A 72,089-nucleotide genomic window follows, 5' to 3' on the forward strand; every position below is an offset into this window, starting at 1 on the left:
CCACAATGAGATATCACTTTACACCCATTAGGAAGGCTAATATACAAGAAAAAAGGAAAATAACAAGTTTTGATAAGAATGTGGAGAATTGGAACACCCTTGTATTGCTGGTAGGAATGTCAAATGGCACAGCCACTATGGAAAACAGTTTGTGGTTACTCAAAAAGTTAAGCATAGGAGGGGAGTGATATCAGCATCATGGTAGAGTGAGGACTGCTGGTGATCTTTCCCCTCCATGATACAATGCAAAGGACAATCATAAACCAACAGAGGACATACACACAACACAAAAGACATCTGAGAGACCCACACAGCCATGCAATGGAGGATGGAGAGGCTGCAGCCCCCCTGGGACGAGGTGGAACAGAGTAAGAGAAAACTTCACTCCCTTCCCAAAAAACTGCGATCCAGGACTGCATGTGGCCTCCAAGAGGGAAGGAAGGGGTGGGAACACCCGTTTGCAGGAACATCGAAGATCCCCAAGGTCCCTTGCAGCCTAGGGGAAAGCCCCCTACTGAGGTGAAATCTATTATGGGGGTGCCTTCACCAGTCAACATCCCAGGAGAGCAGAGTAAGCCTGTGAGAGCACAGAAGAAAGACCCTTCCCCCCAACCCGCCCAGCGCAGGCTCCAGCACCTGGGATCCCAGCAGAATGGAGACAGCTCAGAATATGCAGCTCTTGACCCCCACTCAGTGGCAACAGGTAGTAATACCAGGTGATCAATAATACCAGGATGTGGAAGAACAGAGTGACGCCCTCTAGCAGTATCAAAAATTATATTAAATTGGGGCTGGCCCGGTGGCATAGCAGCTAAGTTTGCGCACTGCGCTTTGGCAGCCTGGGGTTCACAAGTTTGGATCCCAGGCACGGACCTATGCACAGCTTATCAAGCCATGCTGTGGCAGGCATCTCACATATAAAGTAGAGGAAGATGGGCACAGATGTTAGCTCAGGGCCAATCTTCCTCAGCAAAAAGAGGAGGATTGGCAGCGGATGTTAGCTCAGGGCTAATCTTCCTCAAAAAAAAAAAAAAAGGAAAAAAATTATATTAAAACTTCAGACCAGAGAGAAAAATGACAAGTACCCAGAAATCAGTCCTGAAGACACAGAAATATGTAATCTAAATGACAGAAGAATTCAAAATAGCTATCATAAAAAAACTCAACAAGTTAAAAGAGAATGTAGAGAAACAATTCAACAAGCTCAGGAGCTACTTCACAAAAGAGATTGAAAGTATAAAGAGGAGCCAATCAGAAATATTAGAGATCAAAGACACAATGGGTGAGATAAAACAAATTATGGATTTCCTGAATGCTTGAGTGGATATCATAGAGGAGCAAATCAGCATAATCGAGGATAGACACATTGCAATGCTCCAGATAGAGGAGGAGAGAAAACTAAGACTAAGAAGAAATGAAGAAAATCTCTGAGAAAATAGCTGACTCAGTTAGGAAATGTAACATAAGAATTATAGGTAGCTCAGAGGCAGAAGAGATGGAGAATGGAGTAGAAAGCTTGTTCAAAGAAATAATAGCAGAGAACTTCCAAAACCTGGGGAAAGAGATGGAAATCCATGTGAAAGGGACTCTCAGATCTCCTAAATAAGTCAATGTAAAAAGACCCACTACAAGCCATATAGTAGTGAAACTGGCAAAAATGAATGATAAAGAAAAAATACTAAGGGCAGCAAGGCAGAAAAAAATAACCTATAAAGGAACCCCTATCAGGCTTTTAGCAGATTCCTCTGCAGAAACCTTACAGGCCAGGAGAGACTAGAATGACATATTCAAATCTTTGAAGGTCAAAAACTTTCAGCCAAGAATACTCTATCCAGCGAAAATATCTTTCAGATATAGTGGAGAAATAAAAGCTTTCCCAGATAAACAAAAGCTAGGGGAGTTTGTAGCCACAAGGCCTCCATACAAGAAATCCTCAAGAAGGCACTCATACCTGGAAAAAAAAAAAGGAGAAAGGGGTTACAAAGCATGGAGTAAGGAGATACATAGGTAGACAAAAACAGAAAATTGTAGTTATATATCAGAAGAGGTTAGTGAATATTGAAGTATAACATTAAAGATAAAGGGAAGGAGGGGCCAGCTCAGTGGCACAGCAGTTAAGTGCACATGTTCCACTTTGGCAGCCCAGGGTTCGCTGGTTTGGATCCTGGGTGCAGACATGGCACCACTTGACAAGCCATGCTGTGGTAGGCATACCACATATAAAGTAGAGGAAGGTGGGCACGGATGTGAACTCAGGGCCAGTCTTCCTCAGCAAAAAGAGGAGGATTGGCAGATGTTAGCTCAGGCTAATCTTCCTCAAAAAAAAAAAAAAAAGATAAAGGAAAACATGAAAAACAAAGATAATATTGTCATTTTAACCTCAACTCACAACACAAGATGGAATAACATGTGACAAAAACAACATAGGAGGAGAAGAATAAAGGGACTGAATTGGTTTAGTCTAAGGAAATAAGAGGCCGTCAGAAAATGGACTATCTTATACATGAGATTTTGCATACAAACCTCATTGTAACCACTAAACAAAAAAGCAGAACAGAGACACAAATAATAAATAAGGAGATAACAAAGAAACACAACATAAAAAACTACATAACTCACTTGGTAGACCGAAACACACAGGATGAGAAACCAAGGAAATGCAAGAGAACTGGAAAATGAGTGATAAAATGGCAACATTAAGCCCTCATATATCAATAATCACCCTAAATGTAAATGGATTGAATTCTGCAACAAAAAGACACAGAATGGCCAGATCAAGATTAAAGAGCAAGACCCAACAATATGCTGCCTTCAGGAAACACATCTCAGTTCCAATGACAAACACAGGCTCAGAGTGAAGGGGTGGAAGACAATACTCCAAACTAATGGCAAACAAAAAGAAGCAAGTGTCACAATACTTACATCAGACAAAGTAGACTTCAAGATAAGACAGATAAAGAGAAACAGAGAAAGGCAGTACATAGTGATCAAAGGGACACTCCACCAAGAAGACATAACACTTATAAATATCTATGCACCCAACACAGGAGCACCAAAGTTAATAAAACAACTATTAACAAACCTAAAAGGAGATATTAATAATAACACAATAATAGTAGGGGACCTCAATACTCCACTCACATCAATGGATAGATCACCCAGACAGAAAATCAACAAGGAAACAGCGGAATTAAATGAAAAGCTAGACCAGTTGGACTTAACTAGACATATATGGAATACTCCATTCAAAAACAGCAGAATACACATTATTCTCATGTGTGCACAGAACATTCTCAAGGATAGACTATATATTGGGAAACAAGGCAAGCCTCGAAAAATTTAAGAAGATTGAAATAATAACAATTACCTTTCCAATCACAATGCTATGAAGCTAGAAATTAATTACAAGAAAAAAACTGAGAAAGGGACAAGAATGTGGAGACTAAACAACACGCTATTGAATGACCAATGGATCATTGAAGAAATTAAAGGAGAAACTAAAAAACATCTGGAGGGGCCAGCCCCGTGGTGCAGAGGTTAAGTTCGTACATTCTGCTTCAGTGGCCCAGGGTTCACCGGTTTGGATCCCGGGTGTGGACACGGCACTGCTGGGCAAGCCATGCTGTGGTAGGCGTCCCACGTATAAAGTAGAGGAAGATGGGTGCGGATGTTAGCTCAGAGCCAGTCTTCCTCAGCAAAAAGAGGAGGATTGATAGCAGATGTTAGCTCGGGGCTAATCTTCCTCAAAAAAAAATCTAGAGACAAATGGAAATGAAAACATACCACACCAACTCATATGGGATGCAGCAAAAGGCTACTAAGATGGAAATTCATTGCAACACAGGCTTACCTTAACAAACAAGAAAAATCCCAAATAAGCAGTCTCAAACTACACCTAACTGTATTAGAAAAAGAAGAACAAAGCCCAAAGTCAGCAGAAGGAGAGAAATAATAAAAGTCAGAGCAGAAATGAATGCAATTGAAACAAGAAAGGCAGTAGAAAGGATCAATGAAACAAAGAGCTGGTTCTTTGAGAAGATAAATAAAATTGACAAACCCCTAGCCAGACTTACAAAGAAAAAAGAGAGAAAGCTCAGATAAATAAAATTATAAATGAAAGAGGAGAAATTATAATGGATACCACAGAAATACAAAGGATTATAAGAGAATACTATGAAAAGCTATATGCCAACAAAATGAACAATCTAGAAGAAATGCATAAATTATTAGACTCTTACAACCTCCCAAAACTAAATCAATAAGAAATAGATAATCTGAATAGACCAATCACAAGTAAAGAGATTGAAACAGTAACCAAAAGTGTCCCCAAAAATAAAAGCTCAGGACCAGATGGCTTCCCTGGGGAATTCTACCAAATTTGTAAAGAGGATTTAAAACCTATCCTTCTCAAGCTATTCCAAAAAACTGGAGAAGACAGAATGCTTCCTAACACATTCTACGAGGCCAACATCACTCTGATACCAAAGCCTGACAAGGACAACACAGAAAAGGAAAATTACAGGCCAATATCACTGATGAACATAGATGTAAAAATCCTCAACAAAATATTGGCAACAATATTTCAAAATACATCAAAACATCAAACAATACATCAAAAAGATCATACATCATGATCAAATGGGATTTCTACCAGGGACACAGGGATGGTTCAACATCCACAAATCAATCAATGTGATACACCACATTAACAAAATGAGGAATAAAAACCACATGATCATCTCAATAGACAAAGAGAAAGCATTTGACAAGATCCAACAGCCACTTACAATAAAAACTCTTAACAAAATGAGAATAGAAGGAAATTACCTCAACATAATAAAGGCCTAAAATGACAAACCCACAGCCAACATCAAACTAAATGGGGAAAAACTGAACACCAACCCTCTGAGAACAGGAACAAGACAAGGGTGCCCACTCTCACCACTCTTATTCAACATAGTACTGGAGGTTTTGACCAGAGCAATTAGGCAAGAAAAAGGAATAAAAGGAATCCAAATAGGGAGGGAAGAAGTGAAACTCTTGCTGTTTGCAGACAACATCATCTTATATACAGAAAACTCTAAAGAATCCATTCAGAAAACTATGAGAAATAATTTACAACTACAATAAGCTTGCAGGATACAAAATCAACTTACAAAAATTAGTTGCATTTCTATACTCTAATAATGAACTTACAGACAGAGAACTCAAGAATACAATTCCATTTACAATTGCAACAAAAAGAATAAAATATCAGGGAATAAATTTAACCAAGGAAATGAAGGATTTACACAGTGAAAACTGTAAGACATTATTGAAGGAAATAGATGATGACATAAAGAAATGGAAAGAGATTCCATGCACATGGATCGGGGGAATAAAGATAGTTAAAATGTCCATACTACCCAAAACAATCTAAAGATTCAATGCAATCCCAATCAGAAACCCAATGGTATTCTTCATGGAAATATAACAAAGAATTCTAAAATTCATATGGGGCAACCAAGGACCCTGAATCGCCAAAGCAAGCCTGAGAAAAAAGAACAAAGCTGGAGGCGTTACAATCCCTGACTTCAAAAAGTACCACATAGCCATAGTAATCAAAACAGCATCGCACGGGTACAAAAACAGATTCACAGATCAATGGAAAAGAACTGAAAGCCCAGAAATAAAACTGTAGATCTGTGGACAGTTAATCTTCAACAAAGGTGCCAAGAACATACAATGGAGAAAAGATAGTCTCTTCAATAAACAGTCTTGGGAAATCTCGACAACCACTTGCAAAAGAACAAAAGTAGACCATTATCTCATGCCATACACAAAAATAAACTAAAAATGGATCAAAGACTTGAACACAAGTCCTGCAATCATAAAACTCCTGGAAGATAATGTTGGTAGTACACTCTTTGACATCGAACTTAAAAGGATCTTTTCGAATACCACGTCTTCTCAGACAAGGGAAACAAAAGGAAAAATAAACAAGTGGCAGTTCATCAGACTAAAGAGCTTCTTCAAGGCAAAAGAAACTAAGATCAAAACAAAGAGACAACCCACCAACTTCCCTCTTACAATCGCTTTTGATGTATCCCATAGATTTTGGCATGTTGTATTTTCCTTTTCATTTGTCTCCAGGAATTTTTTGATTTTTCCTTTTATTTCTTCATTGATCCAATCGTTCAGTAGCATTTTGTTTAATCTCCACATTTTTGTGGCTTTTCTGGTTTTCTTCCTGTAGTTGATTTCTAGCTTCATACTTTTGTGGTCAGAAAAGATGCATGACATTATCTTGGTCTTCTTAAATTTATTGAGACTTGTTTTGTGGCCTAATATGTAAATAATCCTGGAGAATGTTCTATGTGCATCCGAAAAGAACGTGTATTCTGTGGTTTTTGGATAGAACGTTCTCTATATATCTACTAAGTCTATCTGGTCTAATGTGTCATTTAAGGCCAGTGTTTCCTTATTGATATTCTGATCTATCAATTGGTGTAAGTGGAGTGTTAAAGTCCCCTACTATTATTGTGTTACTGTCTATTTCTTCTTTTATGTTTGTTAATAACTGCTTTATATATTTAGGTGCCCCTATGTTGGGTGCATAGATATTTACAAGTGTTACATCTTCTTGTTGGATTATTCCCTTTATCATTTTGTAGTGCTCATCTTTGTCTCGTTACAGCTTGTTGCAGCTTTTGTTTTAAAGTCTATTTTGTCTGATATAAGTATTGCTACCCCCACTTTCTTTTCTTTGCCATTTGCATGGAATATATTTTTCCATCCTTTCACTTTGAGTTTGTGAGTGTCTTTAGGTCTGAAGTGTGTCTCTTGTATGCAGCATATATATGGGTCTTGTTTTTTTATCCAATCAGCCACCCTATGCTTTTTGATTGGAGTATTTAGTCCATTGACATTTAAAGTAGCTATTGATAAATATGTATTTATTGCCATTCTGTTACTTTTTTTTTTCTGGGTGTTTTAGTAGTTCTTCTCTCTTCCTGTCTTTTTCTCTTGCTCTCTTCCCTTGTGGTTTGATGGCCATCTTTAGTAATATGTTTGATTGCTTTTGTCTTATTTTTTTTGCTTACTTATTATAGGTTTCTGATTTGTGATTACCATGAGGATCTTATATAATCTATGTATATAACAGTCTACATTGAGTTGATAGACTCTTTAGCTTGACCTCTTTCTGAAAGCTCTACTTTTTCACTCCCCTCCTCCCAAATTTTGTTTTTGAAATCATATATAATCTCTTGTTTTGTGTGTGTCTATCCATTACCCTCTTATCATTGAAATAGGTAATTTTAGTACTTTTGTCTTTTAACCTTCATATTATCTTCACAGGTAGTTGATCTGCTATCTTTACTATATTTTTACCTTTACCAGTGATTTTATTGCCTATTTTTTTGTTTGTTTTTTCCGGATAATTATTTTATCCCTATTTGTGGTAATCACTTTCCCACTTAAATAAGTCCTTTCAGCATTTCTTGTACAACTAGTTTCCTGGTGATAAACTCCTTTAATTTTTGTTTGCTTGGGAAGCTCTTTATCTCTCCTTCCATTCTGAATGACAACCTTGATGGATAGAGTATTCTTGGCTGTAGGTGTTGTCCTTTGAGCACTTTAATATGTCATGTCATTCTCTTCTCACCTGTAGGGTTTTGGCTGAGAAGTCTGCTGATAGCCTTATGGGCTTTCCTTTGTATGTCACTTGTTGCCCTTCTCTTGATGCTTTTAGGAGTCTCTCTTTATCTTTAATTTTGGGCATTTTAATTATAATGTGTCTTGGTGTCAGCCTCTTTGGGCTTATCTTCTTTGGAGCTCTTTGTGTACTTGGATGTCTGCTTCCTTCCTTAGATTAGGAAAATTTTCATCTGTTATTTCTTCAAATAAATTTTCTGCCCCTTTGTCTCTCTCTTCTCTTTCTGGGACACCTAAAATACAAATGTTAGCATGCTTGATATTGTCCCAGAGTTCCCTTAGACTGTTCTCATTCTGTCTAATTCTTTTTTCTTTTTTCTGTTAAGCTTTGGTGATTTGCTCTAGTCTTTCATCTAGCTTGCTGATCCATTCTTCTGTATCCTCTACTCTGCTATGGAGTCCCTCTAGTGAATTTTTCATTTCCAGTATTGTATTCTTCATTTCTCATTGGTTCTTTTTCATATTTTACAGTTCTTTGTTGATGAGCTCACTGTGTACATCCAGTCTTTTCCCAATATCTGTGAGCATCCTTATGATATTTTGTTTGAACTCTTTGTTGGATAGGTCACTTATTTCTGTTTCACTTAGTCCTTTTTCTGGGGTTTTGTCCTGTTCCCTTGCTTGGAATGTATTCCTTTGTCTCCTCATTATGCCTCTTTCTCTATGCTTATTTCTATGTATTAGGTGAGTCAGATATGTCTTCTGAGCTTGGAGAAGTGGCATTATGTAAGAGATGCCTTATGAGGCCCAGCAGTGTGCTTCCCTCTAGTCACCAGTCCAAATGACCAGGAGTAACCCTTTTGTGGGCTACTTGTGTCCTTCTGCTGTGCCAGGGTTGCTCTTAATGCAGGTACCCAGGGAGTCTAGTCTTTCCTTCCCTAGCCAGCTGTTTGTAAATCCACTTTGGGGAGCCTCAGCACGGTTGGCTACAAAGTCTAACAGCACACTCCTGTTGTAGTTTTCCTGTTAATTGGGTGGGTACACAGTGTAGCTGGTTGCTAGGCTCAGGGGCTTACAGTTGCTATAGGGCCTCAGGCCTACAAGGCTGTTGTCAGTTCTCTTAGGAATGCAGCTGAGTGAGGCTGGCACTAGGCATGGGAACACTTAATTGTTTCAGGCTTTGGAAGGTGGAGTTGATCCTTTTTAAAGCTATTTGTGAAGCACAGGTCTTCTGCCGCTGACAAGCCTCACCCCCCACAGGACCACATACACCGTCAACACAGTCCTGGTCTGTGCACACTTCTCAACCCCCTGAAGTGTACCCTGGTGCCTCACTGCAGAGGCCCCCACCTCTCCACCAATGCCCTCAATGGTTCACCTGATCCTCACACAGGCTCTGCCCCACAGAGTCAGACACACTCACCTGCCTGTAGAGGATCAAGGCATGCAGTCAATGCAGGGGGAAAAGTAGCCTGAATGCTTACTGTTGGGGGGGGGGCAGTCCCTAGGGTGAGCTGCCTACCCTGGCTGAACTGGATTAAATCTGGGTCCTAGTGGGTGTGGCAGACCCCTGGGATAACAGGGCAAGGGAAGAACCTCAATGGCATCTGCCGGCCCAGGTCTGTGTCAGCAGCCTGGAGCAGGTCAGAACAACGGCCCCCACCAACGTCTCAGTCTCTAGAGAGGTTCCTCCTCTCACTGAGATGCCCCCAGAGCCCACCAGGTGAGTCTCTTTTCACCAAAGGACTGTCAGCCTTCTCTCTGGTGATTTTAGGTTGCTGAGAACGGTGAGTTTGTACATGGGCCCTTTAAGACCCAGGTCTTTTTGGCTTTCTTGAAATAGCTTTTCTGGGGGTATCCTCGCTGCAGTTAATAGCCAGCAAAGCCAGACAGTAAGATCCTCGTCTCAGTTGTGCTGAGTCTGAAGGATGCTTATAGCAATATCGGGCCCCGCTCTGGACCTCATTCCTCTAGGGAAGGCTGTGTACCTTAGGGTGGCTCCTGCCTGGCCAGCTGAGAAACTCCGCTGCTCCCGAAGGTGGCTTTTTTCCTCTCCAGCAGGAATTTCTGCCTCTCCTGCCTTAGTCAGGACTGTACCTTGTTGTGGGGGTTCTTTTTATTCAGTTTTCAATCCAGGGTAACTTTTCCAAAAACAGCTGTAACCTGGTTGTGTTCGTGGGAGATGAGTTCAGAGTCTGCGTACACCACCATCTTGACAAGATCCTCCAGATTAGTGCCTTTATAAGAAGAGATACCAGAGAGCTTGCTCGCTCTCTCTCCCCACCACGAGAGGTCACAGCAAGAAATTGACCATCTACAAGCCAGGAAGAGAGCTCTCACCAGAAAGCGATCATGTTGGCACCTTGATCTTGGACTTCAGGTCTCCAGAACTGTGAGGAAATCAATTTCTGTTGTTTAAGACACCAGCCTATAGTATTTTTTTTATGGCAGCCCAAGTTAAGTCAGTAATTAATGCCACTGAATTTTATACTTGAAAATGATTACAATGATAAAATTGTTATGTGTATTTTACAATTAAAAAAGATAGAAACAGAAAGTGAAATGGGCAATCTGCTACCTTGCCTCTCCTTGTAAATCCCTAGATGCCAGTCTCAGAATGACATTAGAAACTGTATAGTAGTGACTCTAGTCCAGCTCCCTCAGCCCTCTGCCTTATATGCATGAGGACAGCGAGGTCAGAGAAATGAACTGATCTAACCAGCACCACAGTTCTCCGTTCCTCCTCCCGTATCTCCTGTCTTCAGGAATGGCACTACTGTCACCCAGTTGCCCAAGAAAAAATCTTTGTCATCCTTGATCCTCTCATCTTCCTCAACAGCTAGGTCGTGGTGATTCTACCACCTTAATAGCTTTCTATTCCTACCATCTCTGCCCCAGTTTGTGTCACTTTCATCCCTTGCCAAAGAGCTTTTTAGCCAGCTTTATTGCTTCTCCTCTTGTTCCTCTCCAATCCATTTTCCATGCAGCAGCCAGAGTCTTTCCAAAATCCAATCTGACCATGTCATTCTCTCACTGAACCCTTCAATAGCTCTCTTTAGTTACCTGCTTTAAGTTCAAATGCTTCAACGTAGCATTCGAGACTCTTCATGGTCTTCTGGCCTCCTCTTAACTCTCCACTCGTCACCCAGGCTGCACTCCAGCCCTATTAAACTTGTGGTTTCCTAAACCCATCATGCTCATTTCTCTTCCTGACGATTGCTGGAGGATGGAAATTTCAGAGATGAAGATGACAGCACACATGGACGTGCTCTGTCCTTTCTTTTGCACCCCTTAACTGGCAAGGTGAGGCGGCCCAGGGCACCGCCTGGCCCTCTCGCCTGTTTCTTCTTGGCCTGCAAGGCAGCCTTGGTTACTGGATTAAACAGCTTGCCTACTCCTTTTCTTCTAGGGCTGTTGGGCAAGGCATTTGACCAAATGGGAGTTGTAAGAGCTGCAACTGGGGTTTGGGCTTTGGGGTGAAAGTAGGTCTGACTTGGCTCAAGGCTGCTGAGCCGTGTCAAAGGAGAGAAGAACGCCATAGTTTAGAGGCAGCGTTTCCGGGCATTCTACGGCGGGCGGGCATTGGGACTGAAGCCCCGGGTAGTAATGCCATGTTATCTACCTCCTCTGTGACTGTAAAATCAAGAATGGAATTCAGGCAATACTAGGTCCCTTGGCCAGTTAGAATCTTCACGTCTTCCCAGTCCAGTTTCCCACAACCTGCTCCACCTGGTAAACTGCTGCTCATTCTTCAGTTCCTAACTTCCAAGAGCATATCTCACCATCCTCCGAGGAGGCCGTCGATCCTTTGAAGGCCTGGACTGTGTCTTCATCACTGTGTCCCCAGTGCCTAACATGGCTGATGACCATGTGCGTGAAAGATCACGCCCCTAGTAAGCGTCAGGGTGGAATCGGAAATCTCTGTTGCCAGATTCCTTCACACTTCTCTCTCATGGGGCCAGCCCGCCACCGGAGCACTGGGCCTTGTCAACTGGTCGCCGTCTCTGCTCGGTCCCCAGTCGGCGGCTGCATGGGCGGAAAGGCTGAGGATAACCCTTTACGGAAAGGATCGAGTCAGCAGCTCAGCGGCGCCCTCGCCCACATGGCTGCACTTGGCGGCACCCCCAGCACACGGCTGAGCAATTTTGCTCCTCCACGGCTTTGGTACGGGCGTCAGAGAAACAGAGAAAATGGGTTCGGCGACCAGCATCACATCCAAGAGGGGAGGGCGGCCAGGGGGGCCGCGAACCCGCAGACTACTCTCGGGAAAACTGAGCCCAGCTCAGAAGCCGCTCCTCACCTCGCAGCCTCTCCCTCTTCTGAGACGGGCCCGGCGCGGGGCCGGCTTCCTGCCAGTCCTCCAAGGCCAGGGCGTTTAAGCAGGACGGGAAGAGAGTCAGAGAAGGGGGCGCGGGGCCAGGGCTGAGCCGGCGGGCCGCGGCTCCTGACCCAGCTCGGGCGGCGCCTCTCCGTCCGCCCGTCTCGGCCTCAGCCGTCCTCTCCGGGCCGGGGCTGACCCATCGCGGAGACGCAGCCTGAGGACGCAGACAGCTTCCTCCTGAGCGTCGGAACGGAGACCGGGAGGCGGCGGCTGCAGCGCGGGCCAGCGGGGGAGCGAGGCCGAGGCGGCGCAGCCGGGCAGCGGGAGGCATCTCCCGGGCCGAGCCCCGGCGACCCCGCGGGCGCGAACACCGGCGCCCCGGCAGCCGCGAGCGGAGCCCGAGGCGCAGGCGGGCTTGGGTCGCGGGAGGCCTGGCCCCGGAGGCGGACCCGGGGCGGCGCGCCCCCGAGCAGGCCTCTCCAGCCGGCGGCCCTCAGCCTCCCGGCCCGGGCGAGAGGCCGGGCAGAGGCCGCCCCCCGCCGCCACCGCCCCGGAGCCCAGGAGCCCGGCGCCCATTGGCGGCGGCGGAGCGGAGGCCCCGCCCCCTCCGCCGCCGCCGCTTCCCGGCCCCGCCCCCGCCCCCTCCGGGAGCCGCCTCCGCCGGCGCCACAGCCGCTGCAGCTTCTGGCCCGGGCCCAGCCAGCGCCCGCCGCGCCGGAGTCGAGGCGCCGCCGGGGCCGCTGCCCGCGGGCCCGCCATGAGCGGAAGCGCTGCCGCCGCGGTCGCCGCCGCCACCGCCTCAGCAGCCGCGGCCGCCGCGCACTTCCATCCTCCGTCGTCGTCTCCTAGGCCGGGCCCTGCCGAGCTCGGGCCCCCGCGCCGCCCGCGCTCCCCGCCGCCGCCCCGGCCCGAGCCCGCCGCCGCCGACCGCCTCAGCCCTCCGGGCCCCGGGCCTCTCCGGGCGGGCGCGCAGGGTGGCGGCGCATGCGGCCGAGCGCCGGGAGCAGGTACGGGGGCGGGAGCGGGCCGGGCGGGAGGGCCGTGGGGGGCTCTCGCGGGTGGCGGCCAAGGGCGTGCGGTCCAGCCTCGCGGCCCCGCCAAGGGGTGGAGCGCGGGCGGGGTAGCCTCGTCCGGCCCGGAGCCCTGGGAGTCGGGCGTCCCCCCCCGCGAGCTCTCCCGGTCCCCGCTGGGCAGAGGGGGAAACTGAGGCTGCCGCCGGGCAGTGACTTGCCCAAGGTCACAGAGCCGGTGAGAGTCGTAGCCTGGCTGGGACCCGGGCCCCCTGGGCCGGCGCGGGCCCGCGCAGGGCGCCGGGGCGAGGAGGAGCTCCCAGCCCCCGAGAGCCGGGAGGATCGCTCGGGGAGCGGGGGGCGCCGGTCCCGGTCCGGGCACGCCCACCCAGCGCCGTTCGGGCTGGCTTAGGAGGAAGGCTCTCCTGCGGGGCGGGACGGAGGAGCAGGGCCCGCTTTGGGGATCGGTGGTGCTCTGGGGAGCCGATCCGGGGAGCCGCAGCGGGGAGACTCGTGTAAGGGGTGTGCTCTGGGGGCGAGGGCCTCCTTGGGCGAGTGGGGCAGAGCCGCGGAAACTTCTTACCGCGGGGACCGTTCGGTCTCTGCCAGGCCCCCTTCCCTACCGCTCCGAGGGCTAAAGCATCCCCACTGGGCGCCAGGAGGGAGGCCTGCCTGCCTGTGTGGAGGTCCCCGGGAGGTGTCTTTTCCACGAAAGGGCCCGAGGTCCCTTCATGCCCCAGACAGGAGTGCGCCTGTGGCCCTGGTAAAGACGCTTCTGCCACCGAAGGCCGAATGAGTTTTTTCCGGGTGGTCTGGACCTGGCACACTTGGAGAATCCCCCGAGACAGGACAGCTGTCCCAAGCGAAGGGGGACAAGTCGCCCGCCTGCCTGGCATGTAACGCAGGGCCGCGGACTGCAGGGGATTCCTGTATTTGGGGTGGGTGATGGGAGGGCTGTTTTTACTGTGGATGCATCTTGGAAAGGGAAGGAAGCGAGGACGTGGAGTTGTAGAGGAGAGGGACAGGGTCCTGTGGAGCTAGGAAGCAGAAGCTGTAGACTGGGGAAAAGCGAGAGGCTATTTCGTCATTGAGGGGGAAGGGAGATGAAAGGGTTGCGGAAGGGAGGGGGGACAGAGTCTGGTCTAGAGAAAAAGATGGGAACATTTCAGAGGGAGCCCAACGTGATGAGCTTGAGAGGAGTCTGTTAGTGTGCAGAGTATTTAGAAGGTGGAGTAATGGGTATTGCTCTGCAGTCACTTTATTTTCTTTGCATAAAGACTGTCGTGGTACTTTTATGTCAGTGTTTTAGTTTTCGCACTCCCCATCCCTGTTCTCTCCCCTGTTCTAAGGCCACAGGCCCATAGTATTGTCTTGGAAGTAAGACTTGACAGAAGAGGGAAGGGAAAGACTAATTAGCAAGTGCGTTAATTAGTGTCCTCTGTCCAAGATGATTCCTTGTTTAACTCAGCTGTTTTCTTGGTGCCCTCCTGCACCTCAGCTTTCCAGCTGTGGTGGCTGTTGGCAGGGTACTTGGGGAAGAAGTGCCCTGAATCAGACAAGATGGGTTAGATTTTCCTAAACACCTATTTGACACGTGCATATAAAAGCAGGAGAATTTCCTTGTCGAAGACTTATAATCAGAGAAATGCAAATTGAAACAGCGGTGAGATGCCATTTCACGCCCATGAGATTGGCAAAAATTAAATGCTGCGATAACCAAGTGTTGGTAAGGTTGTGGTTACATACTGCTAGTGGGAATGTAACTGGACCCAGTCACCTTGGAGAGCAGTATAGTGATGTCCAGTTGAAGGAGGGCAAACATACCTATTTACCCCAAATGTCCATTTCCAGGTATACACTCTAAGAAACTGCTGCACACTTGTCCGAGAGAATAAGTACAGGAATGCTCATTGCAGCTTAAATGTCCACCCACCTGGAATACACAGAATGTTAGATAGTCCCCCACAGTTGATGGTCTAGCATTGTGAAAAATAAACTGTAGCCACATGCATTAAAGTGGTTGACTCTTACAAATCTACTGTGGGGTGGGGGAGCAAGGAACAGAAGAATTCTTACAGACTGTTTCCACTTGCGTAAAATCTGCAAACATGCAAAATTATGTTGTTTGTGGCTGTGTACATACGAAGTAATAGTATAGCAACGTGCAGGGGAACGACTAACACCAAATTCAGAGTAGTGATTATCTCTGGGAAGAGGAGATGAGGAATGGGGTTGGACAGGGGTACAGAGGGCTGTAGTTGTATCTGTAATATTCTAGTACTGAAAACCTCTCAATCAGATCATTGCAATTTAAGATTTGCTTATCTTGGGTGTAGGGTACAGAGATAGTCATTATAGTATTTTAAATATTTTTCAGATGTTAGAAGTATTTCTCACATGCAAAAAATTTTTTTGCTTACAGGGCACAGGGCTTTTTTGCCCAGTAACAGGGAACCTCTAGCTACAGGCTCCTGCCCAGCACAGCCTGTTAGGCTGCAGCTGGCGGTCCTCTTCTCATCCTTTCTGACTTGCACAGCCTCGGTTGGTGATGGCTGCCTTTTATTTTGGAATTGCTGATAGGCGTGGAGGATTTCCCAGTTTCTCTGACCATTCTAGTGGACCTAGGTCAGCAGTTTGAGCTTTGTCAAAATATAAGTGCCCCAGGACGTTCTCACTTATCAGATGTATGGAGGGCCCCAGAAATCTGAGTCTTGAAAAGTTCCCCAGTAGATTCGATGCCCACTAAAGTTCGAGAACCGCTGCCTTAGCCTTCTGACGCTGGGCTGTACTCCATTTCAGCTTTGCCCCAGCTAGCCCGCAGGCTGCCTTCTGTTGCCCCTCCTGCATGACTGGGACTAATGTGGACGCATGTGACACTTAGCTCTTCTGTAGTGCATAAAAGAATGATAGGGTTGGAAGCCATGGAACGTTAAGCCCTTTGTGATCCAGGGTATCTATTCCTCTTATTTCTGTGCAGGAAAGGGGCCCACCACCCACGAGGGGAATTGATCAGGCGTTGCAAATTTAACCACGTGTCACTATATGTGGTTTTATGTAACTATGGAATAGGAGCAAAAAGGAGTCTAAGAAAGAAGGAAAACTATCAGATTTGGAGAAAGTAAACCTGCAGAGGTGAGTGTCCACGCCTTCCTCTGCAGATGATAGTGATTGTTTTGGTGTTTCAGCTTATGGCGTGCATTTGAAGTTCAGCTGTTTAGGCCTGTTGTCCAAGATTATGGTCTTTAGGAAACAACCGATTATCCCTCAAGATGTAAGGGTTGCCTTTTTCCAAAATTTGCTAGTTTTCTTCTTCTATTAGACACTTTTTGCTCTAGTCCTAATATGTTTAGGAATGAATTTATATTAGCAAATGCAGGGATTTCTGGTAATGAAATTTGTGCAGTGCCTGTTTATTTGTCCTTGGTGAGGTGGTTCTTTCTGGAAACCTACTCTGGAGGTGCAGTGTTGCCCCAGGTACATTTTTGCAGCGCAGCTGTGGAGGGTTGTATGCATTGGGCCCAGCAGAAGGACACTTGTTTTGGGTGGCAAGTGGGAGTGGAAGTCCATTCTGTGCTCCCCTTACCAAGATGAGCACCTCGTGTGGAACTGTGTCCCTTCAGAGAGGGCACCCCTTTCTCCTTCTCACGGAGGTGCTTTATGGACCAGTGTGGCCCTGCAGCTCCAGAAGTGTTGGTCCAGCTGTAACTAACTGCTGTCCACCCTCATCAGGGGCTCTGCAAAGAGGGCTGCTGGGGGTTGGGCCTGGGGCTGCACATGAGCTTTGCATGCGAAGGGACCTGCCCCTGGCTTTTCATCACCCTGCTCACGTGAACCAAAGAGGTCAGCTGAAAATTGTAAAATTTGTTATGGGGCTGGAGAAATAGGTACAGAAGAAACGATTTAGAAATACCGTTCTGTATGGAAAGACAGAAGGAGAGAGAAATCATTAAAAAGACGAAAGCACTGGTAAGTGGAGGAGGGACAGTGGCTTTGAACCACGTTTGTCTTTGCATTCTTACAGTGCTCACTTTCAGGGAAACACGATGTTATTTTTCTCTTCCTATTTCCCCCTACTAGCATTCTTGAATTTCTTGAGACCTGAGGCTTTTTAGCCAATTTTGAAAATATTTACCCATTTGTGTTTTCCATTAAGTGGTTGTTTACGCTTTCTGCTGTTTCATTTTTTCTTGGAGAGAGAGGGGGTGGGGGCTGAACCAAGGACGAGACTGGACTTCCTACTGCTGTCGCACAGAGTGGCAGCATGGTTTTCAGAACAGTTGTCAGGGCAGAGAGCTGTCCTGTGGGCTCAAGGAAGCGGGACATTTGAAGTGGTTCCTGTTGTCTTTTTAATTATTTTTAAACACGATTGAGAGTGATGGATAGAGAGTTTCCTGGTGCTTTTGCTGCTGTCTTGAAGGAACTTTTTTGAAGGAAATGTGTGCAAATAAAACTAAAAATGTTTAACGCAAGTAGTGTTATGCCCACACAAGGAGGAGAAACAGTCCTCACCTGCAGGCCTTACCCACAGCGGGCAGTTTGGTTTTTCCTGTTCGGCTTTAGTGGATCTTAGTGCTGTGCTAGGGCTGCTCAGAACACTCGCTGGAGTGATGCTGGGCAGGTGGAGGAGGAGAAGGATGGGATTGTTCCAGGGTTTATCAGTAGTTCTCTCGAGTCGCCATGTGGAAAGCCGTTACTGCATTGTCTGCTTTTGTGATAAAGCGTGTGTAGAAATAAGGGAGAGATTGTCACTTTTGAGGTATGCAGTCATCTGACCCTGTTGAAGGAAGAAACGGAGGGAAGAATTGGTAAAAGAGGAAAACTGCATCCCTGGAAGAGAGTAGCTGGCATTCAAGTGGTAGGACATTTTGTAGTGCTTTTGGGATGTCCCCTGAGTTGAAAGTTCCCTGTCCGCGTCCCTTCTGCTCCAGCACGGCTGATTTCAGTGTGTGCAGATGGGGCTCACTGATCTTCGGTTGAAACCTGTTTGATGGTCACAGAGCTAGAAAGTAGCAGTTTTGAAGAGGAGACTGAGGTAGGTGGGTAGGCTGAAAGTAAAACACGTATTCATTTCATCATCGCTTTTGCAAATAGGAGTTGGGACTCTCATAATGAACAAAAATTATTTTTCATTTGGCTTTTAGGCTGTTAAATTTATTTAGAATTTTTTTTTAATTCTTCTCCCCAAAGCCCTCCAGTACATAGGTGTGCATTCTAATTGTGAGTACCTCTTCTGGTTGTGCCATGTGGGACGCCACCTCAGCATGGCCTTGTCCACGATGAGCGGTGCCATGTCCGCACTGGCAAAAACCCTGGGCTGCTGAAGCGGAGTGTGCGAACTTAACTGCAGGCCTTGGGGCCGGCCCCTTGTTTAGAATTTTTAATAAATTTGTCTTCCTGTGTAGGTTTTTGTTGCTGCCTTAGTGCATATTTGAGCACCTGCTGGGGGGCGGGTAATCCCAGTAGAAGGCCGATTCCCTGGGGTGATAGCCTTGACTGTCAGAGACTTCATTCCCTGAGGCCCTGACAGCAGCGCAGAGGGTGTGCTTCAGCCACTGCCTGCTTTTCTCCCTTTCTTCGTGCTTTCCTTCTGCTTTCTGGCCTTCTGGGCTTGGTGGTGATCTGGCCATCTGTTAGGACAGGCCCCGTCCCTTCCTTCCCCCACGGGAAGGGTGCAGAGGCTTCACAGAGCCTTTTGACTGGGCACCCACCAGTAAACCCCTCCAACAGTATTGAGCAGGACCGAGGCCCACCACAGTGCTCCAGCTCCTCTTCCTTCCTTGCTGCCTGTGTTGCCACCGCCCACTCTTTGCTGTGGAGCCTGGAAGGCACCCCCGTCACCCCTCGTCGTACAAAGAGGCTTTGTGCTCTGAGGATGTTCTAAAGGCGGGATCGCTGTAATTATAATTCCCGAAGCACAACCAAGCAATGGGGGCAGGCAGGGTAAAGATGGTATCCCAGGACTTGCTGGTAGGGAGAAGCCAGCGGGATGAGAAATCATCTGGAGACAGTACCAGAATGGATAGTGGAGTGTTGCTGCTCATGCTGATGGGAACGTGTTGAAGTGAATGCATTTCAGGGTTTCAGATTCGAATACTTGCAAGATGCTTAAAGCTTCAGACAGCCGGAACTTTTTTTGTTTGTTTGTTTGTTTTGGTCTAAAATTGTAAATGAAAGTACTTTAGAAGAAGGTATGTAGAAATCTGGGCCTACTTTGCTTTATGTTTATGTTGCCAGAATGATTGATTGCCCAAGAAAGCCAAATACATAACTTGCTTACTGTCCAAAGGGTGCTCTCACTAATGCTTTTTTTTTTTAAGTTTCTAAAAGTAGGCACTAACTGACATGTTTGGGAATCTGATTCTCCCCTACCACCGCCAGAAAAAAAGCCCAATAATCTGGGGATATGTGCTTAGGAAACTCTTATATCAACCCTCCTATGTCATGATGTGCTTCCAAGCTCTGTGGGCAATCTTTCGAACACCTTTTTTCTTGCTATGTTAATTATTATATATTGTTCTTATTGGTGTCTCAAACAAACTTTTTTTTAAAGAAATGCACTGAACAGTTGACTTGAAGGGTTATCTGTAGGATAGTGGACTCTAGTCATTCTTACTCAAGGCGAAGGGAAGGGGTCCTTTTTGTTGTGATTAGCGCTGACTCCTGTGGTGAGTGAAGCAGCCAGGTGGATAGTGTGTAGGTTTCCATGGAAACCCACAGCTCCTGTGAGCTGACCTTTCCTCTAATTACTTGTTGGAGGCAGATCAGGAGTTAGACCTTTATTTTTACTGTCTAGCATGATTTTGTCCTGTTTGAGGAAATCTACCTTTTTTATTGACAAATAAAATTGTATATAAAGTGTGCAACATGATGATTTGATATATGTATACATTGTGAAATGATTACCATAATCAGATTAGTTAATATATCCATCACCTAACATACTTAGGTTCTTTTTGGTGAGAATGCTTAAGATCTACTCTCTTAGTAAATTTCAAGTATACAATACAGTATTATTCACTGTAGTCACCATGCTGTACATTAGATCCTCAGAACTTATTCATCTTATTACTGAAGGCTGATGCCCTTTGACCAGCATCTCCCCATTTCCCCTACTTTCTAGCCCCTGATATCCACCATTCTCCTCTTTGTTTCTATGAGTTTGACTTTTTAAATTAAAAAAAAATTTTTTTTAGATTCCACATACAACTGAGGTCGTATGGTATTTGTCTTTCTCTTTTTGGCTTATTTCACTTAGCATTATGTCCTCCACTTTCATCCATGTGGTCACAAATGGCAGGATTTCCTTCTTGCTCATGGCTGAGTAATATTCCATAGTCTGTATATACCATATCTTCATCCGTCAGACACTTAGCTATTGTGATTAATGCTGCAGGGAACAGGGGAGTCCAAGTATCTTGAGGAAATCTTCCTTAAATTGTTTCCCCACAAGACTACGGGGTAGTCCATTACAAAGATATCGCTCAAATAATCCTTTGAAGAGACCGTACCAATTTGACAGCTAAATTTTATGAGATTTAAAAATACATGGGGATCCATTTTATCTGGTTTTAATGAAAAGTAAGATTAATCCCTACCTCCCACCCCCACTGTTTTGGGCAAGTATATTGATCAGCAGTGACTTATGTTTTAGCTTAATTGTAAACTCTCATTAAGCTACTTCATTTGCTTCGTTTATAATATATATTTCCTTCAGGGATTAACCTCTTTCTCTGCTTACTTCACTGCTGTCTGGTGGCCACTAAAAGTAATGATACGACATTTATAGAATGCCTATTGTGTGCCAGGCGCAGTGAGGATCTCAGATGATTCAGATATGCCACAGTACAGTGACAGATTCTGACAGTGTGTTAGCAGAACAAATGCATCTTTGGGTCTGCTAACCCTTAATAAGAGGCAGAGAACATCAGAATTGCGTTGATAGTACTGACCGGCGGAGTCCAGGTTCCTGAGGGATGGACGGCGTCGGCACAATGAGGGGAAAATAAAGGGGGCGTGAGACTTGGGTTGGTGTTAGCAAGTCCGACTTTACTGTGCACAAGTGTCGTTTATATATTTTTCAGGATTAGTACAGAAATAGTTCTACAAATATTCTCAGAGAGATAAGGAAGTAAAAAACGAGCACAAGAATATTTATTAGCATTCCATTCTATATAGCATAAGGTTAATGGTAGTCTTCTCCGCAATTAACTAGTGTTTGTTGTCTCTAAAGGAGATAGGTACCTAGGCGTCTGTTGTAATTCACGGTAAAGCTAAATCAAAGAGAGAAGGTCCAGGCCTCTGGACAGGACAGCAGTCCGTCTGGTTACATCCTGGCGGAGCCATCCCTGCCTCCCTCAATCATTTACACCATTAGTGTAGATGGTTAATGGGAACAAAGGCGACTCCAGGGTATCTTATCCCCAGGGCTATCTGCATTCTCAGCGGGCAGTTAAACATCTTTACATTTTCGCACCCTTTAGGGGGTGAAAGCATTCCTTTGTCTTTTAGATTGTGGAGCTAACAGTCCCTTAAGCACACTGCCCGAGAAAGTATCATTTTGTTAGTAAAGTAAAGGGCTGAAAAACTAAGCTAAACTATATCTTCAAGAATAAAAAACCGAAATAAGTATAGACATAACCTTGCTAGAAAGCATGCATATAATTCAGAAAATATCAGGGGTGTCGGCTGGCCATTCATCACCGAGGGGCATCCTTGCACCCCTCGGCCCTTCTACTCATCAATTATTTATTATTTATTGCTTTTAGGAGAAAACCTCTATAACATTTTAACAGAAAGCAGAAGGTCAAGAATAATATATAGATACTTCTTGATCATCCAGTTAACCAACAAACTTAGAAGGACGATGCATATATATTTAGACAAAGAACTGGAGGGAGAAGGAAACATTAACCAGATAGAGGCCATAAACCTAATTTGACATCTTATCTGGACAGGATTCCTTTCTGCTTGTCTCAAATGGGACTGTGTGCTCCTCCGTTAATTAACTGAAAAATATCTTGAAAGTTACCTGCAGGTGGCCACATTCCCTTACTATATTTAATTTTGCCGGGAGGTAGTGCCTCCCAAGCAGCCACCCAAAGGAGTGAAAACTGGAGGTTAAGAAAGGAAAAGGAATGAAGGGCAATTAGAAGCAGCACAGGTTTCAGAACTATGTGAGGGGCTGGCTGGTTATTCTTCACCAAGGGGCGACCCTGCACCCCTCAGCGTTAATCGGCTGGACCCTGTCAAACAGCCGATCAAATGATGTAGCCACGGCTCCCAGCAGATACGATATAGCCTTGTAATTAATGTTGCTAAAGCACAGATCTAATCAGATCGAAAATTTAAGTGGCTGCCTTCTAAGTAAAAGAACTATTTTTTGGTCTGGCATTCAAGGCCAGCATAATTGGGTCTTCATTATTCCCAATTTCTACGATTCTTCCTCATGAATATTATTCTCCGGGGAAATAGAATGCCCTTTAGTCCATATGTATGTCTCTTTCTCACCTTCATGCTTTGATTGTTACTTCAGCTCTTGGAATGCCTATCCTCCTTCAGCTTTTCCAAATCGTACTTATTTCTTAATATCTAGAGAATATGGTCACTTACTGTGTGCTTATTACGTGCAAGGCTCTATTCTTTGTGCTTTACCTGGATTAATTCATTTAATTTTCACTACAGTCCTCTGTGGTTGACGCTGTTGTTGTCCTTATTGTGCAGATGAAGAAACTGGAGCACAGAGAGGTTAAATAACTTGCTAGAGATGCTGCAGCTCTTAGGAGTGATCTGGGATGTGAACCCAAGCCATCTTGTTCCAGCGTCTGTGTTTTCAGCCATCATGCTTTACTGCGTCTCACTGTATAGATAGCCTAAGCAAATTTAGCAGTTTTGGTAACAAAGGATTGAGTATAAGCAAAAGTGATCAGTGTTTTAGCCACTAAAGAGAATTTGAAGTCTTATTTTTACCTTTGCTCCTCCTGAGAAAATATGCTTTTTTTTTTAATAATTCTGAATTATTGTGTTAGGATTATTTAATTCATTTTTCTTAGTCATTCACGAATTTTTCACGTAAGGAGTAGGAGTACCTGCATTGGAGTGGGTTCACTTTAGATCGGGCGTATTTAAATTGCTTCTTAGAAAATCTCCCGTGTTCTATGATTCTAACCTTAGGGTCTTAACTGAGGGCTTATTTGGGCACTTAAGCAGATACAAAACTTCTCAAGGAAAAATTTGGCCCTACTCAGAGGAACTTCTGAATCCTACCTTTTTGTGGCTATGAGTACCCCTCCCCCGGAAAGCAGTGCAAGAATGGATGTTAAACTTCTTTTTAGCCTCTTTAATTTTCAGGATAAACTCTGGCTTGTCACAAGCTAAAGCATAAACATGTCCCTTTATTCAGTAGCGTGGAAGATGAGCATTTCAGGCGCCGGTTGGAGAGCCTGCTGTAGGGCTGATGCCTGAGACAGTGGATTGTTTGAAGATAATGTAGCACAGCGCTTCCCAAATGAGCTACTTCAGAGTTGGTTGGAATGCGTGTTAAAAATTCTCTGTCTTTATGTGGCCTAAAGTTGGAATCTGAGATTGAGTAAATTTTCTCATAAGCTGTTATAGATGGTGTTTCTAAGATTATTTCATCTATATTATGGGCTTAATAGGCATTGATGGGCCATCTATTTCGGAAATGTTCTATAGGAAAATGGGATTCAGAGGTCAAAAGTAGGTACAGTACTTAGAAACGTTTGGAACGTGGCCTGTTTTTGAGTCGAACTCTGCCAAGTCAATCTTTTCCTCCTACTTTGCTTACAGATACCTAGAAAGGAAAAATGAATTCTCCACCTTTCACATTACGAAGCAATATATGGAATTAATTCATAGAAGGAAGATATTCTTTCTATTCAGGCAGGATAAAAACTGAGTAATCCAGATAATTGAGGAATTTCCATCCATTTACTGGTTTGAGTTTCTTTAAGAACATTAGACTCAGAACACATCTAGAGTTACAGTATGTTTGGGGGCTTTAGTGGGAGAAATTATTCTTGACTTTCCTTGCTGTATATCAGCATGAGTCATGAACTCTTGTGATCTAGTTATCCAATATATCTGCTAAAAGCTGTGCTTATATTGTTGAAAAGAGAAATATTCCATGATAGTTTTGAGCTGTAACTTTATTTTTTTAATTAAAAAAAATTTTTTTATTGAGTTAATGATAGGTTACAATCTTGTGAAATTTCAGTTGTACATTAATGTTTGTCATTCGTGTTGTAGGTGGACCACTTCACCCTTTGTGCCCACCCCCAACCCCACCTTTCCCCTGGTATCCACTAAACTGTTCTTAGTCCACATTTTTAAATTCTTTTGAGCTCTAACTTTAAATAGAAGCTACATTGTGTGTTTAAAAAAACAATAAATACACCCAAAAAACCAACATAGGTAACAAGTCAAAAGATTTGCCTTCTTAAAATGAATTTGTGTGCAACTCATGAAGTTGTTAATTCCTACGTTGACATCAAAACTAAAGTCAGAATTTGATTCTAGAATGTTTAGATAATACCGTATATATTGTGAGTCTAACTTTTGGTAGAACAAATTCTTTGAAAAAATGGACTCTGTCTCAATTGAAATGAGTGATTTAACATAAACAATTCTGTGGGGTAGGGGTAGAAATCAAACTAGTTTTACCATACCCAAATCTTTTTATAAGCACATTCGAGATGTCAACATGTTTGCTTTAGAAATAAAATTGTTTGATAGAATAGTTGTATTATTTTTCCCGATACTCTGTAATGAAAAACCCACGGCCCAAATTTATTTTAAGGCTCGATTAAAAGTCTTTGCTTCTATGGAAGAAAAATTATCAAATTGAAAAGGGGCTTTAGAAATTTTGACTCCGAGATTGCTTTAAGAAGGGAGAAAGGCAAGTCAGATTGGGTCTGGGCCCCACAGAATTGACCCTCCTACTTCCTGGGTTAGGAAAGCTCACAGAGGGGGCTGTGTTGCGCTGGCGGGGCCACAGCCTGGGAGGAACTAGAAATGAAACTGGAAGTGCCTTAAAGAAGCAGATGGTGGTATCAGGCTGCGTGTGGCCCGGCTGAGCAGGGAGAGACTGATTCTCAGCACAAAGGTTACGTGGTTCACCTGGCAGACTTCCTGGGAAGGTCAACATGCTCGTAGTCGACAGACCTGAGACTCAGTGGAGGAAAATGAGAGAAGAGCAAGGCGAGAGGTAGAAGCAGGGGCCTTGGGGTGCAGGATTTCAAAGAAAATTTCTGAGCCCTCAAGGGAGGCTGCGGGAAGTTAAAGGTGGAATTCTGGGGACGTTTTCCCCTCCCCACAAGCTGTGTGGAAGTTGAGGGTAGATGCGCTTGTTAAGGTGAAGGTACCCTTATTAGAACAGAAAAGGTATATCCCCTTGGTTTGTTTTAGCATGATAGATTTGAAGGCGTGTACCTGAGGGGTACTGTACATATTAAACCGATTTGCTGTTTTTCCTGTTTAACTTGAGGAGTGACTGAGGAGTCTCGAGGATTTGTGAGCTTGTTTTGCAGAAGAAGGAGAATGTCTTTGGGGAGGTTGCCCAGGGGTTTACCGGAGGTGACCCCTTCATTTCCCTGAAGCTCCTTCTGCAAGCCCCTTAGCTCACCACCTCTACTCCCCCTAACCCCTGCCACCCCTGCTTTCTGTTCTTGGGGAGGCAGATTTGATTTGAAGGAAACCAGGCTGTCACCTATTCATTTTGGTCAATTTGAATAAATCTTTCTCCATCTCCAAGCACCAATGCCTTAGTGTTTGGTTTGCTGTGCACTGGGCACACGAATTTGAGGTTTCGAGGTTGGATATCAAGATTCCCACTACAATATTGGTGATACAAACAAAGGTTAGATAGTCTTATGTAATTTTATTATGCCTGGGGTTAAAATTGAAATTCAGGTATTTTTTAAAAAAATGAAAACTTACGAAATAACATTGACACCTAAGAGCAACACATTTCCAGGGTGGTTTAATGGCAGTTATGTGCTGTCTGTCACAAAGAAAGGATGACACTGCTAACATGCTCTGCGTAACTAGGGCATGCAGTGCTGATGTTTTCCCCCTGGGAGTGATAGGTTCAAATTCAGAGAGATTAAAAACTCCTGCTCTTTCTGCTGGCCTCCCCCTTCCCATCCCCAGAAGCCACTCATAGATCCTCTGTGTGCAGGTGGTGGGGGTTATATGGATTGGGGTTGGGTTCATGGCTCTGAGGTGGACCAGCGCTTCTCACACTTTACTTATACATCACTTGGTTCTTGTTAAAATGCAGATTTCCAGCAAGGGCACAGGGGATGGTGAGGTAGTTTTGAGTAGCCAGTGGAGCAGTGGCTCTCCAACTCTAGCCTGCAGAATCTTCACGCGGAGGGCTGGCCAAAAGGGAGTTTACTGGGCCCACCTCCTGAGCTTCTGATTCACCTCACTAGGGTGGGCCTGATACTCTGCATTTTAAACAAATTCCTGGGAGATGCTCATCTCCCAGCTGGGGGAGAGGGGCATATTTTGAGAGCCACTGAGCTAGAGTATAAATAACCTGAGGAGAATCAAACCATCCATCTTGGCTTCTTGAGCACTCTTTTTATAATTGAACTGAAAATAGTGGAAAAACCGTTGCAGAAAGTAATAGAGTAATCAATACTGTTCATGTTAACCAAATAACACCTCATAAAACAATTCTGCCAGCCTAGTGGTTTAGTGGTTAATGATACTGGTTCAATACAAAGTTGACATAAGGGAAGCCATATTGCAGAAAATAAACCATATTGTAACTTTGAATGACCTCTAATTAACTAACCCAGACATGCTCTCTACAGAGCTTCTATAGCCCCTTCCAGTTGCTATAAGTTGATAACTTTGTTCTTTTGAGTTCCTCAGGAATGTGATGACCCCCAGGCAGTCTATGCTGCTAGCCATCATCAATGACAACTGAAAGATCAGGGGATAGGGTGTTGCTCTGGTCTCGGATGCATATCCAGTAAACGAAAAGACTAGAGGCCTCACTGGGATTAGGTCTATTTTTCAGGGACTGTTAAAATTTGGGTTGTCTGTACTACTTATCCTTCTGGTCCAATACTTGGTTATAAAATGTACTTTAGATGTTGTTCCAAAACTGTTGTGCAAGGTGCAAAATTCTAATAATGCAAAATGTCAACCTGAAGCCAGGAATGAAAGAATATTTCCAAATGAATACTAAACAGTTTCACTCCTGTAACTCAGATCTATGCCCTAATTCAGCAGAAAGTAGCTAGATGGGTCATTGCCCCGAATGCCTCAAGAATGAATAATGACCAAAGAATAGGGGGGATTGAAATTGGCAAACAGCTAGCCATTGATTAAGTAGCTAGGAGCCAAAAGAGTTTTTTCCTTTTTGCAATTACTGATTATAGCTTTTAGCTGTTTAACCCACCCGATTGTTAACTGTGCTGTTTAGACAATATGCTGTCTGACTCCCACTACGTTCCTATAAATAACATCTCTCCAGAGCCTGGGTCACCATAATAATGGATGTGCAAGCTGTTTTTCAGGAATTAGAACTCCTTGTCCGCTTCAGGCCTCTTGAGACAAACCAGCTCATCAACTGGATCTGTGCAGATGTCCAATAAATGACCTTTTGACGTTGAAAGGCTAAAAAATACACCCTCAGATCATGCTTAACGCTGCCATTTTGTGAACGTGCATCCTATGAAGAGTCATGAAGTCTGACTACACTTGGCAGATCATCAATTACCTCACCTCTCCTCACCTCCAATCATCCATCTCCACGTTTCAGACTATCTTGCCCCCCTACCCATAAATATCCCTGAGTCCCCATTTTCAGGGAAGTGGATTTGAGACTCATTCTCTCGCTTCCTCGCTTGGCTGCCTTGTGATTAGACCGTCTGTTGCAGTGTTGGTGTCTCAGTGTTTGGCTTTCCCAGCGGTGGGCAGAAACGAACCTGCTGCAGTAACATTAAGGTTCAGTGCTATCACCTCCTGTTGCCCTGGGTTTCTTTCCCACTTAAGAGAACCACAACACCCATCTGGTTGTCATACTGCTGTGGCTGCATGTGGCTGTGATGCTGAAAGCTATGCCACCAGGATTTCAAATACCAGCAGGGTCACCATGGTGGACAGGTTTTAGTGGAGCTTCCAGACTAAGACAGATTAGAAAGAAGGACCTGGCCACCCAGTGCCAAGAAAAGTTGGCCATGAAGACCTTATGAATAGCAGCGGAGGATTATCTGGTTTAGCGCCAAAAGGTGAGAGGATCATGCAAAAGACCAGGCAGGGTTCCGCTCTACTGTCCACAGGGTCGCTAGGAGTCTGAATCCACTTGAGGGCACTAACAACAATATGGCAGGTAGCGTTTATTGAACATTTGCTATGAACCAAACACTGTGCTAACACTCTCTAGTCGTTTTCTCATTTAAACTCTTAACAACCTATGAAGCAGGTACTGTTATTGCTATCTCACACCTGAGGAAACTGAGGTTTAGAGAGTCTGGGCAACGTGTCCAAGTCCACACTTGATGGGGAGAGCTGACCCACTGCAGCCCCCAGTGTTTGACAATTAGAGCCTTGGAAATATGCAGAGGACGTCCCAGTTTGCCTAGGAACTGACGTAATCAGGGCTTTAGAGGCCCTCCCATTGCCACTCACTGGATGCTAACTCTGGTATCCCTGCTCCAGGGAGTGGCTTCTACCTCGCCTCTATTTTTTTTTTGAAGAAGAAGATTAGCCATGAGCTGACATCCGCCACCCATGCTCCTCTTTTTGCTAAGGAAGAGTGGCCCTGAGCTAACATCCGTGCCCATCTTCCTCTATTTTATATGTGGGACGCCTGCCACAGCATGGCTTGCCAAGTGGTGCGTATGGCTGTGCCTGGCATCCGAACCGGCAAACCCTGGGCCACTGAAGCAGAGTGCACAAATTTAACTGCTGTACCACTGGGCAGGCCCCTCTCCCCTATTTTAAAAAAGAGTGGTATCTGTGGCCACAAAGGTCAGAAGCCAAAGAACAGAGCCTTTCTTCTCTGATGGCCAGAACGTTGGCAGATAAAGGTACTTCCAGGCCTGAGAATCAGAGACTGGGGAAAGCTGAGTAGTGAGGAGCTTCCTGGAAGGGTGGAAAGAGTACTAAGTTCCAGAAGGCTTGGGTTCCAGGCCCTGCTCTACTTCCAACTGGCTATGTGATCTTGGGAAAGTCCCTTCTCTTGTCTCGGCCTCACTTTCCCTCCTGTACAATGGGTGGATTTTTCTGCTAATAATCTCTTTCCTTCCCCCAGCCTCCCCTTATCCCTCCTTGCACCAACCCCCTGCCCAGCCTGGCTCTGATGTTCCAGAAGCAGCCTTGAACTGAGGTTTGAAGGCCCCAGGTGGGAGTTGCCACCCACGTCTGAGTTTTCTCCTGGGCTCTGGGCCCTGTGCCCTAGGTCCTAGGTCCTAGTAGGGTATCTGGCCTTGGCAGGTTGGAGCCATCACAGGGGAGAAAGACCCTGACCCTCTGAGAAAGGTCTCTAGAGGGCCTGCATTGTGATGACCACGTCAACTATGACATCATCCTCTCTCCCACCGTTCACTCTTCCCCAGTCAGCTGCTCTGCAAACAATCATCAGTCTAAATCCTAAAGGCCTGAAAAAGTCTGTTTTGCAGTGCCTGCCGCTGATCTTTTGCCAAAGCTGGCAAGAAGTACCATGAAATTGATATTCACTGAGAAAAACTACAACAGCTTCGTGCTGCAGAAACTGAACAAACAGAGGAAACGCAAAGAATTTTGGGATATGGCCCTGACTGTGGACCACCATGTCTTTTATGCACATCGTGTTGTGCTGGCTGCCGTCTCTTCAGTAGTGAAGAACATCATCTCTGGCAATGATGTGAAGACCACTGATGAGCTGTTTATCACCATTGACCCCAGCTACCTGAGTCCGGCCACGGTGGACCAGCTCCTGGACTACTTCTACAGCGGCAAGGTGGTGATCTCGGAGCAGAACGTGGAGGAGCTCCTTCGTGGGGCCCAGTATTTCAACATACCACACCTTCAAATCCACTGCAGTGACTACCTGATTAAGTCCATCCGCCATGCCAACTGCTTGCGCTACCTCCTCTTGGCTGAGTTGTTTGGGCTCCAAGAGGTATCGGACTTGGCCTACACTGGGATCTGCGACAACTTCCACTACTGGGCCAGTCCTGAGGGCTCCGTGCAGCCTGAGGGCTTCATGTGCTGTCCACCTGTCATCTTTGGCCGCCTGCTTCAAGATGAAAACTTGCATGTGCTCAATGAGGACCAGGCTCTCAGCGCACTTATAGATTGGGTGTACTTCCGGAAGGAGGAGCGGGAGAAGTATTTCAAGAAGTTCTTCTCTTACATCAATCTCAATGCCGTCTCCAACAAGACACTGATGTTTGCCAGCAACAAGTTGATGGGCATGAAGAACAGCTCAGCCCACACATCCCTGATTGAGAGTGTCCTTGTGGAACGACAGCAGGAGAGGCCATCCAGCCTGCTGAGCTACCAGCGGAAAGGGGCCCTGCTTGATTCGGTGGTCATCCTTGGTGGCCAAAAGGCCCAGGGCAAGTTTAACAATGGAGTGTTTGCCTACGTCATCCAGGAGAACCTGTGGTTGAAGCTCTCAGAGATGCCCTATCGAGCAGCAGCACTTAGTGCCACCTCTGCTGGTCACTACATCTACATCTCTGGTGGCACCAATGAGCAGATTACAGGGCTGAAGACGGCTTGGCGATATAACATAAATGACAATTCCTGGACCAAGTTGCCTGACCTGCCACTTGGTCTTGTCTTCCATACCATGGTGACCTGTAGGGGGACAGTGTACTCAGTGGGTGGGAGCATTGCCCCAAGGCAGTATGTCTCTAGCATCTATCGTTATGATGAGCGCAAGGAGGCCTGGTGCCCGGCAGGGAAGATGAGCATCCCTATGGATGCCACAGCTGTGGTTACCAAGGGTGACCAGAGCCTGTACATTGTCACTGGGCGGTGCTTGGTGAAGGGCTATGTCTCCCGAGTTGGGGTGGTGGACTGCTTTGACACCAATACTGAGGAGGTTGTCCAGAGTATCACCTTCCCCATTGAGTTCAGCCACCGGCCCCTGCTCTCTTTCAATCAGGACAACATCCTCTGTGTGCACAGCCACCAGCAGAGCATGGAAATCAACCTGCAGAAGACAAAGGCCAACAAGATGAGTACGTTACTGCCTCTCTTGCCCAACAGCTGCCCCCTGGATGTGTCCCATGCTATATGCGCCATTGGAGACGGCAGGGTGTTTGGATGTGGGGGTGTCACCACAGCCACTGATGTTCAGAAAAGGGACTACACCATCAATCCAAACGCCTACTTGCTGGACCCAAAGACAGGCGAGTGGAAGACCCTGGCCCCCCCACCAGAGGCACTGGACTGTCCCGCCTGCTGTCTAGCCAAGCTACCTTGCAAGATTCTTCAAAGGAATTAAACCACTTCTTTTTTGGGAGAATAATTAGATGCATTATTATCCACAATTTAATGAGAGAGAGAAGGAGAGGAAGATGGCCTGTAGGTTCCTTCTTAGTGTTCCTGTCTGTGTTTGGCCCTGAAGGTAGAGATCCTGGGCTAGGGCTGCTCTCACTGGAGGGATCCAAGCTGAGGTGGAATGGAGTTCCTGGTGGGTGGGACTGAGGCATCTCCCGGGCACTGGCCATGGTGGTGTCTGGAAACCCCCTGATCTGTCCCCTGTAGTCACTTGGCAGCATGTGCTAGACTGACAGGTGAAGCAGTTGCTTAGAGCTGTGAGGCCTCAGGCTCCTCCAACACTCACTTCCCTCGAGTCTGCCTGGGAAGGCAGGTGGGCCAAGGCCAGGTCTGGGAGAGGAGCCTCCTGGCTGGGAAGGGAGAAGGCGGTGTGGGCCAGGCTCAGGGATGAGGCAGAGGGAATGGGGGAGGCAGGGTCACTTGGCTGTTGTATTCGACCATGCAGCTGTGGTGTATTTGTGGGGCACTTGGGGGGTTACTTAACAGTTGTTTCCAGAGAGCAAGTTTCATGGAGAACTTTCTCCAGGAATATGAGTCTGAGGGACTGGAGGTGATCGAGAGGTCATCAAGGGAGAGAAAAGAAACCTGTGTCTCTCTTGGAGAGCAGCTTGGGGATGAGGCGAGATGACAGGATAAGAGAGACAGGGTGGTGTAGTAGTTAGGGGTTGGATGCTGGGGACAGATGGCCTGGCTGAATACCAGTTCCACACTTACTGGGTCATCCTGGGTGAGTTACTGACCATCTCTGTGCCTTTGTTTACTTATCTCTCAAAGGGGGACAATAAGAGTGCCTACCTCACAGGGTGACATGAAGTTTAAATGAGTTAATACATGCAAAATGCCAAGGACAGTCCCTGACATGTATTAAAGGGCTGCAGGAGTACTTTTTCAGAAGGAAAAAAAAGAGAGGCGAGGGAAAGGACCAGGTTCTTGGGCCCTTATGTTAAGTGAGGTCCCATCAAATGCTCTTTGAGACCCCTTCCCTCAAAGCCTCAGTGAGCTTTCCTCAGTTCTAACTCCCTCTGTTTCCCTTTCTGTCATGTGTGTACTCAGACATAATCCTCAGCAATTTAGAAGGAACTGACCGTGTCCTGCAACAGCTGTAGAATCCTCATTCATTCCGTCTCTCATTCATCCATGAATTTAGTTTCTCCTCCACTGCTCACTTCACACACACTCCATCATTGAGGCCTCTCTGTGCAGGTCCCTGTTCCAGGTGCTGGGGCCACAGGCGTGATAGAGACGATCCATGTCCCTGGGAGGGAGTATCTGTGCCAGTGCTTTGCAAAGAGAATATTATGCAAACCACATGAGTAATTTAAATATATCTAGTAGTCATGTTAAAAAGGTGTAAGGAAGCAGGTAAAATTAATTTTAATAATATATTGTATTTAATCCAATGTTTTCTAAATATTATCATTTAAATGAGTATTCAATGTAAACATTTATTAATGCTATATTTAACATTCTTTTTTGCATGCTAAGTCTTCAGAATCCAGTGTGTATTATACACTTAGAGCACAGCTCAGTTTGGACTAGCCACAGGCACAGTGCCCCAGGAGGCTAGTGGCTCTTATCAGACAATGCTGGATACTTTATGTATCCTGATGGTTCAAATCTGCTCTATCTCCTTCCTTTTCCCACTCCGCCCTCCTCCACCTGCTCAGAATCGTCTTCTTGACCTCTCTCTTGGCTGGCCTCTCTCTTCAAAGCCTACCCTCTGCCCAGACCTTACTTTCCTCCTTCCAGGCCAGGACCTTGGACTTCACAGCTGACCCTCTCTACCCTGGAACTTCTCCCACATTTCTCACTTCTCCAACCCTGGGCAGCCCCCTCCTCTGCTCACCTCTCTGCCATCCACCAGCTGGAAGAGCAGGGTCTTACAGATCCATGCAGCTAAGCCCAGCTGCCCCTTCCGCACCCCACCAGGCTTAGCTGACTACTGAGTCACCTCTCACTGACTCCAGAGGCCCACTCCCCAGAGCTGATTCTCCAGCCCTTTCTGGGGTCCTGGGGCCCCGCCCTTCCCCTGTCTTCTTTCTCGGCCACCTACCTCTCATTCTGGCACTAGAGCTCGAGAGAAATAGAGTCAGATGATCTGAGCTCCACAAACAGTCCCGTGTCCACCAAAACTCTCCCCAGAGCTCCTGCTATTGAGCACCTCGGAGGAAGAGGTGTCCTTCCGCGATTCAAAGCTCGTGCCTCCCCTGTGTCTTCACTCTGTCCCTTCACAACTTCTCATGCTCCTCAGTTCCCTCTCTCTCCACATCCCCTTCCCAATTCTTCTCTTCATCCCACACATATTCTCAAGTTTGCCCTATCCTGAAAGCAAACCCTCCTCAGCTCTGAGGTCTGCCTCTTGCTGTCTGCCCATCTCTTTCCTCAGTTGAGCTTCCTGAATGTTGTCTGTGCTCTCGGGTTCCAGATCAGTCTGTAACCCACTCAGCCTGGCTTCTGTTTCCACCATGCCACCCAAGTGTCTCCTGACGACACTGTCCTCTTTGTCCTTTGCTCCGCATTCTTCTTTTCCTTGCAGTACTGGGCAGTATTGACCACTCCCCCCCCCCCCCCCCCCCCCCGCAGCAGAATCGCTAGGGCGCTTGGTAGAAGGGGATCATTAGCATAGAGGGATGATAATCTGATATATTAACCAGCGTGGGCCTCCCTTCTTCCTTCCTGAGCTCTTCCCACGTGAAAATTAGACCATGAGGCTGAAGCATTCAGGGCTCATTGCTGGAGGAGGCCGGCACAGCTCAGTGTAGGAATCAGAGTCAAATTCTTGGCATTTGCTGCTAGGGAAGGTTTGTCAATTCATAGCAGAGATTATGGTCTTGAAAGACGAGGCTTTTGAACTACAGCTCAGATCTGCAAACTGGGTACCTGAAGGCCTTCCATGGGAAGTTCAGACGTGCATGGCTTTAAGGGAATCAGTTTCCAGATCCTCACGTTTTTTCCTAGAACTGATCCACCTGAGAATATGCCTAGAGATTTCATTCTAGTTCTCTTTCCCCACCTACCCTTTGAAAATTACCTTGCAAGCACTTTACACACACACACAGTGACCTTTACCCATCCCACATCTTCCTGGATGCACTGCCCCAGGAAGCCACATGAGTGTACCGTGTCAGTGAAGCATCAGTGAAGCCTCCTTTCACCAAGACAGCAACATGCATAGAAGAGTTTCTTGTAGTTTTCTGTCTTATCAATGCAGTGTTTCAAGTATGGTATTAAAAAATGGAGTATTTTGATCCAAGTTGGGTTGTTCAGAAATGTTAAATACCACGATGGAATGATGACATATTTTCAAAAGCTTTATTGAGATAATTCACATACCATAGAATTCACCCACTTAAAGTGTACAATTCAGTGGCTTTTAGTATATTCACCCAGTTGTATAGTCATTACCACAATCAATTTTAGAACATTTTCTTTACCCCATAAAAGAAATCTTGTACCCCTTTGCTGTCACCCTCTAACCCCCTCATCTTCCCAGCCTTACATAGCCACTAATCTGCTCTCCATCTCTCTGGATTAGACCGTTCTAGGCATTTCATATAAATGAAATCATATAAGATGTGTCCTTTTATCTGGCTTCCTTCACTTAGCATAATGCTTTCAAGGCTCATCCATGTCATAGCATGTGCACATAGATAAGGAGAACAGATTGGTGGTTACCAGAGGGGGTGGGATGGGGGAAGAGCAAAAGGAATAAAGGGTCACTCATGTATAGTGACGGATGAAAACAATGCAGTCTATACAGAAACTGACATATAATAATGCACACCTGAAATTTACACAATGTTATAAGCCAGTATGACCTCAATAAAAAAAAAATATTACCATACAGGGGTAAATCTGGCAAAAGAGCTCCAAGATCTTTATGGATAAAATTATAAATTCTAAAATATTTTTAATGATATTAAAATGAAAAGAAATATTTCCCATTCATCGGTTGGAGAACTCAGTATTAGTCCTCCTCAAATTGATCTATAGAGTCATTGTAATCCCAATTGTTAAATCCCAAAAAGAATTATTGTAGCATTTAAGAAGCTGGTTCCATAACTTATATGGAAGAACAAAGGATCAAGAACAGCCATGACACATTTGAAGAAGTATTGGGTGGGGAAAAAGGGATTTACCCTATAAGAAATCAGAACATACTATAAAGCAACATCAATTAAGGCAGTGTGGCATTGACACAGGAATAGACAAACCAACAGAGAAGAATAGAGATCTGAGAACCAGACCCATTCAGGTCTGGAGATTTCATATATGACAGAGATCGTAATGCAGATCGTGGAGAAAGGATGAGTTGTAAACACAACTAGGACAATTGGGAATACACATATGTGTTAGGAGAAATGTATAAAATATTTATAACAGCATTCAGTCGGGAAGCAACCCAATCATTCATCAAAGTAGAATGTGTGAATAAACTGTGCTGCATTCATATAGTGGAATCAATGAACTCAGTTACAGTCATCAACGTGAACGAATCTCTCAAACAGTATTGAATAAAGAAACAGGTCACAAAGAACAGCTCCAAATGGTTCAATTCATACAGAGTTTACAAAGAGGGAAATCTAAACTGTGCTGTTAGGGATGCATCATAGGTGATAAAATTCAAGAAAAACAAGGAAATGATTACAACTTAAATCAGGAGTGGGGTTATCTCTGGGAGGAGAGAGGACCAGGAGGGGGAAGGGATAGCCAGGGAGCTTCTAACACACTGGCAATGCTGTATTTCTTAAATTAGGTGATGATTCCTTTATTGTTCTTTAAATTTAAAATATGTATTTTACATACTTTTATATGCATTTATATACGCGAATCTGTTTCACATTTTAAATTATTTTCAAAAACCAAAAGTTTAAAATACAACAATGCAATGTCACTTCTCACCTGTCAGATTGACAAAGACCAGAAAGTCCAGAGCAAGATGCGATGTTGGCAGAGTGTGGGAAACAGACATCCTCACACACTGATGACAGGAATGTGTAAACCTGGCAATATCTATCAAAATTACAAATTACATAAAACAGATATATTTGACCACATGTGCTAAATTATAAATATGCAAGGGTATTTATTTTAGCGCTGACTATAGCATAAGATTTGAAAATCTAAATGTCCATCAACATGCAACTGGCTAATTAAATCGTGGTACATCCTTACAATGAATAAATGCAGCCAATTAAAAGAATGAGGCAGCCCTATGTATGTTTTTTTTTTTCAGGAAAACTCTCCAAGGTATATTGTTAAGTGACAAATCGAGATATTAAGACAGTGTATTTGTGCTAAATTTGTCTTCAAAATACTTACTAGTATATGCCTAGAATACCTCTAAAAAAAATACAAGAAATTGCCTTGAGGGAGAATTACCGGGTGACTGGAGACAAAGACTGAATTTTTATTATATATTCTTCTATATCTTTTAAATTCTATTTCAAGTACAAGTGATACTCACTAATCATGATGACTAATGGTTAATGGTGATGATGATGATGCTGCTATCAATGATGATAAAGAGACTGAGATGTATTGACATTGAAATCCCAGCTCTGCCATTCACAAGACATGTGGTCTTTGGTGAATTGCTTAACTTTTAAAAGTCTGTTCCTTCATATAAAAAAATGGGATAATAATACAATCTCCAGGGAAGACTAGAAGGAGATACTCACTACACACGTATCGCTGGATTTTATGGAATTTATATAATGTGTGTAAAGTGTCACAGTGGCTGGCACATGGGGCCAGCTCAATGAATGTAGCTAATTCTGCTGCTGGTTTTTGTTAAGCATCTGTCCTAGCACCCCCGCCCCCCCATTCTGAATGTCTAGGACTTCAACATGGGGACGTTTGCTCTGTCCCTGATGCGAGTGCTGGCTTCTCTGAGACCTGGAGAAAGCTCAGGAGGAAGCCAGCCTCTGCTGCGCCCTCCTCTCCACATCCAGTTGGCCGCGTCCCAGTCACTGCCTCTGACTGGGACGGGGAGGTGTGGTCCCTGGACCCCCCAGGTATGCTGAGGGCCTGCACCCTGGGCACACTTGACGTTCCAGACTTTAAATTGCTTCTGGAATTAGCAGGATTCCTGTTGGCACCCACGGCTGCTGCTTGAGGTCTCCCTTCACTGCTGGGGAACGTGTACCCTTGGGACTTCTGGGCCTCAGACCAGGATGACATGTCCTCTACATGAAGAGTCTGCAGCTGAGGCCCAGTCGGCCTGCACAGCTGGGAGGAAGGAGGGAGAGAAACACCCACCAGAGGCTCAAGTTCCCACAAGGCGCTGGGAGGAAAAGGAAGAAGGAGGGTCTCAGAGTAAAGGACGTTGGACAGGGGAGGGTCTGGGGTCCTTCTCTGGCATCCAGGGTCTGGCCCGGAGCGGTGTGAGGAGTTGAGAATCTGGGATCGGGAGACTCAGAGGAGTGGCCACAAGCAGGATGCAGGCGCGAGAGCTGGGCTGCGGCGAGGACAGAGGTGGCGGCCATGCTCTCTGCAGGGAGTTCCCGAAGACGGACTGTCCTCCTCGCCCCACTTCTGCCCCAGGAATCCTTCCTGAAGCTGGCGCTGGAGCAGGGAGGAGCAGCCGAGAGGAAGGCCAGGCAGTCCTTCGTGCTCTCTGGTCTCACCACTGCCCAGCCCCTGCCCTGCCCTTGCCGCTCCATCCTCTTATGAAGCCGGAGCTGGGAGGGAGGTGGGCAGGATTCCCACCCCACCCTGCAGAGACCCTCAGAGGAAAGGGCCCTCCTCGGAGTCAGAGGGTGAGTGGACAGGCGAGCAGAGACCCAAACCATGTTCAGCTGACTCCCAGTCTGTGGCTACTTCTTTCCTTTTTCCTCACTTTCCTTTTATAATGCTGAGATTCTTCCCCTGAATGCAGAGTAACTTGCGCCCACTGTATGAATAGAAAATTTGGTGATGCTGAAGAGGTTCAAAGAGGAGCCCTCCCCTATTGATCTTGCTATAGTTTCTCCAGTCACTTTTATCCACACGTCATTTACCTGATTGAGATTGTAACAGTATATACAATTTTGTATTCTCTATTAATTTATCATTGTAATGTAATAATATTACAGTGTACAAATAGAAACTTGACTTTAACGTCTGCCTAATATTCCCTTACATGAAATGGCATAATTTCCTTAGGCGTCTGTTGGTGGACGGTTATTTTGTTCCCTACCTTGACTCACAAATATTGCTGTGACGGACGCCTTTGTTGAGAGATGTTGGCCCTCCACTCTCATTGGTTCTCCGGGCTTATTTCCCGGAGGTGGGCTTGCTGAGGCGACGGGTGTGCAGGTTTTTCAGGTTTCTCCTTTTTCTAGGCCAAGGCTCTCCAGAAAGTCTGTATGAGAGGCTATGCGGCTCTTTTGGCCACACTGCACTGCCTCCCATTTCTCTGTTTCCTGCTGGCTCCCGGGACAGGTAGGGATGTAGGGATGAGACCACAGCAAGACCAGGTCCCTGGGACATGTGGAGGGACCACACCTGCAGGATGCAGCCGCAGAGGTCAAAGCTTCCTTCCTCCTCACTCTCCCCGCCAGCCTCCCCGCCCTCCTCTCATCAGGCTGTGGGTGTCAGAGCTCTTTGTTTGCCTCCATCCCCAGTCCCTCCAGAGCCTGACACAGCTCTGTTTCCTGCTGACCATTTCTTGATGGGAAACCAAGCACTCAGATCTCCCCTTAACACACACCCGCCCCCACAAAGGAGTGGGCAGCCGCCTTCACCAAGGACCGCTCCCTGCCTGCCGAGCACAGCACCGGGCAGTCCACGACAGAGCTGGGAGGCCCTGGGAAGCCCCTGATTCAGCCTTCTCATGATGCATGTGGGGAAGCTGAGGCCTTGGGAGGAGAAGGGACTTGCTCAAGCTAAACAGAATATCCATGTCACGGGTGGGGCAGGCCCCACAGCTCTGGTCTCAGTGTGCAAGGTCTTCCTAGCTGTTCACTTCATTCCAATTGAACCAGCTTTCATTCGGCAACTTTTGCACAACAGGCACGAAGACCTGCATGGATGCAGCTCTCACACAGGTCAAGTCCTGGGCATCACTCAGGCCCACACGCATTGTTTGTGGGCAGGAGCTTCTGTGGGCAAAGATTTGTCTGACAGGAGTGGACAGGATGGCTGCTCTAACAGAAGCCACTTTGCTCGGGCTCTGTGGCCACAGCCTGTCCTTGTCACTGTTGAATCTTGTTTGTGACACTGACTGTAGTGTTGACTTCTGAGTTTCTGGAGGGGCTGGGAGAGCTAGTGGGAGGAAGGTGAGGCAAGTTGGGCGCCCAGCGGGGCCTGCACTGAGCAAACGTCCCCCATGCGCTGCGGGCTGGGGGAAAGGCCGGAGGCTTCGCAGGGAGTACGGTGAGGCCTCTGACTGCAGACAAGGAGACCTCTCCAGGATTAGTTCTCTGCTGGCCACAGTCCTGCACTTCCCTCTCCTCCGGAAACATTTGGCAATGTCAGGAGACATTTTCAGTTGTCACGACTCAGGGAACAGATGATACTGGCGACTGGTGGGCAGAGGCCAGGGATGCTGTTAAACATCCTGCGGTGCACAGGACAGCCCCCTCCAACAAAGGGTTCTCCAGCCCAAAATGTCAGTAGTGCCGAGGTTGGGAAACCCTGGGTTCAATTCAGGCGGGAGCTGCGCTGCCTGACAACACGTCTGACATAAACTCACTGACTGAGAAGGGAGCGTGCTGGACAATGAGATATCAGAGGATACGGAGAGTGGGTTTGGAGAGACGGACTCTTTCAAAACTCTGCACCAAGAGATAGAGACAGCTGCCTGGTGGAAGGAACTCCGAGTTGGGGCCTGCGACCCAACCCCAGCTCTGCATTCAACCCCACGTAGCAAAATCTTGAGTGTCTCTGAGCTTTGGTTACTTCATCAATAAAACTTGAGTAACAATATCTTCCCCATAGTGTGTTCCAAAGACTGTGGCACAGAGTAGATGCTCATTAACACTAACCACTCATCTCCCATCGTCCACCCACTCCTACACATACACACCATTGCAGTTAAGAAGGAGCTATAGAAGTACCATCAATGAGGTTTTTGAATTTACAGTCTGGGCAATTGCAGCTAGGAGACCAGAAATCCTCCACACAAGGGCATACGGGCCTTCCTATAAGCTAGCTGCCTGTGTGGAACACAAGAATGGCGTCAGAGAGCCAGAATATTACACGAGAATATAATAAAAACATAAAAGGACAGAGGAAGAACATTCCTTGGTCACCCCTGGCTAAGAATTTCACCAGTATGCTAATGGAATGGGATTAGAAGTCACTGTCCTAAACCCTAGTATCTGACGAGTGTAGGCAGTGTGGTTATTAATAACTGAGCTGACTGGTCATTGAGCTGCCCAGTTGTCATGCCATCATGTGGGCTCAGCCACTTCATGAAGTGTTGACTTCATAAAGTTCTTCCCCTTGTGGGAACCACCCCATGTATTGCCATCAATCCGTATCTAAAATAAGCAAATCCCAAGGCAGACGACAGTCAGGTCTGTGTCGCGGATGGCGGACAGTCTGAAGCAGTAATCCTCCTGATGGCTGAGCCTTCACCCAGGCGTGTCTGTCTGGATGTGGATTAACACTTTTATACAAGCTCCTTCCAACTGTAATCAAAGTTTAAAGAGCCTTGAAAATTTGATAGTTCTAAGTTTGGGGGTTTTCCTGAGAATCTAAGAAAGATTAAATGAAATTTCTATCCATTTACATTAAAGAGAAAGAATTCACAGCATTGTCCAGCCATTCATCATAATGCAGAGGGAAAGCCCTTCCTGACTGGAGATTAGCTCTGCTGGGTTCAAGTCCTGTCTCTGGCACCAGCTGGCTCAGAAGGCTCAGATGGGCCACTTCTCCTCCCTAGCCCTCAGTTGCTTTTATGGGCCACGAGAGGATGCAGCAGCGTTGGAGAATTCCTCGCACATGGGTGGAATATTTGAGGTCCTCACCCAGTGCCGCTCCCTTGTAAGCTCTGTTCCAGCTCTGACCTCCTTCCATCTGGGAACTGAGGACTCCCCTGCTGCCTCCCTTGGTTATTTTTCTCTTACACACATATGCTCTGCTGTTATGCAGCACGGACTTGACCACATACCGGATGCCTGGGACTCTTCTCTGGAAAACCTGACGTTCTGCTTTTGTACTTTGCTGATGACAGAGGGGATATCACATGGAAGAAGCCAGCTGGACCTCCCTGGTGGTGGGGTTCATTCTCCTGGGCCTCTCAGCCCACCCAACGCTGGAGAAAATGTTGTCTGTGATCATCCTGCTGATGTACCTGGTGGTCCTGCTGGGCAACGGGGTCCTCATGCTGGTGACCACCCCTGACTCCCACCTGCACACGCCCATGTACTTCTTCTTGGGGAACCTCTCCTTCCTGGACATCTGCTACACCACCTCTTGCACCCGTCTGGTCCTGGTTGGCCTCCTGACTCCCCTAGGCAACCATCTCCCTCTTAGGCTGTGCCATGCAGATGTTTCTCTCCCTTGCCAGGGGAGCCACAGAGTGTGTGCTGCTGGGCTTGATGGCATTTGATTGCTGCGTACGTGCCCATGGCTGCCAGCTCCTGGGCTATCGATGGTGCTGCTTCTATGGTACACACATCCTTGGCAACTCAGCTGGCCTTCTGTGGGAACAATGTCATCGACCACTTCACTTGTGAGATCCTGGCTATCCTGAAGTTGGCCTGTGATGACAACTCCATCAAAGTGATCAGCATGGGGGTAGCAAATGTGATCTTCCTGGGGGTCCCAGTCCCGTTCATTTTTGTCTCTCATGTATTCATCATTGCTACCATCCTGCGGATCTCCTCAGCTGAGGGGAGGCAAAAGACCTCCACCTGCTGTGCCCACTTCACAGTCATGGTTGTCTTCTGTGGGACCAACCTCTTCATGTATGGGAAGCCCAAGTCTAAGGGCCTTGTGAGGGCAGACAAAGAGGACCTCTCCGATGAGCTCATCCCCCTCGTCTATGGAGTGCTGGCTCCCATGCTCAACCCCATCATCTATACCCTGAGGACAAGGACGTGAAGGCCACTGTGAGGAACCTGGTGGCTCAGAAATACTTCAGCCAGTGATGTAGGGGGTCGTCTGTGGTTCTCATTGATGTGTAACATAGGACTTCCAGTCATGGCTGCCATTCAAAAGCCAAGTCAAGATAACTGGAATGGTTTCTCGCCCGTAAGTCCCTTTTCAGGGAATGTTTAACTTTTCAGAGTGTATCTCCTGAGTTTTGGCTATATGTCTAAGAGCTTCAACAGATGCCAGGCCATAAATACTCTAATTGAACATATGAAGGCGTCCTGAACACATGCTAAACCAAGGAGACGGCACATCAGAGCAAGCCAGATGGCCCTTAGTGTCTAAGCTGCGGAGTTAGTCCAGGGGAGGGGATGGCTCTCCCAGCCACGTTGCCGCCCCTCCTGCATTCACCAGGAGAGTAAGAGGTACAAGGAGGAAGTGGAACTTTCACTTGGGGCTTTCGTCTACTGGATTCAGTTTGCCTGAAGTGCTAAGAAGAGACAAAGACGAGTTCACATAGAGAGCTTTTGGGTGGGAATAATCTATTTTGATAAACTGAATTTCTTTCTAGCTCTGAGAAAACTGAGGGGATTTTTCTTGATGCACTGCACATTATGAAACACTGCTAGTAAATTAAATTCAAGAAAGTGTACAGAGCTTGAATTTGATATTTTTCACTTATAGCAATTCACAATAAAAAAACTAGTATTCTGATAGATAATTCACATTTTGAAAAAACTAGATGATATGTAGGTAGGTAGGTAGGTATATAGACGGTAAGAAAGAAAGGAAGGGAAAGAGGAAGGAAAGAAGCGAGGGTGGAAGGGAGGGAGGAAGAAAGGAGGGAGAGAAGGAAGGAAGGAGAGAGGAAGTAGGGAGGAAGGGAGGAAGGAAGGGTAAATACCTTTGAAGACTTTGGGGCAGCAGTGTGACAGGTTTCTCTGCTCCAGAACTCTCAGAGCCTGCACTATGGTAGAACACACTGTGAACGTCCCAGAGATGGAAAGTCTGCAGCGTTTCCTGAACCCCCATAGTTCAGCACAATGAGAACTGGGAAGCATGTTCGAAGCAAGCGCGACCTTGGCAGATTGCTCAGCTCCTCTCAGCTGTTTCTTCATATTTTAAAACCTAACCACTCGATCTTACTTGGATTAGATAAGATACTAGAAATGAGTGCTTTGTAAACGGTAATTATTAGCAGTAGTATTATGAAGGCTGCACGGTGCTATGTGCCATCTAGAAAAGAGCAAGACATAGTTCCTCCCTAGAACAACAGACACAGAAGACAGGTGAACGATTCAGAGATGGAAGTGGATGGATAGAAGCAGTTTTATGGCAACTTATATTAAATTTTGAGAACATTGGAAGACATTTAAAAAGAGAATTTAGAAAGTGAATCCAATTTTGAGAATAGATGTTGGAAATTTTTGCTTCAAGCGATATTTAAGTTTTCTTACACTTATTAAAAATGCATAAGCTAAGGACGCACATTTAGTTATTAAAATTCCACTGTCTTTGCTTAGTCATGTTCCCGAGTTCCACTTTGCACTGGTAGAGAAAGAATCTTGCTATTGCAGATACACAAGAGTGACATCTAGCGGCCACTCAAGCGAACTTCAGACACTTGCCCAGCCATGCAGGAGCATCGTTTCTGACGAAGGCTTCAGAGGTCTGCTCGTTCAGTCCTACCTACATGGTGCATGGAGTTCCTCTCCACGGCCCCTGGCCCCGGTCGCCAGCATCTGCTTGGACACCTCCAGTGACAAAGAACTCAGTACTTCTAGATTCGAGCTGTCACATTCAGCCCTACTAGCGAATTCTTCCTTGCCTTGTGCTAAAATATCCTCTCCAGGAGCTGCTCCCAGTCCTGATCCAGCTTCATGCCTTCACATGAAATGCGTCTAATCTGTCTCCTTCTGACGTGTGACGATAGTTCTTCTGGTCCCTGAGTCTATTTCCCTCCAGCCTAGACAGCCCCAGTTCTTCGTCCTGTGCCCAGAGCGCCCAGCATTACCCAGCTGGCGGGTACTAAACTATGTTGAGAGCATCATCTAGTCTATTCCAGCAATAGGAAGAATGTGATATTTCTGAAAATACCTTGGGAATAATGATGACACTGCTAAGCTAATTGTATTTCCCTAGGGTGCCTGACATCAGTCTGGTGCAGAGAAACAGTTGAAAAAGGACCCCTTCACGTTAGCTGTCCTCTACTCACTTCCTTTCCCCCTGAGTAATGATGGCCATGTCCTTTTCTATTACAAATTACATGATCCTGAGGTAACTGTTAAGTTAGAAATTGCATGATTTGTTTTCTCTAGGAACAGTGGCTACCTCTGCTCCCACCCTCCAACTTCACATTCCTTGCCTTTCAAAGTCAGTCACCCTTCTCCTGGCCCATGCTTTCAAAAAGAACAAGATGCATTAACAGCAAGAAGAGACAAGATGGGAACTTTCTCATTGACCTAGGTCATCAGTCTTTCTGAACAATTATTGCTATGGCGCTATATCATATAGGAACCCATTCCTAAAATCCCCCAAATGAAAATGATCAGAATGGATAAACTCCTTTGGGGGCCAGGCATAATCTCATGTTGTTATATGTATATATTATTTCAAATATATTTGAAATATATTATTTCAACTTCATAGTTCTAGATCAGTGATTTTTCAGGCTTTTATTCTAGTGACCGAATTCCCAGTGAAATCTTTAAGCTGAAACTCCAAATGTAAAGTGGGTCTGCTTCCGTGGACGCGGGGCAGCGGCCGGAGTGGAATGGAGGTGGGAGAGAGTGGAGGGGGGAGGGCTCCACCTGCTCAGCCCGCCCTTCCTCTCCATCCCCCAGGACTGCCCCAATCCAGAGGCACCACCCAACTCAAAAATGATGCATACAGCTGTTGCCAAGAAAATGAGAAATTCTATAAGAATAGTTTTTTCCACTCTCAGAAAATAATTGAGAATTTAGGGAAAAAGTTATTTTCTAAGAAAAAATAAATTACCCAATTAAGCACTAAAGAGATAGACCACCTAAAAACACCTATTACCTAAGAAAAAAATTGAGAAATTTCCAGTTACCATCTTAAGATGTTCCAGGCCCAGAGAGATGAATGTTATGAAGTATTTGGGGAACGAAAGCCTTTAACACTAAGTTATTTCAGAGCATACAGTGAGAAAGACATATTCCAAATTTCTTCAACCAATCCAGCATAACATTGATGGCGAAACATGAGAAACAGGACAGAGAAGGTACAGTGGAGAAAACCAGAGCCCCACCTCGCTCGTGTGAATGTGTGTGTGTGTGTCTGTGTATATATGTACATAATAGAATTCAGCAACACATTAAAAGAATAACAAACCATATCCAGGTGGATTTATTTCAAAAATGTAAAAGTGAAGCAATTTAAGAATATCTACGGGAATAATTCACCACATTCATAGGTCAAGGGAGGAAAAACGTGATCATTTCAATAGATTCCTCAAAGTTATTTGAAAAGTTAAAAATCAATTTCTGGGTTCTATAAAACTTCTAATAAAATAGGAAAGCGTGTGTTCTTTAACAAAATTAAATCTATGTCTCTAACAAAAACGTCTGCACCGCGCGAATGAAGAGTGAGATCAACCCATTACGATAGCAGCCACTGAATCAGAGAACAGAAAGAAAATAGTGAAAATAGAAGAGAGGAGGGAATAATTTTATTATTATTGATAACATATACCGTTAATTTTATACCTGGACAAAACAGGAAAATCAATTGAAAGGCAATTCAAGAAAAAATACAACTTGGGGGCCAGCCCGGTGGTGCAGTGGTTAAGTGCACACCTTCCACTTCTCCGCGGCCTGGATTTTGCTGGTTCGGATTCAGGGTGCGGACATGGCACCGCTTGGCAAAAGCCATGCTGTGATAGGCGTCCCACGTATAAAGTAGAGGAAGCTGGGCACAGCTGTTAGCTCAGGCCCAGTCTTCCTCAGCAAAAAGAGGAGGCTTGGCAGTAGTTAGCTCAGGGCTAATCTTTCTCAAAAAAAAAAAAAAAAAAAAATAGAATTCAATAAAGAAGCTGGTTATGAAATTAACATGCAAAAATCAAGTTTTTCATACAAATAGTAACCAGGAGAAAATATAATGAGGGAAAATAGAATTTATATATTAGCAATGAATTGGAGGGGAAATACGTAAGAATAAAGTTAAGAATCCACAATACGGGGCCGGCTCTGTGGCCGAGTGGTTAAGTTCGCGCGCTCCAATGCGGCGGCCCAGGGTTCGGATCCTGGGTGCAGACATGGCACTGCTCGTCAGGCCACGTTGAGGTGGCATCCCACATCCCACAACTAGAAGGACCTGCAACTAAGATATACAACTATGTACGGGGTGGGGGGGTGTGTGAAATAAAGCAGGAAAAAAAAAAAGACAAGAACAAAAAGATTGGCAACAGTTGTTAGCCCAGGTGCCAATCCTTAAAAAAGAAGATTGGCAACAGTTGTTAGCCTAGGTGCCAATCTTTAAAAAAAAAAAAAAGAATCCACAATACTTACATGAATAAAAGCATAATACTCTATTGAGAGAACTCAAAAGAATATTTGCATAAATTGAAAGATAAAAGTTGGATAAGAAATCTCATTAGTGTAAACTTCTGAAGTCCCCTAAATTAACATAGAAATTCAATGAGATTCCAGTCACTGAGAAGTTAATTCTAATTCACATAGAAATATAGCTATATATTACATATAATATAATAATATAGAAACACGTGTCAGAATAGCCAGGAATTTTGGGGGAAAAACCAAGGAGGAACTAGTCCTACCAGATGCCAAAATGTACAAAAGTACAGTAATAAAATAAAGTTTAGTGTTGGTGGAGAAATAGGTCATTGGAACAGAGTCTAGAAATAGGCCCCAATACATACGTCATTTAATATGTGAGGGTCCACGTGCGGATCCCTAGGCTACTGTCTCAGCTTCGGAGCCGTCCTGCGCTCGCTCGGCGACGCTGGGCTGGGACGCCGAGCGCGTCTGTCTCGGCCGGCCGGCTGCCCGCCGGTGCTGCCCGTGGGGGCGCTGGGGGAGAGCGGAGCGGGAGGAGAACGGGCGCCGGCTCCTCCGGGCTGCCTCCTGCGGCCGCCGCTGCTGCCCGCGAGCCCTCTGCCCCGGCGGCAAGTGGCCGCTGTTTCCCACGACAGCGAGTTCCAGCGACCTGCGTCTCTCCACGTTCTCAGAACCAGGCTCGCGTTCTGGGTCTGGGCTCCGTAAGGCCCTCGCCAAACACCGAGAGAAATTCTAGAGGAATCAAAGATTAGCATATAAAAAAATCTGAAAGGTTGCAGATGAGAGGAAGGGGTGAGGAGGATTCTGAAAAAGTGGCAGTTTATTGTGCAGAAGCCGTGGCGCTTCCCGACCCAGCCCCAGTCCCGCTGCTCTTCTCCTAAAACAAGCCGCCGCTGAGGCTCCACGGGCCAGGCAGCGCCCCGGCTCAGTCAGCGGCCGAGGATGGAGCTGGGGTGGGAGTTCCTCCCTGTGCCGGAGGAGATCCCGGCGACCAGAATCAGAGTCCTGGGGCAGCAGAGCGGCCAGCGTGGTACCTACAGTCAGGTCGGGCAGTCCGTGGGCCGCAGGGCAGGGCGGGGGCCCCAGGTCACGGCCCGGAGGAGCCGGGGTCTCTCTGGCCTCCGGGTCGAGCTGACTCCTCGCTGTCCCTGAGCAGCGGACGCTCAGGCTTCACTGGCCTTGGCAGCACGGGGCCCGTTGGAGGACTCATAACTCGCGGGCGCTCACGCCGCAGTCCACAGGCCGACTGCGGAGTCGGCCCTCCTCCCGGGACGGTGACGACGGGACGGTGAGAGCGCCAGCAGCAGGGAGCCAGCGCGAGAGCCAGAGAAAGAGTCTCCTAGAGTACCCGAACCGCTGGAGGGACAGACACGTGCCGGGAGCGCTCCAGGGTTCAAGTCCAGCCCTGGAAAGTCTTCCCGATGAGACGCGGATGAACGCTGGCGCCTGGTGACGTCAGCTAAGAGAGAACGTGCGTGATGCGATCCGAGGAGGACGCGAGGGCGGAGGAAGGTTGCGGGAGGTGGCGGCAGGGGAGGGAAAACTTGAATGTGGTCAGGGGAGGAAGTGCGGGAGCCGAGTGCCCTTCTGGCCAGCTCCGAAGCCCGTGCCCTTTGGCCCTGGCTGCCCCTAGCTGGGCTTCCAGCGGGCCCAGGGGAATAAGAACAGATGCGGCATGCAGGAGATTTCAGAAGAACCGGGGACACAGCAGCGGGCACAGGTGAAGCGTCCTGTTCTTTCTCCCAGGGGGTTTTCACTGCCCAACGCGACTCGATTCCTCCCTGAACGGAGTCAGCCCTTCAGCTGACTCTGGCCGTCAGAGCGGGCCTCAGGCCTGTTTCTTTAAGAGTCACCAAGCGAACGCCAACTGGGGACATCCACAGCAGCTTGGTGGAAGCCCTAACACTTTCAGCCCAGACACACCCGAGTCCCTCAAATCCGGCTGAAGGGGAACACAGGAGGGAGTTTCAGCTCCGGTCCCTGCCCGGGAGGCGGGTGTGCAGAGGCTTGTCTGCAGTCCGGGCTCCCCCGCGGCCGGAAGGACTCCGCTCACTGTTACCCAGTGAGACCCTGTAAGGAGGTCTGGGTGCTGCCTCTTCCTGCCCCCGCCCCTCAGCTACACCGGCAGCCCGCACACAGACGTTCGCTAATGACCTGCTGCCATTACGGCTTTGAACGGTTCCACGCTTTTCAGACAGTGGCTTCTTTTTTTTCAGTATGACCATGTTTTCACCCAATGCCATATGCTGCAAGAAGTAATATTTTGACTTTATGGTTTCAGGCAAAGACACAGTCACCAGCTTACTACTCGGCACAGCAGTTTCTAGTCGGAGAACATCACATGGAAGGAAGAGGAGTCGCTGCCGCGTGGGGATGAACCCGAAGCACACTGCGCAGTGGAGGAAGGAGGAGGAAGCATGTCCCGTGACTCGTCAGTGGGCTGTGCGCGCGCACTGGTTTTACACCTTTTGAACGACTCACGTATTTACTTTTATTGTGCCCTCAACGTATTTTCTGCGATATAACTTTATTTGTAGTGAAGTTTGGATGCAAGATCACCGTGAACCCCTTAAATGTTGAGAAATGGTTGAACGGTGCGGAAAGAAGGCTGTGCCTTCCGAAGAACCCCTTCTGCGCCAGCACCCCCACTATCAAGTCTTTCTTCCTCCTTCCTTCCTCCTTCTGTCAGTGCTGTAAACTTCTTTACATTTTACCTACAGACTCAACTTATTTACTTTCTAATTGCTGTTTGTTACATAAACTTATTTTTGTTCAATTAATATATTTTTCTATCTATGGGTACTGTTTAGGGCATTTTAGATAGGATGAAATGCATATCTTGGATCAGGATGAAATGCATCAAAATTTTTCCCATTAAAATCAATGGAGGGGCCAGCCTGGTGGCGCAGCGGTTAAGTTGGCACATTCTGCTTCGCTGGCCCGGGGTTTGCTGGTTAGGATCCTGGGTGCAGATCTACTCACAGCTTGTCAAGCCGTGCTGTGGCAAGTGTCCCACATATAAAGTGGAGGAAGATGGGCATGGATGTTAGCTCAGGGCTAATCTTCCTCAAAAAAATAAATAAATAAAAATAAATAAAATAAAATCAACGGAAAATTTTTTCACCTAATTTTTTTCCCCCTTAGCAGCAAGGTTTTCAGGAGAGAACTGACATCTTTAAGGGAAAGATAGGTGTATTTTTTGGATTAGCAATGCTGTCTGCAGAGTCCAAATGAAGTCACATTGCCTCATGGAGCTCGTGGCTACTATCTTGGGAACCAACTGAAGCAGCTGGAGAATTGAAGTCGTTGGCATTCATTGGACCGTCTCCATTCCTTGCTGTAGACAGAAAGACATCATTCTCAACATGTTGAGTTTGTGATCCTAGGGACCAAGGTTTGACCTTTTACCACTATGATGAAATGACTACAGACCCATTGACTAAGGACCATGAAGGCTCAAGTAAACATAAGGAAAAGGGTGTGTATCACTAAGGATTAGGTTTAACTAAAAGGCAGACCTCCATGGTAACACTGCTGACTTAAGACAGTGGTATATTTCTCTGTCTTGTGTAAAGGTCTGTAAGGTAAGTAATCCAGGGATGTTGTAGGATCTCTATTCCTCTAAGTCTCCAGGGACTCAAACTCCTTCTGGTTTACTGCTTTACCATCCCACTGGTGTGGTCCTTATCCTCATAGTCCAAGAAGGCAGCTAGAGCTCCAGCTCTCTCACCACATTACAAGCAGTAGGATAGAAAGAGTGACAGAGACAAAGGGGAGTATGATGGTTGAGTTTATGTGTCGACTTGACTGGCCATGGGCTGCCCAGATTAAACATTATTTCTAGGTGTGTCTGTAAGGGTGTTTCTGAATGAGATTGGCATTTGAATCTGTGAACTCAGTAAAGTAAATTGCCCTCCCCAAAGTGGGTGGGCATCATCCATTCTGCTGAGGGCCTGAATAGAACAAAAGATGGAGGAAGGAGGAGTTCGCTGGGACATCTCCTCTCGTCTCCTGCCTCAGACTAGGACTGACACTATTGGCTCCCCTGGTCCTCAGGCCTTTGGACTCAGACTGAATTATATCACCGGCTTTCCTGCGTCTCCAGGATCTGCAGACAGCAGATTGTGGGGCTTCCTCGCCTCTGTAATCGTGGGAGCCAATTCCTCATAATAAATCACCTTTGATATCTATGTATCCTGTTGATTCTGTTTCTCTGGAGAATTCTAACTAATACAGGGAGCAAAGGGCATATGTCAGGTGTCCTTTAAGAAAGGTTTCTAGAAGCTGTCATGCTACAATTCTGCTTGCAGCCCATTAGCTATTACTTAGTTATGTGGCCATAGTTAATTGCAGTAGGTGCTGAGAAATACAGCCTTAATTCTGGGCAACCATGTGACCTGGTTAAAAATTGTGGATTCTTTGGTTGTGGAAGAAAGGGCAACCAGATATTGGGGAGCAATTAGTTTCTCCCACAAAGCCCTCCATAGTTCTAATTCTGCATTGTATTGTTTTTAATATAAGAACTGCCAGTTACTCCTAGAAAGCTCCATTGCCTGTTGAAACTTACTCAGCTACATTGGGAGAAAATAAAAGTTAACAAAATAGTTTCTTAAAATTTTTGTCTTCCTATGTATCTGTTTCCCAGCCTGTCTCATGACAGCCAGGGCAATCTTCTCGAACAACTGCTAGCTCAATGAAAGAGCTATCATAGGACTTTGAACTATGGGCAATAAAGGTCAAGTTTAGATCATGTGGCATTATGAATTTTTTTGATAAAATGATCACATTCCTCTCCTTTAATTTCTCACTCAGGTTCATTCCTGATGAAACGGGCTGCAAAACTGTAATTTGGATTATGGATACTAGTTTGTCATGTACATAAAATAATGACATGTTTGTGTACAGAATCAGATCTTTTGACTGGATCCAGATAACCGAAATGTCTTTCATCTTTTGGGACAGAGTCCCAACAAGTATGACAGTAAAGCTTCACTTTTGTGTTTCTCAGAGAAAAAGATGTATTTATAACAGTTAGCATGATCCCCTATCCCAGCATCCAGGCCTCCTAAGATCTCATCATGTGTTGTACCACATCAAACATGCGGCCAGGTGATCCACGCCTTACAGCAAAGGCAGCATGCTGGCCTCATTCCTCTTTCTGTAAGCTAGGGATCAATAGCCATGACATATATATACGTTTATGTTTCAGTTTGGGTCCAAAAGCATCATCAGGGAATTCATTATTATTCATTCCCCATAGAAATTCCAGTGAGGGAAACAATGCAGGTAGCAACGGAAGGACACTGGCTGCTGTGACACAGACAGGGACACATGCCGAATGCTCTATAGCTGGTATCACAAGGATTCTCTGGCCTGAGGAGACATGGTATTCAAAAAGATACTGCTAAGAACAATGTTAAAGAGCATACTGTTTATGTTTTTTTCTTGGATTTTTATGGTTTTGGGTCTTACATTCAAGTCTTTAATCCATTTTGTGTTAATTTTTGTGTATGGTGTCAGATAATGATGGTCTAAATGTTCTGTACAGCAAAGGAAACCATCAACAAAACGAAAAGACAACCTACCAATTGGGAGAAGATATTTGCAAATCATTTACCTGATAAGAGGTTAATATCCAAAATACATAAAGAATTCATACAAGTCAACAACAACAAAAAAAAACCCAATTCAAAAATGGGCAGAGGATCTGAACAAACATTTCTCCAAAGAAGACTTACACGTGGCCAACAGGCACATGAAAATATGTTCAACATCACTAATTATTAGGGAAATGGAAATCAAAACTACAATGAGATATCACCTCACACCCATCAGAATGGCTATAGTTAACAAGATCAGAAGTAACAAGTGTTGGAGAGGATGTGGAGAAAAGGAAACCCTCATACACTGTCGGTGGGAGTGCAAACTGGTGCAGCCACTATGGAAAACAGTATGGAGATTCCTCAAAAAATTAAGAATACAACTACCATATGATCCATCTATCCCACTACTGGCTATTTATCCAAAGAACATGAAAGCACAGATGTGTAAAGATATATGCACCACTATGCTTATCGCGGTATTATTGACAATAGCTAAGACTTAGAAACAACCGAAATGCCCATCAGTGGATGCGTGGATAAAGAAGATGTGGTCTATAAATACAATAGAATACTACTCAGCCATAAAAAGATGAAATCTTGCCATTTTTGACAACATGGATGGACCCTGAGGGCATTACGCTAAGTGAAATAAGTCAGACAAAGACAAATACCATATGATTTCATTCATACGTGGAAGATAAAAACAACAATAACAAACACACAGACACAGAATAGATTGGTGGTTACCAGAGGGGGAGGGGAGAGGAAGAAGGGGTACAGAGGCACACTTGTACGGTGACGGATGGTAATTAGACTTTGGGTGGTAACACGAAATATAATGATGTATACCTGAAATTTACTTCAATTAAAAAAATTAGGGTTTCTCAAAAGTAGCTATATATGGAAAAAGTGAATACTTTGTCAGTAGAGTTTAATTTACTGCAAAGCACGTGGATCCCCTTTCTGGTTTCTCTGTTTGCGCCACCAAATGCTCCAGCTCCTGTGAGTGCAGAAGAGTGGCATCTAGTGGCCCCTCGAATAAACTATGGCTCCTTGAAAGGTCAAGTCAGAGAGACAACTGAGGGTCATGTCCTGTGGTTACCAACTTCCTGATTTCATAGACGTATAAATCTTCTCTAAATGGAGACTTATATGGAGTTGTCAAGAGTTTGTTTTGTCGAGTTAGGATGTTAAACAACAATAACAAATAACACCTGCTATCTAACAACAACAAAAAAACATTTTAACATGCCCGCGAATAGAAAGAACATAATCTCAGAATATAGGAAACGTACTTCAAATTGCAAATGTTTAGCTTTATAAAAATGAGTCACATTTTCTTTTCTTTCCTCAATAGGAAAGTGAGACCTGGCAAACATTATGGACAGGTGCCAATGTGCAGACTGGCTTTTGGGAATGGTGCTCGCTTGATGAATCCTTTCTGCACCATCCTCTGGTAAATACCCCCTCAGACACCTCCTTCCAGCCCTGAGAGACAGGAGGGTTCTCTTTAACTCAGGGTTAAATTGGCAGCTCCACTCACCGTCCTGGTTTTGGCCTCGGGAAGAAGACTAAACCCTTTTTTATTCTGATGTGTGAAAGCAGCTCTCAGATCCCCAGTGCCCACCACCCAGAATTTCTTCTTGAGGCCGAATCGCCCAGGTCCTTCAACCAGTACTTACACTCTCACCTGGCTGTGCCTTCCAGGGGTCTAGTGGCTACACAGATAAGATCATAGACATTTGTGAAAAGATCCTGTTAAGGGTTAGAAGTATGTGTTGACAAAACTAATCCATAACCAATATATAATGAAAATTTGGGAGAGTTTATTCTGAGCTAAAATCTGAGGACCATGGCCCGGGAGAGTCTTTCCACAAAGGAACAGAGCGCTCCAAAGAAGTAGGGGTATACAGGTGGTTATATACCCTCAAACAGGATGTTTCACATATGATTGAAATGTCCCTTTTACAATAGTCACGAGACTGCTCTGTCGGCACAGTGATTGATGGAAACAGCAGGTAGGTCTGCTGTCTTGGTGGACACAGCAGGATGGCAGGTCTGTTGTCTCAAGCTGGGTGGTCACAGGTGAGTGCTGCAATCAGTTCCCAGCCTAAGGAAAGATGCTTAATCTTTAAGGAAATTCCAACGTTGGGAGGGGGAGGGAAGTTGCACCTTTATCTCAAGGGCCTTTGTTCTTGCCATAGGAATTGTCTAAGCAGATATACAATGCATGCTCAACGGCCATAGTCAGGCCCTTTTGGAAAAAACAAAGTCAGGCTGAATTAGGTTTATACCAAATGGCTTCCTCATATACTCCAATATATCCTATTGCTTGCCATTTCAATTTGTCATATGAAAACTTCTCTCTTCAGGCTAACCAACTCAGGGCCGCAGAGAAGTTTACTTATTTATCGACCTTCTTGGCAGATGGGCAGCACGCACCCAGGCAGCCACAGTCTGCGATATTGCAGATTATGTCATCCATGCCTCGAGGTAAAATCTCCTCCCCACACCGCCTGATCACTGAATAGTGCTGAGGTCTTTCATCCATCACACTCTGTTGCTGACCTTTCTAAGTTTCTTGCTAAGTGGTCTGTGCTTTCGGTGGGAACAAAATGGGTTAGTATGCTGTTTAATTTGTTTCGGCTGTGAGTCATCGAAAACCTCCAACAGTGGTTTAAATACAACAGTTTCCTTCTCTTTGGGGTGAGCGCCTGGAAGCAGGCAGTCTGGGGCTGGCGTGTTGCCCCGCAGTGTCAGGAACCCAGGCTCCTTCTGCCTTGCTGTTCCACCTGCACGGTTTCCATTCCCAAGGTCACTTCATGGTCCAATGTGACTTCTGTAGCTCGAGCCATTGCATCCACCTTCTGGCCAGATGGAAGGAGGAAAGGCAAAGAGCAGGACTCCCTCCCTATTTAAGGACATTGCCCAGAAGTTGCACACCACTTCCACTGGGCACTCCTGGCTCCAGGGGGGGCTGTGTTGTTGTTGCTTTTTTACTAATAAGGAAGAAAGGGGAAACTGAGGTTAGGAGACAATCAGCTATGTTGACAACTAGCTTGTACTCCACGAGCACAAGTTCAGACATAAGGTCCAATGATCGCTGATGCATCGTGTAGAACCACGCACGGAAAATCTCCTAAAATAGGATCAGTGACAACGACCAGGGGGCAAAACTGAGACCAATGAAATTGTATCCAGTAGGATCATGATCATTCAAGCAAATGGGTTGTTTTAACTCGGATCTTCTGGATTAGCGTGTCATGCAAGAATTCCTTCCCAGCATTCCTCAGAAATGTTATTTTTTCCCAAAACCTGAATCCTAATAAAAATAAGTAGAGAAATCTAGAAACCTGGGAAAAGTATTCTGTGAGAATTAAAACTTAACAATCGGGGCCAGTTGGTAGTGTAGTGGTTAAGTTCATGTGCTCTGCTCTGGCAGCCCGGGGTTCACCAGTATGGATCCTGGGTGTGGACCTATACACTGCTCAGCAAGCCATGCTGTGGTGGCATCCCACATAGAAGACCTAGAAAGACTTATAGCTAGGATATACAGCTACGTACTGGGGCTTTGGGAAGAAAAAAAAAGAGGAAGATTGGCAACAGATGTTAGCTCGGGGCCAATCTTCCTCACCAAAAAGTAGAAAAAAAACCCCTTAATGATCAACATAGAGATGTCACTAGTTTAAAGGAATCCACTGATCTCAAATCAAAAGCAAGAGTAGAAAATGCTGAAACATGCACCAGAAAATTAAGGTGGACAGTTCTTGAGTGGGGTGGAGCACGAAGGAGAGAAGTGGTCACCACCTTGTCAGTCTTGCCCGTAGCTGTTGCGACATTACAGGCAGTGGCCTGCTGGAGCTGGCTCACAGGCTCGAGAGAGCCAGTTGTGTGCATCTCTTTCCAGCTCTCAGTGACATCACATTGGTAGCTTCAAATTGACCATAGGGGGAGTGTTTATATCTTCCCTCAGAAACTTGGCAAACGCTACATATCAGGGCTTTTTTATTCTCCTGGAGAGTCAGTTTACCAGCACACACTAGTGATATGTGTGTGTTTGTGGCCCAGTCAGCTTGTAATGGTAAGTCATTTTTACAAATAAAATAAATATTAGTTTATGCACATAGGATACTTATACAAATCCTATGAGTGGTATTAGAAAAAGATAAATTTTGGAAGCAAAATAAGTCTTTATATTGGCAATTTCAACAAGTGATTGCGTGTAGTGCTATTAACCTTGCTAGTGGGTCTGAACATTAACGTCATTTGAAAACTTCCTGGTAATGATTGCTGGCGTTTCCAAGTGTCTGAGTATTCGCCATAGGCTACAGTTCATTATAAATACTTCACAGAAGAGCTGCAAAAAGCCGTGATTGTTGTAGAACACTCCGAAACGAAATGAGAAACTGCTCTAAGATCTGAGTCGGTCAGAGCAGCATTGAATCAACGCAAAATCAAGAGGAGGGCAAGCAGACAAAAAGTGTTTATCATTAAAAAGGGGATGAGCTTCTCCGAAGCAACATGCACCCCCAACATCCAACTTGAAGGTGTTTGGGACGTGCTCTTAATTCAGCCAACATCAATGCAAAATGAGTGACAGTTCTCTACGTCTGGAATATTTGTCACAAAGCAAAAATCGAGACGTCACATGGAGCAATTAATGCTTTGTGTTTTTAAAGTTCATTTTAAAAACAATAACTTTTTTTTTAAGATTCGCACCTGAGCTAACATTTGTTGCCAATCTTCTTTGTATTGTTTCCTTCTCCCCAAAGCCCTCCAGTACATAGTTGTATATTCGAGTTGTAGGTCCTTCTGGTTCCACTACGTGGGACACTGCCTCAGCACGGCTTGATGAGTGGTGCTAGGTCTGCGCCCAGCATCCGAACCAGCGAAACCCTGGGCCGCCAAAGCGGAACACGTGAACTTAACCACTTGGCCACGGAGCTTGCCCATAAAAACAATAACTTTTAAATATCAAATATTTATAGTATTCTCTTTCAATTTTTAAGTGATTTTATTTGGCATTTATTTTGTGTTAATGTTCCCTTCTTTTATTTATTTATTTATTTATTGCTTGAGGAAGATTCGTCCTGAGCTGTCATCTATGCCAGTCTTCCTCTATTTTGTATGTGGGTCACTGCCACAGCATGGCTGCCCACAGGTGGTGTACCCAGGACCTGAACCTGGGTCCCTGAAGCGTAGTATGCTGAACTTAATGACTAGGCCATGGGGTGGCCCCAATGTTCCCTTCTTTTTAAAGTTTTCTATATTTGGTATCTAAATAAGATGGAGATAATTTTTACATGTTATTGAAATAATCTTGTCACAATATATTGGTTCATAATAATAAACTATAAAACCATATTTTTTACTGAAAAATGTCTGAAACTTAGCATCATATTATCATAGAAAATTATTCACTGTTTGTTATTATGGTCATTCATTATTTCAAAGCATGTAAATAAAGTGTTATGAAAAATACTGAATAATGTATGATTTCAGGAATTCCTAAGAATTCCCACAAATTCCCACAAATCCCAGTTTGTCATTCCTGATAGACTGTTTCCCTATCTTGCTTATTGCAAATAATGATGCAGTGAACATGGGAGTGCAGATATCTCTACAAGATCCTGATTTCAATTCATTTGGATATACTCAGGAGTGGGACTGCTGGGTCATATGGTAGTTCAGTTTTTAGGTTTTTGAGGAACTGCCATACTGTTTTCCATTACGGCTGTGCCAATTTACATTCCCACCAACGGTGTCTAAGGGTTCTCTTATTTCCACCTCCTGGCCAACATTTGTCATCTCTTCTTTTTGATAAAAGTCATCCTAACAGGAGTGAAGTGATGTCTCATTGGGGGTTTGATTTGCATTTCCCTGATACTTAGTGATGTGGAGCATCCTTTCATATACTTACTGGCCAATTACATATCTTCTTTGGAAAAATGTATATTCAGGTCCTCTGCCCGTTTTTAAATTGGATTATTTGCTTTTTTTTGGCTATGGAATTGCTATCATCCTTTATATGTTTTGGATATTAACTCCTTATCAGATATATGGTTTGAGAATATTCTTTCCATTTTGTAGGTTGCCTTTTCAATTTATTGATTGTTTCTTTTGCTGTGCAGAAGCTCTTTAATGTAGTCCCACTTGTTTCCTGTGCTTTTGGTATCTTATCCAAGAAATCATTGCCTAGACCAATGTCAAGGATTTTTTCCTTATGTTTTCTTCTAGGACTTTTATAATTTCAGGTCTTACATCTAAATCTTTCATCCATTTCAAGTGAGCTTTTGTGAGGTTGTAAGATAGGGGGTCCAATTTCATTCTTTTACATGTGAATATGCAGTTTTCCCAGCACCATTTTATTGAAGAGACTGTCCTTTTCTCATTGTGTGTAATTGGAATGCATATCAAAAATTAGTTGACAGTGGGAGTTTATGTCTGGGGTTTCTATGCTGTTCCACTGTTCTGTGCTCCTGTTTTTATGCCAGAACCATACTGATTTAATTACTATAGCTTTGTAACATAGCTTGAAATCAGGTATTGTGATGCATCCAGCTTTGTTATTCTTTCTCAGGATTCCTTTTGATATTCAAGGTCTTTTGTGGTTTAAAAAAATTTTAGTGGAATTTTTAGGGTTTCTATACATACAACCATGTCGTCTGTGACTGAATAGAAATGGTGAGAGCAGACAATTCTGTTCTGTTCCTGATATGAGAGAAAGGGATTCTAATTTGTCACCGTTGAATATGATGTTAGCTGTGGGCTTCTTGTATATGGCCTTTATTATGCTCAGGAACATGACTTCTGTACCCAATTTATTGAGCATTTTTATCATGAAAAGATGTTGTATTTTGTCAAATGCTTTTTCTGCATCTATTCAGATGATGATATGATTTTTATCTTTCATGCTATTAATGTAGTGTATCACATTTATTGATTTGTATATGTTGAACTATCTCTGTACCACAGGGGTAAATCCCACTTGATCATCGTGAATGATCCTTTCAATTGAATACTGTCTGCTAATATTTTGTTGAGGATTTTTGCATCTATATTCATCAAGAATATTGACCTATAGTTTTCTTTTCTTGTAATGTCTTTGTCTGGCTTTGGTATCAGGGTAATTCTGGCCTCATCAAATGAATTTAGAAGTGTTTTCTCCTCTTCAATGTTTTGGAATAGTTTGAGAAGGATTGGTGTTAATTCTTCTTTAAATGTTCGGTGGATTTCACCAGTGAAACCATCTGGCCCTGGGCTTTTCTGCGTTGGGAGGTTTTTGATTACTGATTGATTCTCCTTAGTTCTTATTGGTCTTTTTAGATTTTCCATTTCTTTATGATTAAGTCTTGGTAGGTCATGTGTTTCTAGGAATTTATCCATTCTTCTAAGTTATCTGGTTTGTTGACATATGATTGCTTTTAGTAGTCTCTCATAACCCTTTGTATTTCTTTTTTTTATAAAGATCACTTTAGTAGTCCCTGTCCTCTCCTCTCTCTCTCTCTTTTTTTTTTTTTGAGGAAGATTAGCCCCGAGCTAACATCTGCCACCAATCCTCCTCTTTTTTGCTGAGGAAGACTGGCCCTGAGCTAACATCCGTGCCCATCTTCCTCTACTTTATATGTAGGACGACTGCCACAGCATGGCTTGAGAAGCGGTGTGTAGGTCTGCATCTGGGATCTGAACTGGCGAACCCCAGGCTGGTGAAGTGGAATGTGCAAACTTAACTGCTGTGCCACTCGGCCAGCCCACCCTTTGTATTTCTGTGGTATCAGTTGTAATGTCTCCTCTTTCATTTCTGATTATATTTGTGTCCCTTCTCTGGTTTTCTTTGTTACTTCTAGCTAAGTTTTTTTCACTTTTGTTTATCTTTTCAGAGAACCAGCTCTTAGTTTCATTTATCTTTTTAATTATTCTTTTCTAGTCTCTATTTCATTTATTTCTGCTGTAATCATCATTATTTTCTCTCTTCTGCTAACTTTAGGCTTAGTTTGTTCTATGTTTCTAGGTCCTTGAGGTGTAAAGTTAAGTTGTTTATTTGAGAGCTCTCTCGTTTTTTAATGTAGGTATTTATCACTATAAACTTCCCTCTTAGAAATGCTTTTGTAGCATCTCATAAGTTTTTATATGTTGTGCTTCCATTTTCACTTGTTTCAAGACATTTTATTTCATTTTTTATTTCTTCTTGCATCCATTGGTTGTTCAGGAGCACAGGTTTGATTTCCACATGTTTGTGAATTTTCCAGCTTTCCTCCTATTATTGATTTCTAGTTTCATAGCTGTAGTCAGAAAAGAGATTTGACATGATTTCAATATTCTTGAAGTTGGTAAGACATGTTTTGTGACCTACCATGTGATATATCCTATAGAATGTCTATGTGGACTTGAAAAGAATGTGTATTCTGATGCTGTTGGATGGTATGTTCTGTATATGTCTGTTAGGTCCATTTGATCTAAAGTGTCATTCCAGCCCATTATTTCCTTATTGAATTTCTGTCTGTATGATCTATCCATTGTTGAAAGCTGGGTATTAAAGGCCCTACTGTTAGTGCATTGCTGTCTCTTTCTGCCTTCAGATCTGTTGTTAATTGTTTAATATATTTAGGTGTACAATATTGGGTGCATATATGTTTACAATTGATATATCCTCCTGATAAACTGACACCTTTATCATTATATAATGACCTTTTTTGACTCTTGTCACAGTTTTTAACTTAAAGTCTGTTTTGTATAATTAAGAATAGCTACCCCTGCTCTCTTTTGTTTCAGTTTACTTGAAATATCTTTTTCCATCCCTTCACTTTCAGCCTGTGAGTGTCCTTAAAGCTTAAGCGAGTTTCTTGTAGGCAACATATAGTTTTGTTTTGTTTTGTTTTGTTTTTCATTCAGGGACTTTATGTCTTTTAATTCAAGGCTTTAAATAATTTTATTTTAGAGTAATTATTTGTAGGTAAGGACTTAATATCATCATTTTGTTAATTGCTTCCTGGTTGTTTTGTAGTTCTTTAGTTCTTTTATTCTTGCTGTCTTTCTTTGAGTTGATGATTTTTTGTAGTAGTATGATTTGATTCTTTTCTCTTTATCATTTGTGTATCTAATACAGGTTTTGCTCTGTGGTTACCATAAGGCTTTCATCATACATCTTATAATTGTAACCATCTATTTTAAGCTTACAACTTCAAATACATAAGAAAGTTCTACCCATTACTTGCCCCCTCCCCACATTTGATGTTGATGTCCCAATTTACATCTTTTTATATTGTGTACCAATTAACATGTTGTACCTATAGTTATTTTCAAAACTTTTGTCTCTTAACTTATATGCTAGATTTCAGAGTGATTTACACACTACCACTGCAGTATCAGAGTATTTTGAATTTGACTATATATTCACAGTTACCAGTGAATTTTATTGTTTCATAATTTTCAGTGTTACTGATTAGATTTCATTTCAGCCTGAAAGCTTCCTTTAGCATTTAGTGTAGGGACATGTCTAGGAGTGATCAATTCTCTCAGCTTCTGTTTGTCTGGGAAGTTTTTCTCTCTGCTTTATTTCTAAATGACAGCTTTGCTGGGTAAAGAATTCTTAGTTGATAGTTTTTTTCTTTGAGCACTATAAATATATCATCCCACTCTTTCCTGACCTGCAAGGTTTCTGCTTAGAAATCTGCTGATGGTCTTATCTGGATTACCTTATATGTGATGAGTCTTTTTTCTTTTGCTGATTTCAAAATTCTCTCTTTGCCTTTGATTTTTGAGAGCTTGATTATAATGTGTGTCAGTGAAGATCTCTTTGGGTTAATCTCTTTGGGGAGCTTTGAGCTTCCTGTCCCTAGATGGCCATATCTCTTCCCAGATTTGGGAAGTAATCAGCCATTATTTCTTTGGTAAGGTTTCTGTCCTTTTCTCCATCTTTTCTCCTTCTGGGATTCCCATAACTCCAATATTGTTTCTTTTGCTGCTGTCCCACAGTTCACGAAGGATTTTATCACTCTTTTTTAAAAAAAAGTCTTTATTCTCCCCTGACTACATAATATCAAGAGATCTGTCTTCAAGCTCATGGACTCATTCTTCTGCATGATTGAGCCTGCTGGGAAGCTATCTATTGCATTTTCCCATTTCATTCATTGTATTTTTCAGTTCAGAAAATCTGTTTGGTTCCTTTTTATGATTTATATTTCTCTGCTGAGCTGCTCATTTTGTTCATGTATTATTTCCCTGAATTCATTGATTTTTCAATCTGTGTTCTCTTGAGTCTCACAGCTTCCTTAAAATAATTATTTTTAATTCTTCTTTTAGATAACACACAGATCTCCATTTCTTTGGGAACTGTTACTGGAATATGATTGTGTTCTTTTGGTGGTGTCATGTTTTTTCCATGCTTTTTCATGTTTATTGTGGTTTTGAGTTGATGTCTGTGCATTTAAGGACTCAGTGACCTCTTCCAGTCTTTTTGGACTAGCTTTGATGGGGAAAGACTTTCACCTGGAAGCAGCTTTAAGTGCTGGGTTGGATGCAGTATCTGTGGTTCCTGAGAACGCACAAAGGCATAGTCTCCGTGTTGATCTGTCAGTTGAGGTCAGCATTGACCTGAGTACATGAATTCTGTGGCTAAAAATTGCAGACGTCCTGCATGTGGCAGTGGCAGGTAGGGATATTGGGATCTTTCGAGGCTAAGGATGCTGGGATCCTGTTCTCTCTTTTTTTTTTGCCCATGGGAGGAAGTTCTAGCCAAGGGAATCCTTCTCAGCACCTGATCTGGTGTGCCAGCACTCAGAGCACTATTAGAGCTGAGGTCCCAGGATGAGGTGCACATGGAACTACCACAGCACCTGGGTCCTGGGGCACAGGTGCACTTGCTGTGGTGTTGCCCTGGTATGTAGGGTGCAGATATATCATGGAATGAGTACCTGGGTCTCTGAGGCTCACAACTGTGACTTTAGCTGGCAGGGGGTAATGCAGCACAGGCACAGGCCCTAGGAGGACAAGATGCAGTGGTGGCTTGGGCAAAGGGGGGAGGAGGGAGTGGCAGCATGGCCTGGGGATGATGGCTCAAAGCCTCAACTCTGGCCCCAGGGCATAGTCAGAGGACAGCAGCAGCATGTCTCTGGTGGTGATCTGTTAAAGCTGTATGTCAGGACCTGGGGATCTGAGCTCAGAAAAATGGCACCATGGCCTCAGCAATGATGGTTCAGAACCATGACCTCGGATCTGAGGGGCAGCCCTGGAATGACAAGTCAGGGTCATTACTTGGACCTGGGGCTGGGGCTTAGGGTATCAGCAGCCCAGTCTCAGCAATGATGGGTTAGAGTCTCCACCCGGGATCGGGGGCAGGCTCAAGGCAGTGGCAGGGCCCCTTGCAGTGATGATTCACAACTGTGACCTGGTATCCAATGGGTGAGCTCAGAGCACCAGCAGCACAGCCCTGATAATGGCAGCAAAGCATGACTTGGGACCCTGGGGATGAGGCTCAGGGCAGTGGAGGCCAACAAGGTAATGGGAGATGAAGCTGAAACCTAAGCCAGGGGTGGGCAAAAGCAGTGGCAGCTCCAGTATCTTATATAATGAGGTGCTATGGTGTCTGCATCCCAGAGAGCAGAGTTCAGCAGAGACTGGGGCCCCAAGGCAAGCCTCACTGCAGTGACAACTCCAGCCTTGGGGATAGATAGAGAGGGGGCCCTCCAGGGCTGCTCCTTCAGCTGGGATCAGTGTCAGTGAAGACTGTAGAGACTCTGTAGAAAAGGCTGCAAATATCCGTGGTGAGGAGGCTTGCTGGGGTTCCCCTGCTCTTCTTTCCCCAGGGACTGAACTTCAAGGGATCCCTCCTGGTGCTGAGCTACTCCCGAATGGGGGATGGGGTGATGCTGGCAAAATGTTTCCTGTACTTTTTTATGTGGCCATTCTCAACCTTTGACTCCACAGGGCTTTTGCTCCTTCTTCCTTGTAGTCCAGAGCTTTCCCTGAGCAGTTTTCTCTGGTTTTAGTTGCTTATTTATATTCTCGTTTTTGTGTGGGGGAGATGAGTGTTAGAGCCTCATAGGCCTCCATCTTGCTGATGTCACACTCTAAGAAACCCACTTTAAATATAAAGACACAACTGGGTTAAAATTAAAACGATGGAGAAAACTATGCCATGCCAACACTAATCAAGAGAAAGCTGCAGTAGGTGTATTACCATCAGAAAGAGCTGACTTCAGATAAGGAAAGTCAGGGGCTCAGGAGGAGGGAGAGAGGGATGGAGGGCTGGAGCACAGGGCACTATCAGGGCAGAGAAGATATTCATAATGGATAAAGACATTATGCTTTTGCCAAAACTCACTGAACTGTAGAATACAAGGAACGAACCCTATTGTAAACTGTGGACTTTAGCTGATAATACAGTGTAAATACTGACTCATCAGTTGTAAAGAATGTACCACACTAATGCAAGGCGTCAATCATAATGTGTGTGGGAGGCCGGGGGTAATGGGAAATATCTGTGTTTTCCGGTTGATTTTTTTAAAGCCTACAACTCCTCTTAAAAATAAAGTCTAATTGAACATAAGAAATGCCTCTCACTTCAGGCCTTGTCTACCTCCTCCCCTCACCACCCAGCCTGGTCACAGCCTCTTTTCTCTGCATCCGTGGGGCCCCGGCGACCTGACCCTGGCCTCTTCAGGATGCCCAGACTGGCCTTGGCTGATGTTTCTCTCATTTCCCTTTTGGGAGAAGTTCTGGGGACAAGTTGCTCATGACAGAGTCCAGGAGGTGGATGAGGAGGCTCTGGGCCCAGGAATACCTTAGAGAGAGTAGGAGGGTGAGGTGCAGTTTGACAAATTAAAATGTGGCAAATTCAGGCCAAGAAGTACCTGGCCCTGCCCAGAGGGTCACTTCTGAAGATGACTCAGTGGATTGAGACTGTCCCCAGGGCCACATTTTGAAGATGAACTGAGGATGGCAGGGCCTCCTGAGGGAAGGAGGAAGGTCACTGTGTCACCCCGGAGGAGTAGAGTTGCCCCCTTCCAGGAACACTTGGATTGAATGGGGAAATCTGGCTCTACCGAAAACCCCTGAAATTTTGAGAACCGGCCAGTTACACTGATTTCTCCTGAGTTGTTACTATTGGAATCTCCTCTCTTAGTTGGTACCTTTGGGGACACTCTTCAGTTTGAGTCCCTGCCCACCTGAATTGACTGAACACAAGGACAGAGGGAGCCTCAGAGGGGGAGACTCCTGGGACCTTTGTAGGCAGGACTAAGCTTCCAAGCATGGAAGGAAACTGTGGATCAGAAGAATAAGCCTCATCCAGGAATGGGGCACCCCTGACACACTCATGCAGAGAATGAAATAGCATGGCACTGCCATGACCCTCTAGGTGTGCTGTAGGTCCAGGTGGGCAGTCAGCCCATCCCACTTCCCCAGAGCACTAGGTAAATAATATCACTTTCTACCTGTGCAGTGAGCAGAGCAAAGGTAGGCAGCAGTGTTTTCTAGAACCCAGCTGGTCACCCTCCCCAGCCCAACTGTGGTCAGTTCTGGTTGCCAGGCACTTGTTTGCACTGGAGAGATAACACTGCACAGGGATCTGTGGGGTCACTTGTGGCCCACAGGTCACTGGCAATCGGAGGCAGAGCTCTGAGGCTCTTTGGAGACACAGGGGGCTATCTGGCAGCCACTAAAATGTCTCCCAAGTCATTCCTGGTGCAGCTGTGGGCTGCCCTGCTGGTGATGTATGAAAACTTGAGACATGTGCCAGGTGTCTTGGGGCTTCCCTGGGAGATCCTGGTATGTACTGCTGTGGTGGTTTTTATAGTAAAGAGTTGACACAGTTTAAGAAGAGGAAAAGAGATGCGCAGAATGCCTTGTGCCCAGGGTGAAAACTATGGGAAAGACTGGACCAGTGACACAAGCCAGGGAAGCCCTCGTGTTGCTTGAGGGGAGGCCAGTCCTCCCAAATACAAATCCTCTGGTTGCACTGAATGGAAATCTGAGCTGGTCTTCACTTCAGCACACTGTAGAATTTCCCAAAGAAGGATGGAAAAGCCAGCCTGCTAAACTTTTCCAGGTGACTGATGAAAAACCCAGCTTAAAAGCATCACTGTATGGTGGAGAGTAATGGGAAGGAAATAACAGATGGCTTGAATAACAGCACTGATCTTTAGGAAAGTCCAAAACTGCTCAACTAAGAAATTGGGAGATGGAAGTAGAAAGTGCAGGAGAAGAAGAAGAAAGAAAGGCTGGAGCTCTCCAATGCAGGAATGGGACAAGCTGTGAGAGATCAAGTGAAACAATTAAAATCCCTGGGCCTGACCATGCTGAAGATGAACCACTTGCTTGACCTCATTGGAGATCACAGGGATAATGGGAACTTGGAAGTGGACAGAAGAAGGGAAGTGGAAAATGGTGATCGCCTGGTCCATTCATCAGAAATCAATCAGAAGGGTGTCATTGATGATGATAACTTAAATGGGCCCTTTGACAGTCCTGATAGAGAAAAAGAAAGACTATCCAGAGAAATGTTAGAAGGAAATCAAAGGGTTGAGAAGCCTCCCAGACATCCAGTAAGTCTCCGAACTGAGGAATCATCTTTGTTGTTTGAAAATTTACAGCATGAAAGTGAGATTCAGAAGCTTCAGCTGAAGCTTCAAATGTGGCCTGAATTACGTGAAGAACATGTCCTGCAACTTGAGAGAAAATCAACTGAGGAGGAAACACACTGTGTAGACACTGACAAGAAACTTCCCCAAGTGTGCAGGAGCCTGAAATCCACATCACACCTGCAACCTCTACAAGAAAATGGCTGAAGACATGGGCAGAGCATTGGAGAGAACCACTTCCTCAATCAAAAGGAGATCTTCCTGTATGACAAGAGTGTTCAGGAAAGCAGAAGTGCAGTGAGGATTCCCCAGTATGATGCATTTAAACCTCGATTGAGCCCATATGATGCTAGTCTTGTGGATTCCAACATGGATAAGAAGTTTAGCCCCCAGCCTGTGGAAGAGAAAGACTCATGAACTAGAAATGATCATGAATATTGTGGGTACATTCATTGCTGGCACTACAACTGGCTCTAACTGTCCATGTAGCAGGCTAGGGTGGGATGGGAGGGTCAGGGAGGGCTCCCGGGGGAAGTGGCCCTGATATGAAGACTTAAGAATGCATAGGAGTCACCTACAATGCCCTTAAATTTTAAGTCTATGGCAATCACTTAGAGATCTTGTTATCCTCAGAATCTGATTCATCATGTTCTTAGTGGGGTGACCAGACATAGATTATCCAGGATCTGTAGATGATGATGCTGTAGGAGTGGGAGGAAAATGAAGAGAGCTGGGACACATCTGGCATATGCCAAAGCACAGGCATAGACAGAAGTTCCCAAGAACATGGTCTAGGGAAGACAGGTGGCTAGTCTGCACAGTCATCATCTGGGCCCAAAACTAAAGTAGGAGGGCAGAGCCAGTAGTATAACCTGTGGGGTGTTGACCACAGAGAAATTCCTGTTTCCAGCTTCATGTGCATTCAGCTGCTGGAAAGCCCAGAGGAGACTGGAGGAAAGGGTGTGACCCAGGGCATTTATTCTCCTGGCTCCTTCCTCACAAGTTGCCTTGAGCTGGCTCTGTCCCTGGGTTTAAGAATATGGCCTTCTTGAGAGGCTGTCTACATGGTGTTTGCTTGGGTTCCTCCAACCAACCCTTCCCCTTGTTCCTTCAGACCAAGAGGTGGTAAAGGCTTAACTGCAACTAACCACGTTCTAGTGTCTGTATTAGTTTCCTGTTGCTGCTGTAACAAATTAGCACACAATGGTAGAAAAACAACACAAGCTTTTGTGTTGACATAGAGAAGGAGAACAGATTGATGGTTACCAGAGGAGAAGGGGGTGGGGGGAATGCAAAAGGATAAAGGGGCACATATGTATGGTGACGGATAAAAACTAGACTATTGATGGTGAACACAATGCAGTTTGTACAGAAACTGAAATATAATAATGTACACCTGAAATATACACAATGTTATAAGCCAATATGACCCCAAGAAAATAATTTTAAAAAATTATTGTGCTGAGGACAGAATTCCAAAATCATTCTCACTGATCAAAAATCAAGTGCCAACAGGGTATCATACACCTTTTGGCATTCCTTCCACCTCGTACAAGCTTCTAGAGGTCACCTGCATTCCTTGACTTGTGGCCCCTTCTTCCATCTTCAGTGACATAAACAGCGTCTTCTCTCCCCTATGATCTCTGCTTCTGTCATTGCATCACCTTTCCTGACCCTCCTTCCTCCCTCCTATAGGAACCTTCCTGATTACATTGGGTGCACCTGGATAAACCAGGATAATTTCCCCATCTCAAAATCCTTTCCTTAACTTATTCACATCTGCAAAGTCTCTTCTGCTATGTATAATTACAGATTCACATATTCTGAGGATAAGGATGTGGACATCTTTAGGCAGTACATTATCTCTCTGTATCACACATGTCTTATGAATTGCAGTTCCCTATATCCACACATTTTCAGATAGTCTTTTGATACATAAAGCTTCCTCAAAGTAACTTATTTCCAGCATCGTGTGTTTCTCTGACCATGTGTGTCATCCTTGGCACTTATTTCAATAGCGGATTGAGAAGGTAATTTAATTAACGTTTAACAAACATCTTTCCAAGGAAGTAAATAGATTATAGAAGTTTGCTGTAATTTAGAGGTACCCCATGGAAATATACAAAGTACAAATGCATATCTTGGTGGATTCCAAGAACTGAAGCTCTCTGACAGGACAAAAAAATGAAAATCATATCTGTGCCAAGGTTAAATACTTTACAATTATTCTGTGAGGGTGTTGACGTAATGCAATGTAACTATGATTAATATGCTAAGATTTTTAATGAAAAAAGTAGAAAATATCCAAGAACAGATTGGCAATGTAAGGAAAAACGTGGAAGTTCAAAGAAAGGATAAATAACAAATGCTAGAGCTTAAAAAACATTTTTAACAGAAATGAAGTTTTCTTTTGATGGATCATTGGTAGACTGGAAACAGCTGATAAATCTGAGACCTTGAGGATATATCAATAGAAACTTTCCCAACAGGAGCACAAAGAGATAAACACTAAAACAAACAAAACAAAACAACAAGCAAAATAAAGCACCATAGGGGCTGGCCCCGCAGCTGAGTGATTAAAGTTCTGCACGAAGCAGCCCAGGTTCACGGGTTCGGATCCCAGGCAGGGTGTGGAGGCATGCCACATACAAAAAATAGAGGAGGATTAGCAACGGCTGTTAGCTCAGGGAGAATTTTCCTCATGAAAACAAACAAACAAGACTCAAGCACAATATGTCAATATTGTGGGACAACAAGAAAGGTTTAAATATACGTATGATGGAAATAGCAAAGTGAGAAGAAAGAGAAGAGAAACAGTAGAAATATTAACATCAGACACCAAACCACAGATACAGGACTCAGAGGACACCAAGCAGGATAAATGCCAAAAAGACAAATGAAGAGGAAAATTACTCCTAAGCCTGTTATATTCAAATGGCAGAAAAATCAAAGAAAAGAAGCCTGTGAGAACAAAGATGATGGTTTGGACTGTTAAGCACTCACTGGCCGTAGTCCCTCCCCTGGCTCAGAGCAACACAATTTGGAAAACTCATATCTCTGAGTGTTTCCCCAAGGAGGGAAAGAGAAGACTGAAACATGCTTTCAATGTTTAGAAAAATGAGGGGGTCTGCTTGTGAGAGTGGTTCTTGTCTTGCCTGTCTTAAAGTGTTTAAAAGACCCTGTATAATCTAGCTTTTTGAGGGCTGCCAAGAGCAACAACATAAAAAAATAGCAGAGCAGCGCCTATTAATTCAGAAGACCTGCAGTACAGCAAGCAAACAACAGAGGGGGCAAGAGACTATGATCTCCTGGAAAGGGACCCTGGCCAACCTCCACCCAAGCTGATAGAGAAGGTCTTCCCAGTATGAATCTTGTCCATAAAGACTGGGACAGGTGGCTGTTTTATCAGATTCACAGACACCAACCCAAAGTGTCAAGGAACATGAAGACATAAGACAACATGCCCTAAAATGTACAAAATTAATCTACAGAAGGACTCTAAAGAAATAAAGGTATATGAATTACTTGTCAAAAAATTCACAATAACTATCATAAAAATTCTCAACTAGCTCAGGAAAACAATGCATTAACAAATTAGGTATTTCAAAAAAGAGACAGAAATGTTTAAACAACAAATGTTTAATCTGAAGGATACAATAAATAAACTGTATAATTCACTAGAGGGGCCCAACAACAAACTTGATCAAGCATGAAAACAAATCAGTGAATCCAAAGAAAACTCATTTGAAATTATCCAGGCAGGGGAGCAAAAAGAAAAAGAACTGTAAAAGTGAAGAAACTTCAGGTACTTATGGAACACCATGGAGTTAACCAATGACATGCACTATGGGAATACCAGATGGAGATGAGAGAGAGAAAGAGAGAAAAGTTAATTTAATGAAATAATGGCCCAAATTTCCCACATGTGGGGAAAAGAGTGAATATCCAAATTTGAGAAGCCCAAAAATCCCCAAAGTGGATGATCTCAAAGAAGTCCATACTGAGACATATTATAATCAAAATGTCAAAAATCAAGGACAAAGAGAGAATTTTGAAAGCAGCAAAAAAAAGGGGAATGTTGCATATGAGGGAACTTCCATAAGACTATCAGCAGTTTTCTCAGTGGAATCCTTGCAGGCCAGAAGAGAGCGAGATGATATATTCAAAGTGCTAAAAGAAAAAGTGCCAAGAAGATTATGACATCCACCAAAACTATCTCTTAAAAATTAATGAGAAATACAGACTTTCCCAGAGAAACTAAAGCTGAGCGAATTCACCACCACTAGACTTGCCTTACATGAAATCCTAAAGGGCATCCTTCAAGTTCAAATTAAAGGTTGCTAAACAGCAACCTGAAAGCATATAATAGTACAAACCTCACTGGTAAAATCAAACATATTGTCAAATACAGAATACTGTAATTATGCAATGGTAGTATGTAAGCCACATTTGATTCTGGTATAGAAGTTAAAGTACAAAAGTAAAAAATAACTATAATTATAAAAATATTACTAGATAACACAATATAAAAAGATGTAATTTGTGACATTAGTAACAGAGCGTGGAGGGAAAGCAAAAGTTTAGTGTTTTTGTATGTGGTTGAACTTACTTGTTATCAGCTTAAAATAGATAACTATAACTATTTTGTTGTATGTAAGCCCCACGTAATCACAAAGAAAATACTCATAGAAGGTACACAAAAGAAAATGAGAATAGAATCAAAGCATGTCATCACAAAAATCAAAAAGCACAAAAGAAGACAGCAAGAGAGGAAAAGAGAGACGAGGAAGGATAGAAGACCCACATAAATATAGTCAACTGATCTTTTGACAAAAGAGAAAAAGTAATGC

At 44.8% G+C, this 72,089-nt stretch overlaps 1 protein-coding gene and 1 pseudogene across 1 annotated transcript; both read left to right on the plus strand.

Annotated features, from left to right (window-relative positions):
• The first annotated feature begins 14,114 nt into the window (after nucleotides 1-14,114).
• Nucleotides 14,115-31,459, plus strand: LOC103543678 (calicin-like). Its single transcript, XM_070595819.1, has 2 exons — nucleotides 14,115-28,229; nucleotides 29,255-31,459. Exon 2 carries the CDS (start codon nucleotides 29,663-29,665, stop codon nucleotides 31,436-31,438), a length of 1,776 nt encoding a protein of 591 aa, XP_070451920.1. The 5' UTR covers nucleotides 14,115-28,229; nucleotides 29,255-29,662; the 3' UTR covers nucleotides 31,439-31,459.
• On the plus strand, nucleotides 31,456-47,034 carry LOC103543679 (olfactory receptor 2S2-like; annotated as a pseudogene).
• Nucleotides 47,035-72,089: the final 25,055 nt, after the last annotated feature.

This window comes from Equus przewalskii, chromosome 26 (assembly GCF_037783145.1).
Source record: "Equus przewalskii isolate Varuska chromosome 26, EquPr2, whole genome shotgun sequence".
Lineage (NCBI taxonomy): Eukaryota > Metazoa > Chordata > Mammalia > Perissodactyla > Equidae > Equus > Equus przewalskii.

Excerpts from the sequence above, each read along its gene's own strand:
- LOC103543678 (XM_070595819.1), top strand. The coding sequence starts at position 29,663 with ATGAAATTGATATTCACTGAGAAAAACTACAACAGCTTCGTGCTGCAG.